Source organism: Folsomia candida, unplaced genomic scaffold, assembly GCF_002217175.1.
Source record: "Folsomia candida strain VU population unplaced genomic scaffold, ASM221717v1 Fcan01_Sc047, whole genome shotgun sequence".
Taxonomy (NCBI): Eukaryota; Metazoa; Arthropoda; class Collembola; order Entomobryomorpha; family Isotomidae; genus Folsomia; species Folsomia candida.
This window is the reverse complement of record NW_019091239.1, coordinates 209,363-278,160: the sequence shown is the minus strand read 5'-3', so window position 1 is coordinate 278,160 and position 68,798 is coordinate 209,363. Positions and strand designations below refer to the sequence as shown.

The window sequence follows — 68,798 nt, the reverse complement described above, 5'->3', positions numbered from 1 at the left end:
GGTCTTTTTGGGGGTCTGGTAGGCCACGGATACTCGATTTGGGCTTAACTATTGACTTCATGGCGTACCTACTACCTGTGTACGTCGAATAAAATAATAATCCCACTGGGGGGTTCCACAGTTTTTTAACCAAAAATCTCAAAAGCAAATCAATCAATAAATTAAAATAACCAAATAGATTTGGCACATGTTTAAATATTTTGCGACCCCTTTGAGATGGTGGATTAGGATTGGGTTTTTTATCAACCGTATGTAAGCACCTTTATTTCTCAAATTGGTTGTATTCAGCGATTTGTAACCGTTGCGGAAATATTGGTCCCGGAAGCCCTAAAAAATCCAGGTTCCGAGATCTTTGGCTTTCGAGCCCCAAAAGTGGTTGGAAGTAACTTTTTTCAACTTTACGCATTTTATTTACTATTACTCTATCGTAACCTTCAAAATTAAAAAATTAAAACCCGTGGCCCCCCAGCACCCAAAAAAGACCCTACTCCTTCGTCGGTAATTTTGTTAGTTTTCGTACATTTTACATTTTACTAGATTAATATTTACATATATAAAGTTGCCAAGAATTTTAGGCAGGATGAGTTTTATCTCAATTAAACCGACCAGAAATCAGTAATAAATATGTTGGTATACATACATATGTATATACACATTTACATAGTTATTGTGGATTTAAATTGGCAGCAAACCTTCAGGATATGAGTCACTATTCGCAGAAATATATAATTAATCATTGCATAAATCTGTACCTCAAACATCCCGTAACCAACCACTCCAAAAAAATAATTGCATGCATAATCGTTACAATTGTGGTTATGTAAATATGTTAACCGGCATGAGTTAACCTCGACATCATTTAACTTCAATTAAACTTAAGGGAATCAGAGTTTTGGCAAAATGCGTCACACTTTGTTGCTTGTAAGATATACAAAAATGAGTTCTTCATCATGGAATACATAAGTACATCTCCATTTCTCCGTAGTGTATTTCTCAGTAGAATAGAAATGTATTTATTTAAGTGCTATCATTTGCAAACACTGCCAACTGCATAACTTGCGAATTTTGTGTCAGAAGGATTTTGACGAGAGTTTGCAGCATACATGAAACCTTAAAGTTACGAGTAATTGCACAAGTAAAAAGTGATTGAGGGAATTCACACAGTTCTTGGTAACTTTGTAACGTTTGGAAAATACCAACTTTTTTAAAATCTGAGTACGCACATCATCTGAGTAAACTTACAAAAATTTGTGAGCTATGTACTTTTCTTTGAAAATATTGCTAAAAGTTTACGATGCAAGAATTGTGTCGTTCGAACCCGCAGATTCAAGTCTTCGTTTCTCTAATTATATGTATACCTAAATAATTTCAGGATATTGTCTGTAGTCATGGAAACTTCCAAATTACACTCTTGTGCCCCTCTCACCTTAAGTGTTCCCCTCTACACGGTGACAATTGTACGAACTTATGAGAAACTAATGATGACTTATGAGAAACATATATGTATCACTTAAAGTCATAGCCTACCTGTACATATTGGACATTTTCTAAAATATCGTTGCAAAATATAAATTAACCAAGTTTTCTTAACAGGTTTGGGCATCACTGAATTCGGTGTTAAGTTTCTACGACTACCGGAAGTCCCAATTGTTCCTCATAATTCCATCCGTTTTCATGTTATGTCACACCATCCTGATTGCCATGCTATTTGCCTGTCATACCTTCCAAACTTCGGCAAAAGGTCTCATATCCTATGTAAGTTCGTGCACACGGGAGTATTTAAACTGATAGAAATCTCATATATGTAGTCACCAGGTATTGATTTCTCGGTATTTCTCGATTGCTACCGCTTGGTATAAAAATTTTACCGGTCTGTAAAAATTTCCTGCCAATATGGTATAACTTTACTACCAAACTATTACTACCAATCAACACCACGTTGGCAGAATAATATGTACAGTTAATACCCCTTGGTATTATTTTTATACTGGATTTCTAAGAGTACATTTGAATTAAACGCATGCCGATAACTATTTTATCTTATCCTGGTAGATTTACTACCTTAACATCTACGGAGCTTTGATTATCGGGATCGGGGCTGCCGTAAGTGTTTTTGACGATCCCAGCATTCTGTATCAACCCTTCCCAACAAATCTCATGGCAGATGTGAGACTACATATTTTTTCATGTCATTCGATAAGCAAAAAATTATTACTTTTGACCGTATCTCCGTAAATATACACATATATTTATGTATCTAGGTTCAGGGAATCTTGGTTTTAACAGCGCTATATTTTGCTATTGGGATCAGCATCAGGTACGATGAAGGGTTTTACCGACGCAATACTGCTCCCAAATTTATTCTTGATAAGGACCGCACGGATAAGGTTTTGTTGCTGCCAACGAGTGACGTATAGTTGGATTTGACAAACTACAGTTCAACATTCGGAATCGTCATACTGAAAAATTATGTATCTGTTATACAGGGTGGTTAAAATGTCACGCCACAATGGAAGATTTTTCAATGGGAAAACTCTCTAAATCTCCATTAGTTACAAGATTTGGGATTGAGATTTTTATAAATTATTAACACAACTGATGACAAAATTCTTAAAATCTTGCATTTTAGAGACAAAATTTCGGTAACTAATGGAAATTTATGGATTTTTCCCATCGAAAAATTTTCCATTGTAGCGTGACATTTTAACCACCCTGTGCATTTCATGATTTATTTACTTTAGGAGTTTTATAATTACGATAGTATATTGAGGGTATTCATTACGAGTTCGCTGAGCAGCATAAATTTTAAAAAACTGCGACAGAAGCACTTACATATGTAGAAGATGGGCAAGTACTCTAATGAATTTGCAAGCCAATTTTTTTGCGAACTTATTTTTTGCTAAGGTTGCTAATCATCCGAACGCGTAATGAATATAAATATATACCCCCAATGTAAATTATCTAGGGAGGAAATACTTGAACTTATAATTTCCTTCTGTGAGTCACAAATAGAATTTTCCAGATACATAATGCAGGCCGGATATATATGTACAACGTAATATTTTGATGAATGCATTAGTGTAAGCTATTAAAAATAATGTTAAAAATGGATTTTTATAGATAACTTCAGAGAAGTAATTCTGAGCAAAAATTGTGTTCAATTTTTGAGATCGAGTTGAAAAGTTCCAGCGTTTTAAAAAATCCGGATTGTGGCTGAATTGTTTTAAAATTCCGTCCCAGGCGAAAACATACGCATTCTAGAAAACCCAAAAAGTACGGATCCGCTTATTTATGAGCATGGATAATTTTAGATTAGTCCGGCAAAACCAGCGATAACGACCTTACACCTCCTCATTGTTAGAGTAGAATATTGAGAGTACATTTATCTAGATCTGAAAACGACCATATTATTTTAAGGGTGTAATTTTTGTCCACAGTCCGTATTTGAAACAAACAAATATGTTTATGCCAGTACTAATAACTATAAATACATATGTACATACATACTCGTATTTACGTGTAGATATCTACCTGTGCCGAACTATACACATACTTATGACCGTCTTCAGTTTACATGTCACCCATGAATAATACATACTTCTATTTATTTGTTGATTAAAAGTATTTGTTGTGTCAAATGTATAAATTCGACTGGTATAAGTCACGCGACACTCGACGTAATTAAATAATTCTTACTTTTTTGAATGCATATGTATATACGTGGCGTCTGCTCACATCGATGTACATACACATACATACATACCCCAAGTCAAAACTAGAGCGTATTACATACATCTCTGCAAAAATGTATGTAAATTTGAAATTATTTTATTACCTAATCTCACCATTCTTCATCTCCCCCGTAATCCCACACCAGCAATATGAATCCCTTCAAAATTTTGACCTTTACTTATCCACCTTTAAATCATGCCTGATCCATCTGATCAACTATAGAGGAGTAAATTTCGAACCTTTCCTTCATCCCGTAGTTACATCTCGTTACGATGTAGTCGTCATTCAACGAGAGGGTGATGAATACCCGACTCCCGTATTCTTTCGACATGAGGATTCCACATCGTTTCGTTCTGCACAAATTGCAATTGCCAAAGTAAACGTGTCCTTCGTTTCAGACGAATTATTTTCGAGTTATGAAGAGATGCTCAAGGTGCGTTGGAAATTAAAGTGTTCAGTACAATTTTACATACTGCCACCGGAAGTGGATGGAACATTTGAAGGAAGGCAGATGCACGACAGAGACAAGATGGCAGTTCCTTTTGCCTGGTCACAGTTCTGGCGGCCGTATCAAAGTCTGGATTTCTTTACTGCAAGGTATGTACATATATTAAATCCTTACATTTTAAAAATCTAGTAGAGTCACACATTTACATTAATTGGAACTCAGGTAACCTGAGTCAAGTCAGTAATTAAATTATTTAATACCAGTTTTCTTAGAGTGAACAGAATAAGTTATTAATCATCATTATAATTATCTTTAATCTTTAGCACTTCTACGTTTGACCATTCCTTACAATTTCTCTTTCACATTTTAATCCCTACCCCGAACTACAATTTCAACCCTTGGGATACAACTTTGAGAGAGGACAGCAGCTACTACATAATTCCGAACGTACTAATCATCCCCACAAAAGAGAGTCTGGATTCTCCTTCTTCCATTTTGCACCTAAGTGTGGAAACAATCTCGGTCCGATGTTATTATTGTTATCGATACATGGCAAATTATTATGTACCATTTCGCCCGGATTTTTCAAATGATAACTCGTTCTCACAGCTAACCCAATTTCTTCAAAAAATCGATGCCACACATTTTGATGTTCCTGTCCATTTGAATCCAGAAAAATTTTCCAAAATTTTAGACCTTTCTCGAGACGACTTGGCAATCTCATTATTCAACCAAGTCAAATACTCTGTATCCATGGGCATCGTCTCATTTCGTAACATGCACGATTTCCTGCACAATAACTCCGTCAACGTGGACGTAATCCTGGTCATTTTAGCATTTCCGGAAGATAAAAATCTAACTTTTGACAAGCTAGACTGGTGTTTTTACGTGGAACCTACTTGCAATCGAATGATGCGGAATATCCCAGGGATTTGGAAGGATTCAAAAAGCGATTCACATTTTCTCCCAGTCGTGAAGCACTTTGACTTCATAACTTGTGGAGGCTGGTCAATATCCGGGCTGGATTTTAAAGGATTTATTTCCCCGTTCGATCTCGATTCGTGGATTTGCATTGGCATATTCTTCCTTGGGGTTGGCTTACTTGCACTTGCAGTGTCGAAAATTACAGGGCAAAATTTGGAAGCGAAGCCGCTGTTCATGGGGGTTAAAGTCCTCCTGGAACAGGGGGACTGCATAGAAAGGAAGTCGAAAAACTTAGGGTACATGTATTTTGTTTGCGCCCCTTGGATCCTGACCGCTATCATAATATCGACGGCGTATCGGGGGCAAAACATTACAGATTTGACGGCACCCCTAAAACCAGTTGGAATTTCGACCTGGGCTCAATTGGTTGAGATGAAGTTTGAAATTTACACTAAAATAGTTGATTATAATATAAGTGGTGACATTGTCGAGGCTAAAAAAAGGCTTGGACAAGTGACACCCTGCTCAATTGATAGCTTATTGTATGAACTTGCCCGTTTGATTTCCGGACAAAATGGCGAGTTTCACGATTTGTTGAGATCCCACCAAAACTGTAAATATTTCAAGAAAAGAATGGACCCTGCTCTGTTTAACTTTTCGATAAACACGTTGTTCAACAAGGTAACGTTTTTTGACGGATATTCGGATATTTTTACGGGTAAGAAGACATTTGTTGATGTACTGGAGCCGTGTGGAAAGGTGGCATATGTCGGATGGTCGGATGAACTTGAGAAGATGGAGGTGCAATTAATTATGAAAGGGGAAACTTTGACAGGACCAATTTCCAAGGCGAAAAAATCTGAGCAGCTCTTTAAGTCGAGGGTGGGCTGGAGATTTTCGCAGTTTCGGGACAGAAGGATTTACAAGAGGCTGGTGGCATTGGGCGAGGCCGGCATTGTGGATGAGTGGAGACGGATGTACGACGTGAGGGATAGGGTAAGGGTAGGGTTTAAGCAAGGGTCCCTTGCCACGGTGAAGGCTTTAAAATTGTGGGGTAATGTGGCCACGATATTTGTCGTGTTTTCTGTTTGCGTGCTAATTTCGTTCGTAGAATTTACCGTAGAGGTTAGAAATTTCATTAAGAGAGTGGTGGTTCGTTGTGTTTTTCGTTTAGCGATCGGTATATTTCATTTCGTAAGGTGGTATGTTCGAAGTTTCTCCTGGGTTAAACATGAATAAATTATTGACCTGAACTGCGGTATGATAAATGTATATGATACTTAAATGATCTTGAACAGGACAAATAAATTTAGGGGTTTTTACATATATTTATGTACAATAGCCGAAAAATTATTGCATTCTTTTTCTACCCGGCGATTTTCCAGCGATTTTTTGCTCATCTTAATGGTCAATTTTTCGATCATAGTCATTGTGAATTAGCATATGTATGCGATTGCATATTTTCACATGAAGTCAAAAACTTTCAAATTGAAATTGTAATTAATGATTAAAAATAAATTTTCAAACATATTCGTGTAATATGGATTAACTGCTGGATATTTGGTTTATTCCATCTATTTACAATTCTAATCACTGTCAGTTTAATCACGAAACACAGGTATTTATTAAGGTTGCCGCGGGTACCGGGTCGGGTACCAGGCTACCCTGCTACCCGGCCATTTTGAGCCAAAAAGCCGGGTACCCGGCGTAGCCGGGTATTGACAATTACCCGGCCGGGTAATTTCAATTTTATTTTTTACGTTTTCTACGCATATTTATATATTTTTATACGATTTTTTCATTAAAATAGTTAATTTGTTAGTTTAAGTTTTGCCTCATTAAAATATTTGTATTACTATCAGAAAGAATAAGACAAAATTCTCGTCGGTACAATTTTTGATATGTTGTCGATCTTTAATAGTAGAACCAAAGACTCCCTCAAAGCTGAAATCGATCTGATTGCTTTGGGGTCGAAAGGAAATCCAAATCAGCGTTTCCTATAAGTATGAAACGCTGTAGGCTCTACTGCTAAAGATCTGGAATACATATATAAAAAATTGACTAATATCGTACACACGATAATTTTGCCATGTTCACCATTTCATTTATAAATTTGATTTTAAAAAGATCATTTCAAATTCGCATTAAACTTAAATTGTTACATTAATTGCCACTACATTACTTAATAAGAAGAACGACCCAATCATTTATTGTTAAAACTATACAATCTAGTGCTCGCATGATTTATGGGAAAGCCGGGGCGGGTACCCGGCAGGGTACCCGGCCGGGTTCGGGTAATTGGTAAATATTGGCCGGGTAATGCAACTACCCGCGGCAACCTTAGCATTTATTAAACACTATTAAATAAGGTCTTAAATAAATATTATAGCTTACTGCGATTCTGGATCGAACTCTCATTGACATATTGCGATATAATTCACTCGATACGAAATTGTTTTTATTGTGCAAACTATGGTCTAGAATTAATTAATAAAAGTTTATTTTCCTTGTATAATGTAGGACTACCAAGTTGTAAATTTACATAACAGTCAAATACAATTAGTTTCCTACAATATGACCCAATAGCACTAATTAATCCATGAATTAGGTTCCTTCCAGCTTTCATATTTAAACCAGATTCAAATACTTCTATCATTTCATTCTCTAGTCAACCATCGACTAACTAACTTTGGTAAGTTCAAATTTTCAAATTATTAAAATTTAGATTTTTTAAATTCAATTTTTCAAATTCAAAGTTTTATCGCTCAGTATGTATTACAAAGCTTGGTAAACTTTTATAAAAAAGCTGGAAATCAAATTCGAACTTCAAGGACACATCCTTGAAGTGCATAATAGCTGGGGAAATTTGTCTGACGAAATGAAGTTCCTACTGCTTCTCACTTTTGTGGCCTTTACTCTGCTAATCCCGACGGAGGGAAAATGCTTCGGGAACAATTGGAGATGGCGGGACCTGGAATGTCGGGGCCCCCGTTACGATAAGAGATTCAGCTTCTCACTCACCAAAACTCAAAAGAGAAACTTTTGCTGTGAAGATGCGCCTAATACTTCGTGCTGGTGGGATGACTCTACGGCCCGTGACGCCCAGTGCCAAGGACTGCGAGAGGACTTAAGGTAAGAATAAAAAAAATCAAAAATCAGTTAACTTCGCTCTGGTGATTAATATGCCGAAAAATGTCGTAAAACGCTGGGAAATTGAATGATTTCTGTCACCTTATGGCTAAAAAAAGGGTTAAACGTGTAGTCTAGTTTTGATACGTAATGCCGAGTAGCAATGGCTCGGTGTTCAAGTTTTACCATATCGGTAGCCAATTTTTAAGAACCGGTATAATTTGAATACCAAGCGGTGGCAACTTTAATACCGAGAAATCAATACTTGCCGGACTATAAACATATTTCTAAAAGTGCATAATTACTTACTTAATTACAGGTACAGCTATAAACTTCTTATGTGGACGAAGTACTGCTGCTCGGATCCTCTTGTCATGGGACCAGCATGTTTTCACAACGATTGGATTGCACGTGACGAGGCGTGCAAAAATTCCACAGAAAAATACTCGGTCCCTGTCACACCTTGGTTCAGAGATTACCCGGGCGCTATTGGTGGCACGTTTTATTGCTGCCCGCCCGGAAGTTACTGGGTGGAGAAGGATTGATTAAACTCATTTATTTGACACATCCGTATGCCTTGGTAACATTGTAAAATCCGTAAATTCTATAAACTTTCACAGTTTTACAAAGTCTTACAAATATTTCTCAGATTTTTAGATTATCTTAGATTTTCTAAATTAATTTAAACATTTGTGTAAACTTACTTATTGTTAGATCGTGACTCTTATTTTGTAAGGGTTTGTAAAATTATTTGTACAAAACTTACTTAGTTTATAACGTTATCAGTGACGATGTACATATATACGTGAATTTCCTGAATACAGTTTTTTTCTAATTGTTATCTACAAAAGTGTCAAAATAAATTAGTTACTAACGATTATCTGTAAGAAAGTTTCCGCAATTAAATATACAAAAGGCGTTAGGACATGGTTTTGACGAATTCATATTTTAATTGCGGGATGGTTTTTAGTTGTAGAGATTTCTAACATTTTTTATGTGAAAGCCCGTGTCTCAAACTATAGGTAAACATGTCTGGCTTCCGGTTTTGTGTACTCTGCGAAATGAGGGAAGGTCAAATATAGAGAGGTGTCCTTTTTTAGTTTTCCAAACCAGTGTTCTTATAAAATGGCGTTGAACAAAAGATTTTTTTCTTAGGTCCTGATGCAAAAATCGTCTTTGCGAGTATTATCAAGAGACTTAGCATACTTTTCACTATATAAAACCATTTTTGTCTCATGCTTATCTTTTAAGTCACTTTTGTAGTCTAGCTTCATACTTGTCCTAATGGAATGCTCTCGTTAACGCAACTCCTCGACTTTTAAGGCCCCCACATTTTAGGACTTTGATTCTAAAAATCCCTAACGTTGTTTTTATCCAAGGTACATATAGTATATTGCACTGTAAATATTTTTGATTAAATTTTGATAAGTGGTTACACCCCACGAAATGAGTTTTCATCAAACCCAATAAAATTTTTGAAAAAGTTTCCGTCGTCATCAAGGTTGAACTTCAAAAATAATTTAACTAACCAAAACTTGGTAATTTTATTATTTTGTCACTTGTACCTTGTAGGCAAAATAGTTCTGTAGCAGGGGACACAAAAACGTTATTAAAATTTATTTTCAACAAAATTTGACCATTAATTTTCCAAATTAGTTTACGAGTTTTTTATGATTCCCCGTCAGCTGATTAGCTTGGGTCCTTCTCCAAGACTGTTTACTCAAAATCTTAACTATTTTGTTTGATATTACTCAGGACACTTCCAGCTTTACCCTCAATCTTCATTTGACCCAGTGGGTCTGCATTCAAGGTCAGCAGGTCAATTTTCCCGTGCACGGTCCGATTTATCACTTTTCATGGAAAAATTTCATTGACAATGGAAGGCCAACGTTATGTAATTCATTGTGGATTCTTTTATTATTACATGCAATGATTATCTAGGGTTATAATATTAAGAATAATTCACCTCTGACCTCTTAGGTTATTATGCTATACGAGTACTTAAGTTTGGAAAGTGTTTTTACGGCACCCTCCAACTCTGAGGACACTGGAGGTGTCATTTTTGAAGCTATCACCTTAAAATTTTGGAAATACCTTTTTGAGAGTATTATCTTGCATTCTACCAAAAATCACTTCAAAATTCTACTCCCTGCCAGAGATATTCACCCGCGAATTCGTCAAAACCATCACCTAACGCCTTTTGTATAGTGATGATCGGTATTCAAATTATTTTTGCAGGTACATATTCATGCATTAAGATAAAAATTGATTACATGATATAAACAGTAGTAATATCTTAATCGTTTGCAAATTGCAAATTGTTGTATGCTGCGACAGCAAGTATGTATGTATATATTGTTGTGTCCAAAATATTATGCACTGTAAGTTTTACGGAGAGGAGACCTGTGCAAATGAATGTATCGCAAACTGCCTCTTCAGTTTTGGAATCGATCAGGTTTATTGAAATATCTTGTCCACACACGCTCCACAGAACGACTAAACTATTCCTGTCCACACAGGATGGGTAAGTCTAAAATGATGATTAACCTAAAGTGCCAATTTGGCAAAACGATTGTACACAATTCAATGGATTTTAAGATTAAGACATTTAATTAAGCACTCATTGAATGAAGCACTGTTATTTAATTATGCACGTTACTTAGGTACTAGTGGTGGTCATTTAAAGATAACTAAAAGTGCTGCCTCAGCACAAAACCATCTCGTCTTAAATGAATCATGTTATAACTGGAGAGCTGGAGAGCTCTCTCTCACGCAACCATTACACGACGACATTATTATGTGTTTTATGTGTTTCCCACATGCAACTTGCGTCCAAATATGGGTTACACATTAATTAAATTGGGTCGCTAACTAAGGATGAAATTGTGTCCTAACAAACGTGTCCTAACAATATACATATATGTACTAATGTTCATACATGTATGGTATGTATTAGGGGGAGTTACCTATATACAGACGTAAAAATTGCTACTGTAAGGAAAAACTTCTACGATCACTCAATACGAAAATTCAACAATGTGTATGTATATTAGATATGTTTTGCGTGGACTAATTTTGCAAACAAAATATGAAGTTTGCTGTGAATATAAGGCCATATTGATCAAATACTTAAGTAAATTAATCAAACGTTGACGCCTTTTTTTGATAAATATGCACTACGCATTTAAACGTTTAGATATGTTTATGTAGATATGTACTAAAAACGTACGTATCAATCGAGGTATGTTTCCGAGAATACGAATCCCACAATAACTAAAAGTTACTGGTTAAATTAAGCTCATTTTAACTTCTTGTACACGCTAAATAAATTTGGTTAAAATTTACTCAAGGTTGAGTAAAATTTTAACTTAAAATGTATCCAACGTTGTAGAAATTTCGCACAACGTTGAGTAGATTTTACCTTTGTTCAGTAAATTTTGCACAATCAGTTGTGTCATCGCAAATTTTACTCCTTAATCTGTATACCTTGAGCAGCCAAATTTTCGCACTTTCGACATTTCTTCAAATTTATCTACATATGTATGCAAACCACTGACAAAAAATATCACATGTAAAATTAATATCTAACCAATCTTAAATTGATTTCAGTTATTAATGTGCATTGTGTATTAATATGTACATAAGTCCATTATAAAAAAATATACAACATATCTTGCGAGATTTGAGAATTAAATCAAATGCATTAATTTACTTTAGTATTGTTACAAAAATGTGGATTTCTCGAAAAATTAATAAAGAAACACAAAAAATTGTTTGGCACAAAAATTGTTTGACACCTTTGCGAAAAATTATATATATATTCATCAATAATATAGGTCTTATGTTTATCCGAATATCCAAAGTTTTCATGGATGCCAGGATTGCAGGCGGTTTGCCATACATTTACTTTGTTTCCATAGTAAAGATCCACTCTTTAGTCCCATTCTTCTTCGAGATGGCAGTGGTGCTGATGACATGGTATTTGAAATCTTCCCACAGAATATAGATTCTACCAGAAGAATCGATCTTATGTATTTGAGTGACGCTTATGGAGGAACGGGAGAGCCAACCAAATAACTCGGTGTACATTTGGCCCACCTGGGGGATGGCCCTCCGCATCATTATCATCTCCTGGCATCAAAAAATGATGATGACAGCACATAGGTGGCGCTGGCACCCCCATTTGTGCACCAGAACACACCATTCTGAGCTGCGTCTCCACAAATTTGATGCTCTACGAGGGTGTTCTGGTGCACAAATGGGGGTGCCACCGCCACCTATGTGCTGTCATCATCATTTTTTGATGCCAGGAGATGATAATGATGCGGAGGGCCATCCCCCAGGTGGGCCAAATGTACACCGAGTTATTTGGTTGGCTCTCCCCGTTCTTCCATAAGCGTCACTCGAATACATAAGATCGATTCTTCTGGTAGAATCTATATTCTGTGAAATCTTCCAAGGCGGTGAGATATGAGGTAGCCAAGTTCAAAATCGCGTCGGGCTTATTCCGCAGAAGATTTCTAAAGAATCAATGAATAGAATAGGTTGAACGTATTCAAATCACCCAATCACGGCGGAACAACACATCTTCGGAGCATTGCTATTATTGCGAAATCAATTTCGTGAACGAGCTAGTGTTTCTCACAGGTTCGGATTCTACCTTCGGGATAGGGTTTGGGTTTTGCTTCGCGTATGAAATTTCGGAACCCGCGGCTCTCGGGTTTCGGATCAGTGGCACTGGGTCCGTGTTTCGAAATTGGAAGAATCCGACCAGTGTGAAACACTATTTATGGTTAGTGACTTTTTTAAGTTAAATAAAATACATAAACAGAAAACTTCCTCCGTCTAGGTGAAACCTTATTAATCATACTATAACAAATATCAAGAAAACAATAAACCATCCTGTTGGCTGCATGGCTCGCAATAAGTTTGTCCATGGTACATGGTCCATCGATAGACCATCAGAAAATTGGTCTATGGTCCATGGTCCATCGATGGACCAATTTTTTTGTGGTCCAATGGACCAATTGTGGACCATGGTCCAGGATGATTTTGGTCCAGTGGACCATGGTCCATTGCGAGCTATGGTTGGCTGAGTGAAGTGCTGCTTACGTGAAATACTTATGTATGTATGCAAATATGACGCTTCCGATTAATTGTTTGGATTCGTCGATAAATATTACAAATTTAAAATTTAATCATAGTATCAATCACTACTCATAAACTGCCAGTGTAATCCCTGTGTGATCGAATGCAAGTTGCCCCATAGAGAAGACAAAGAAGGACGTGGAGTGAATTGCATGCATGAAAATGCTGCTCCCTACTGCATGAGTCAGAACTTCGCCTGCACGTGACTTTCACGTGCGTACACTTGCCATCAAACTCAAATTAAATGCCTTTATATATAAACACAGTGTGCAAGTAAATTGACTGAGTGAGCAGTATACATACATTACTCATCAATAGTGGTTATCATGATAAGTGATCTTCATAAACACTATTAATTAATTATTTTACTTTGATAAACTCCACCCACAGCGAGTGGCATAAAAATTCGAATGTATTTTTGACGCTGAATCCAACGCCGTCAATGGTTTTGACCTGCGAGGCCCCCGTGACCTTCCCGTGACCGTGGGGTTCAAATATTGCTTATTCGTGATGTCGCATATCAATTCGAATGTATTTTTGACGCTGAATCCAACGCCGCCAATGGTTTTGACCTGCGAGGCCCCCGTGACCTTCCCGTGACCGTGGGGTTCAAATATTGCTTATTCGTGATGTCGCATATCAATTCGAATGTATTTTTGACGCTGAATCCAACGCCGCCAATGGTTTTGACCTGCGAGGCCTCCGTGACCTTCCCGTGACCGTGGGGTTCAAATATTGCTTATTCGTGATGTCGCATATCAATTCGAATGTATTTTTGACGCTGAATCCAACGCCGCCAATGGTTTTGACCTGCGAGGCCCCCGTGACCTTCCCGTGACTGTGGGGTTCAAATATTGCTTATTCGTGATGTCGCATATCAATTCGAATGTATTTTTGACGCTGAATCCAACGCCGTCAATAGCTTGGCGTTAATTGTAGAAGTTAAAGGGGATTGTGGAAGTTAACGGGGTTTGTGTAAGCTTACGGGGTTTGTGGAAGTTAACGGGGTTTGTGGAAGTTAACGGGGTTTGTGGAAGTCAACGGGGTTTGTGGAAGTTAACGGGGTTTGTGGAAGTCAATGGGAGCGTGGAACGTGAGAATTTAAGTGGTTAGCTATCCAGCCACTCCCACAGGGGGAAATCAGATTGTTCCGTAACCAGGGAAATTGAAATACAGCATGACTTGGGCACTTTGATGCATGTATGCGCTATGACAAGGGACAAAGTCTCTACTGGAAATTATTTAAAGTTTAGGGATTTTGCGCTATGGGCACACCCCCCTCTGGGGGCCTAGAACCCGTTCTTGAACGGGCCTCTACTCTAGTACTTAATAAATCATTATTTGCTTGCTTACGAAAACGTGGCCTCCACGCGTTGTTGGAACTCGAAACGCGGATCTGTGGACCTCAAGTTTGGCCAGGCGTCGACAGAAAGAATGTTCGCTGTCCCCAGGTTGAGTTCGGGATAGCGTGCCCTCATTTCCTGGGCATGGGTGGCTCCTAAGCCAAAAATGCTGATGTTCCAAACTTTATGAGTCGTGTAGATGCAAGCCTCACACCTGCAGAGTGAAAAAAAAACACAAATTTATCACACAAATTCTACGTAATTTAAGGATGAACGTACCCGAAGTTTTTAAGTATTCAATAATTTATAAAAAAAAGATATAAAAGAACTTTACACTTACGTCAACACGCAGACTGGCATAATGATGAGAGATACTTATTTGGAATAATTTAGGACAAAATTGGTGTCGTAAAATTAATTTTTGGAATGACGAGACAGATTTTAACTCGAGATTGTAGATAAGTAGTAATTTATTAGCTATAGAAGAAATTTTGACTGTAATTAAAGATTAGTTCCTTCCTGCAAGGCGGCGAAGACTGTATTTACCGAAGCACAGTTTCTGGAATGTACATACATTTGAGAAACAGCATACAGTCAATGGAAAAAGTATTGGCAACCCCCACGCCAGCTAAATACAATTGGCTGTAATGTTGGAATGCATTATACAATTGGCATGAAAATTTGTAGGCCTTTAGCCAATATAATGTAGTTTTCGATTATAGTCATGTTTTATTGATTAAAACTAGATAAGCACAGTTTTTAAATAATTTGTTGGAAAATTTGCAAAATTAACCCGCAAAAAGTATTGGCAACATGTGGCCAAATTAATTACGCGAAACAATTTTTTTAATCAGCTACCACATTTCATTACGGTAAGTTAATTAGGTGACCAAATATGACGTTAGCTACATTTTAAGTCTACAGTTGTGTTGTCTGGAGCCAAAATGGCGACACCAAACGAGCTGTATTGGCGCCGGGAGAAATAAGCATGTCTCTTTCACAAAAAAGCTTTCTTATCGAAAATTCAAAGAGAAAACATACTTTTCCATATTTACTATTGAAAACGTAGCCAAGAAATACAAAATGGCAATCTCAGTTTCTACTTTTCCATGGTGCGAAAGGAAAAAGTCACCTACGCCCACGAGCCACTGATGAATCAAGCAAATTATCACTCGAGATCGGAAGATTTCAGCTCCCAAAACCATGTTGAATTTGAGAACCAACTGTGGGGTCAACATATCATGCAATATTGTGATCAATCAAAAATCATGCCAAGGGGTTTCAGGGTCCAGAAGCTCGACTGACGCGAGGGTCCCCAAAACGAACCAACTCAATAAATTGGAATGGACTAAATACCACCCTGAATAGACTTCCAATGAATGAAAAATGTTCTGCTGGTCTGACATAAGCATATTTTGCTTATTCGGAGCCAATTGAATGGTTCAAGTCTGGCGGATGCCATAATAGGCTCACAAAAACGAATATGTTCCTATGACAGCTAAACACAGAAGAGGAGCGATTATGGTTTGGGGTTAAATGACTAGGTCGTGGCGTAGGTAGCTGGTCATTATCGATGGAATCATGACCAATGAGGTCCAAATAATCATTCTAAACGATAATTTGAAATTGTTTGATAAAAATCTAACCTATGAAAGAATTTTATATTCCGAAAATTCAGTGACCCCAAACATGCAGCCAATTTAACGATGTAAGGTTTTGGATATCGAAAAGGTTAATCTTCTTTCGTTGGCCACACAGTCTCCCGATGTGATTCTGATTGTCCGGATTGAGAAAAGAGGGACTGGTTAGAAACCACTCTTCGAAAAATGAGCTCGTCAAAAGTTCGAAGGAAGTGTGGGCAGCCATATAAAAAAACGTTATATAGGAACTTGTCGAATAAATTCCACGACGTATTTTTGCTCGTATTGCGTCGAGGGGAGGTGCTACGTAATATTAGAAGCAGTTTGTCATAATAAAATTGGCGTTTCATTGATTTATGATTTTTTAAGTTAAGGGTTGCCAATACTTTTTGCGGGTAAAGTTTGCAAATTTTCCAACAAATTATTTAAAAACTGTGTTTATCTAATTTTAATCAATAAAACATGACTATAATCGAAAACTACATTATATTTGCTAAAGGCCTACAAATTTACATGCCAATTGTATGATGCATTCCATGGTTATAGCCAATTTTATTTAGCTAGCGTGGGGGTTGCCAATACTTTTTCCATTGACTGTAAGCACGTAATTATAAAAAGGATATAAGAAAGTTCCAGTTTTGGAAGACTAACTCTTAACGTTCATTCTGCATTAATACTTAATCCCGTTATAAAGATTAGACGATGTTTAAAGGCAAACTAACCCATATCTTTAACAGAAACGTATCTTTAATCACATGCTTTGTGAAGGGTACCACAGTGTTAGGATAGAGATGAATAAGCACATATGTATTATGTTTGGGTTTAGCTTTCTATATAAATACATACGTGTAGCTTTGTTTAGTGTAAATATGTACATATGTATTTCATATCTATTTCCAACAATATGCATTCCACATTAAACACTCACTAGTTATGTAAATTAAACACTCCTTGTAAAACCTATTGAAACCAATTGAGCAGCTCAACGAGAACGAGTCTCAACTTCATTTGAATTATTAATGTGCGTCAAATAATTTAAAACAAACATTATGCGAGCTTCATGAGTAAAATTCTTGATTTTATTTATGATAGTATTACTCCATAAATGTGGATTTCTTATAAAAATTGAGAAAACTTCCCAGGCTGTAAAGCTTAAATCTACATTTGCAGAGCATAAGTCCACTTATTAAGTCCACCAATAGAAACTGCCGTAGTGTTGATAACAACGTATTTTAAATCTGCCAAAGCGTTGATGTATGTGGCGGCCAAACTCAAAATCGCTTCCGGCTTATCCTTCATGACTCTGAGGAATCGGTAAAAAATAGATTATTAATTTTGTGGGCCATTATTACATACAAATTTTAAATGTGATGACAATATCAATGAGGAACTTTATTATTTCTTCGTACGTATCTTTAGTATCGTAAAATAGTTTGCCAAGAAAGAACTGGAGGTAATGTTTCATAAAAATCGTAACCTTGGTAACACAATTTTTGAAGACGAATAAATCAGACGACGTTTACAAAATTTCGTACCCGTCACAATTTAGATATTTTGCATATGTACGATAAAAAGGTTACTCAGGGTACGAAAGAATCATGAATCCTTCATTATCAATTAAATCATTTTTTGCTAGCTCACGAAAATGTGTCCTTCACACGTTGTTGGAACTCAAAATGAGTGCTGTTGGCGTCCAGGTTTGGCATAGCGTCAACAGTAAGAATGTCGGATGATACGATGTTTAGTTCGGGATGTCGTGACTTCAATTCCTCGGCTTGGGTGACTTCTAAGCCAAATATGGAGATGTTCCAATCGTCCACAGAAGAATAGCTTGCCTCACACCTGCGGGTTTTATTAATTAAAGGTACTTACAAAATGTGTGTATACTGACAATTTATCGTTGTATTGATTTATGTACATAAATTTTGTTAAATAATGGTATACAAGAATTTATTAAGAAACATTACAAAACAACTTCACACTTACGTCAATATGCAGACTGGCATAATTATGGGATAATTGAGAATACCTATATGTATAAAAACCTGAGAGAAATTTAAGAGAAAATTGGTGCGCGAAATTAATTTCTGTGCTTCGAACGAAATTTTCACAGAATATTTGATATTGTAAATAAATATTAGCTTCAGTCCTACAAGGAACGGAATCCGTTATGATGGTGGACTTGAAAGGGGCATTTGAACAGCACAGGTATGTAAAAAGGGTACAGGAGACTAGTTTAGAGATAAGTTGGATCGCCATGTTTTGAGATCCGATTCACCCAAAGCATTTCAGATACGATCCATCGAAATTCTATTCACTCTAAATTCGCCAAATCCGATTTACCCAATAAAATTATACCCACAATGTATCCAAATCCGATTTACTGTTCAGATCCAGTTGAGTGGTTGAGTCTTATCGCGGGAGGGATAATTATTATCCAAAAAAATTGATACATATCCAGCTCACCTCGAGTGTTACGGGTAAATGGCATTTAAGAATGGATGTATCTCTTGTTCCAATGAAGGAATGACCCAGTTATTAGTTTTAGGGACATGATCAGGTTTTTGAAAAGTATAAATATGTACCTATGTATATTTACATATATAAGTAAGGATACCTACCGCCGCATGCAATGTGGCGATGAAATTTAATCCAATTCGTCAAAATTAAATCCACCGAAACCCAATCCATCTAAATCCGATTAATTCGAAACTCTCCAAAAAAGCCGATCCATTCTTGGCCAGGGATCTAAAAAATGCATATCCAGCTCACCTCTAGACCATACACGCATTTGTGTGTCAATCGGGATGCGCCTCCATAGCAGCAGACAAGATATATCCCCACAGTAGATATACAGTCTATGTGTATGTATACATCTGTAATACATATGTATCCCTTTTTCTCCCAACAAAGAGAACGCTGCTATTACCAGAGATGAAAAGACAAAGAAAGCATGCATTTTAACAACAAAATTTCCTTAAGGTCGGTGACTTTGGGGATTTGAGGTAAAAAATGCTTTCACCTTGTCAATACTGTTCCAAAGTAGATGTCGCATCTTATCACAAATACAATTATCTTTAAGGGGCCGTCCATAAATTTCGTAACGCAAAAATTGCGATTTTTGAGACCCCCCTCCCCTGTTAACATGTGTAACATAGGCACGATATCACTGGAGCCCTAGACCCCCCTCTTACGTAATTTATGGACGGCCCCTAACCCTGTAAAATTTGGATTTGTTACCTCATCAGTTGTACGATACATAACTTGTTAAGGAAGTTCGAATACATTTAGTGAAACATGTATAGTTGAATTATTTGCGTTAGTAACTTCATTTGCATACATATTTTGACGCATTCGCAAGAGACATAACGTAGAAAGCCCATGATAATAATGAGATGCAAATAACGTGACACGCCTAATTTGCATAAATCTGAATACGCCCATTTTCGGCGATACGGGCCTCCCATGTTGAATAAACTCTATGTCTCGCCCGAATGCGTCAAACTATGCAAATGAGGTGACTAGCATAAATAATTTGACTATATATATTTTGGTTGCTCTGCAAAAAACTCACTAAATCTAAATTGGTTATACATATGTATGTATGTAAGATATGTTTGAAAACCATATCTTACGAGATTTAAGAGTCAAAAATGCTTTATTTTATTTTAGCATTGTTCCCTAAACGGAATTAAATACAAAATTAATGGAACACAAAAGAATACAAGAAATTGTGACTGAAAAACTACGAATGTTTTTAAGCACTTCCTAAACGTTTTTATGGGCACATTTCCTTCATTTCCAAAGTAAAAGTCCAGTTGCAAGATCCGTGGCTGGAAGTGGTCTCAGTGCTGATAACATGGTACTTGAAAACTTCCAAGGAATTGATATATGTGGTAGCCAAATTCAAAATCGCTTGGGGCTTATTCTTCATAGCTCTGAGGAATCAAATAAGTAGAGCATAATTTTGATGATGATTGCAATATTAATTAAATCATTATTTGGCAGCTTACGAAAATGTATCCCTGACGCCATTTTGGAACATGAAATGATCACTGTTCCTGGCGTCGTGGTATGACATGGCTTCAACAGCGAGAATGCTGGATGATCCTGACAAGAGTTCGGGATGTTTTGACCCCATTTTCTTGGCAAAGGTGCCTGGTAAGCCTAAAATTGAAATGTTCCATCTGTCCTGGTGAGGGTGGTAAGTCTCACACCTGTGGGTATAATTAATTAAAGATTTTTTTAAAATATAAAGATCAGAGGGGAGATCCATAAATTATGTCACGCAAAAATCACGATTTTCTAGATCTCCCCTCCCATCCTTTAACATGTGTCACATAGGCATAATATCATTAGAGCCTTGGGCCCCCCCTCTCCCCTCTCGCGTGACATAATTTATGGACGGTCCCAGGAACGAAGTTTTGGCTTGCACATGAATAAAAATAAATATATTAAGTGTTCAAAATTAAAAAAAGAAGTTACAAAACAACTTTACACGTACGTCAGTATGCACACTGGCATGATGATGATGATGTGATGATTGAAGGAAAATCGGGGTCATTAAATTAATTAAGAGAAATTTTAAGTGAAGTGAAGAAACACAGGAAATAAATTATGGCGTGTACGAAAATTCGTTTTCAGCGAGATAGACCGATTCTGGCGGGTATCCATCCACCACCACAATTTGTTTCTTCTATGACAGTACTGAAATTGAAAGGATTTGGGAAAAATCTGCAATTTTTTTAAATGTATTTTATTTTAGATTTTCATACGTTAGAGGAAGTTGTTTCACAGGAGCTAATCCGTTTACCGAGGTTGAATCGGTAACACGTGAACGTTTTTGACCTTAAATTACTGGTTGAACGGCTTGGAGTGGAGGTCCCGAACATTTTTTATGTGAAAGCCCTTTTCTCGAGCTACAAGTCGGTATCGGCGATTTCAACTTTTGTACACTGATTTGACCATGGCGAGGTCAAGTTTAGACCACTCGTCTCTCAAAACTTTCCAAACTCCGTCAAAAGTTTTTGGGTGGCGGAGAAAAGATTTTATTTCAGATATCCAAAGCCGAAAAAATCCATGGGACTTACATAGGGTGACTTAATAGGTATTTCACTATCCTGGATGATTGTTATCCCGAGTCTAGCTTTTAAGTCCTTGGCGTAATCCTGGGTCAAAAGGGCGGTGTGCGATGACGCTGCGTCGTGATGAACTATCACTTTTATGGTGTCCTGGCCATTTAGTTTTGAGACATAAATCTCCAAAAGCGGTTTTAAAACAAAGTCAATATAGTACTTCGTAGTTACCTTCACTTTTTGTGGAACTTTGATAAGTGGGAGGACACCACGACCAGATAATGCACCTACCACCATGAACTTGTTGCAAAAGTTTTCCGTGTGCGGGATGGCCAATCTTCTGGAATTATTTTCTCCTTTGGTTCTATAGTAAATTTTTCTCTGACTGTTGGTATCTTGTAAGGAAAATAATTCTTCATCCAACGACACTAAACAGCCACTTTTATCTTTTGTCAGGTAATTCACATAAATTTTTTTTGCAGGTCAGACGACTATTTTTTTATGCTTCCCAGTCAGCTGATTGACTTGGATTTTTCTTCTTTTTGGCTGCCCCAAAATTTTAATTGCTCGACGCACATTAGTCTCTGACACTTTGGTTAGACGAGCCACTGCTCTCTGGGGTGGTGAGTTGCCCTTAGAGGTCAATAGGTCAATTTTCTTAAGCACGGGCCTAATTAGCACTTTTCGGACTCGTGTTTGAGGCATGATGGTTTTCCTTTGGTACGAGCTTGTCGTTATTGACCTTCATTTTTAAGTACCTTATGTATCTGGCCTTTCGAAACTTGTTGTCCTTGAGTTTTGAAGTGGTTACTTATGTATGTGTACGAAGAATTAAGTTTGGAAAGTGTTTTTATGGTACCCTCTTACTCTAAGGTCAATGGTCGGGTCATTTTTGAATCTAGAGAGCTAATTTTTTGCTCAGCCCTTGTCAACAATCACATGTCGTTATGCTCAAAATTTGGAACCGAAACTCCAACCCGTTTCGGAGCAATTCAAGATCGCCCGCGTTCACGTGTTACCGATTCATCCTGTATTTCATTAATATCGTAATTTTTAAAAACCAGGAAAAAATCAATAATGAACAACATCCCTCACTGACCCTCACTATCCAGTGCTACAAAAAAATAATTTCGGAACTGATACAATTTCTAAGGACAAGGAGGATTTGTTTATAATTAGAACTGGATTTGGAACAGTTACATGACTTTTTTGTTGAGTTTATTGCCTAAAACCTATTAAAACCCAGTAAAACCCATGGGTTGTTATTTTTGATTAACATCCTGGGTTGTTTTTCGAGCCTTGTTTATGACCAAGTTTGATGCGATATTTAATAACAAATGTATAATATAAGATACACATGATCAATATGCATAAGCAACTACCGATAACGCTGGAATTTTCATTTACTTTCTCCATGAATGTATATCTTCCAATATACATTCATGGTATTTCGTATTTACAAAATACAATCTTATTTCAAAGGCCTCCGGTTGATTTGCATAATTTATGTTGCATAATACCCATATCCCACAATAGGAATTTGCCTAATTTCAAATTATGCAAAATAATAATTTCGCATAATTGGCATTTCAAATTCATGCATTTTGACAATTCCTGCATGCATTACATCATATGTAAACGTTGTCCGGAATGATGCAATATTTTTACAGGGTGCAGGGAAAAGAAACATTTATTTACATGTTTGAAACACATTTATTGTCTGAAAATGATTTTCACCATGAATTAATGAAAATGCAATATTTCCAGGCAAAGGGAGACAAAGTGAGACAAACAACTTTTTTACGAACAGATTTCCGTGGTGGTGGCTATCCGCCAGACTCAATCTCTCGTTTGTTTGAAACGGCCTTTCCCTCACAAAGCTCAAACTTACAATCTTCAATTAAAATTGATCTCGTAATTTCCCGACACCAATTTCCTCTTAAATTTCTCCCAGTTTCCGTTATTTCTAATCATTATGCCGGTCTGCATATTGACGTAAGCGTAAAGTTGTTTTGTACATACTTTTAAAACATAAATTCATGAATACGACGACAAATTGTGTTTTCTTCTATTTACATATTTTAAACACGTTTAATTAATTACACCCACAGGTGTGAGGTTCGCAACGACAACCCCGATTCGTGGCACATCTCCATTTTAGGTTTAGATTCCAAGTCTGCAAGCGAAATGAGGTCACGCCATACCGACCTTGACCCCGGACCAGAGTCGGCCTTTGAAATGTGTCTTTTTCATTATGAAGTCCGGCCCATCGTCTGTCGATTTCTTGTCCGACCTGAGATCAATCACATATTTGAGTGAGTGAACAAATAATAATTTCAGTAATATTGATATTCCATTTAAAATTTGTAGTAACGAAGCGTTCCCAAACTTAATGTTCTAAATACTTTATCCATTAATTCCTCAGGGCCATGGAGAATAGGCCGGAAGCGATTTTGAAATTAGCTGCCAAATATATCAACACCTTGGAAAGTTTAAATTATAAGTTGAAGAGCACCACGCCCAGTTCCTCCGAAGGAAAGAGCAAGTGGACCTTTACTTTGCGAAGTTCGCCGAGTAAAAGTCCACTTTCGAAGTTGAAACGAAGTAGTAAATAAAGTAATCATGCTAGTTTTTTTTATCACAACTTTCGATAATCACTTGAAAAATATTGATATTCGTGAATACTTAATTTGTCCTTCGCAAAGAGCATGTTTTTTGCTCAAGTTCTTGTATAATTTGCGTTCATTCTTTGGGGAATAATATGAAAATAAAGTGAGGCATTTGCCTCTTTAATCTGTGCAAAATATGTGTGTTTTATATTGTTAATGTACATTAATTATTTACATTAATTTAAGGCTCGTTGCATACTTTCATACGTATTATATCTACACACATTTATACATGTATTTTACGAATTGGTACAGACAATCAATATTTTTTTTCAATATATAGGATAGGATGCAAAAAGCTCGGGATCTAATCTAATATAGGTTGCTCAATTCAATAAATTTTCCATATATGTCATATGTATTTATTTTTCAAAAAAATCAAATGAAATACAAGAAGTTTGACAAATCTGTATTTATTTTGTATTTTGAAGTGTATGCATATACATTTCTCCACATGTAAAATCCAAAATACTGTCTAAATCAGCTCCAAGTACGTTTGTTTTTCAAAATACTTAATTAATTAACGGATTATTTTGTAATTTGCCAATGCAATATACAATTTTAATTAAAACGCATGCATTTTGATCATCCTGCATGCATTTCATATTAATTAAATGAAACATTGGCCAGTAAGATCCAATTTTTTACAGGGAAAAGGAGCAGGGTTCGGAAAAACCCAGGGTTTTAATCAAAAAGTAACGACCCAGGGATTTTAATGGGTTTTAATGGGTTTTTTGGGTTTTAATGGGTTTTATGGGTTTTATTGGGTTTTACACTAGGGGACAATATTGAGTAAATTGGAAGAATGATTTCATTCAAACATGGAAATCTCAAAAACTATAGTATGGAAATGAATAATTTCTTTTGCATAATGTGTAGGATTTAAGTAACTATAAAACCAAAGATCAATTAAGGTACTGAGTATAACCGCTTTTTTGAAAATATGCCCGAATCGTGAAGAAAAAAATATGGAAGGGTCAAAATTGAGTAAATTTTTCAGACTTTTACTATTATTTTCTAAAGAAAGATATCAATTTGAATTTTTTTGCGATTAATATCTAGTTGGACCTCCTTTAGCTTCAATCACGGCAATGCAGCGGCTTCTCATCGAGTTGACGAGCGTTGTTGTTACTTCCGGTGGAGTAGTTTCCCATGCTTCGGAAAGCCGCCTTTTTACCTCGTTTTTGTTCGAAATAGGCGTTTTTCGAATTTCCCGCTCAATGTGATCCCAGAGGTGCTCAATTGGATTCAAATCGGGACTTTGTGGTGGCCAGTCCAGCACCGTTATCTTCTGGGTCTTGAAAAACGCCCAAGTCGACTTAGCGGTGTGCTTGGGATCCTTATCTTGTTGGAAGATAAAACGCCTGCCAAGTTTCAGTTTTGCTGCCGAACTTTTGACATTCCTGTCGATTATGCCCTGGTAAACATGTTGATTCATGGTCGTTTCGACAAATTCCATTTTTCCAGGACCTGAAGAGCTGAAACAACCCCACACCATGGCGCTTCCTCCACCATGCTTGACAGTGGGGTTCAAATTCTTCATTTTCAGAGCTTCCTTTTTCTTCCTCCACACTTTGATCCGACCATCCGACCCAAAAATGTTGAATTTGCTTTCGTCGGACCATAAAACTTTGTCCCAGAAAGCTTGGTCCTTGTTGAGATGCTCCTTGGCAAACTTCAGTCGTTTCTTCATGTTCGTCTTGGAAATGAAGGGCTTTCTCTTCGCTCGAAAATTTTTGTATCCATTCGAATTTAGGATTCTTCTGATAGTCTTAGGACTGGTCTTCTTTCCTGTGGCAGTTTCAGTAGCATTCGAAATATCCACGGCGCTGGATCTCGGATTTATTTTCACAAACTTCACGATTGAACGTTTCTCTCGGTCCGTGAAAGTCTGCTTTCTTCCCCTACCTGCCTTGTTGCCAATGCTGTTTGACTTTTTATAGCGGTCAATGATCTTCCAAACAGTTGTGTACTTGATTTTTAAAATTTCTGATATTTCTTTTAAAGTTTTTGACCCATTTTCGTCTCCTTCCCATGCGTCAATGATGCGCGCCCTTTCTGCCACAGTGGTCTTAGTCCTGACCTTTGACATCCTAATTGGAAGAATAAAAATGTTCACAAGTTGTATCTACACCATAATGACCATACTTGATAGAAAGATTTGCTTACCTTATCAAGTTATAACGACAAAATTAAAAAATCTACTCAATTTTGTCTATCCCGTATTTTTTTCTTTACAAATCGCGCATTTTTTCAAGACAGGATATATACCCATTACATGTATTTATGTTTGACTTCGTAGCTGATTAAATTCTACACATTATGCAAAAACAATTATTCATTTCCATCCATTAGTTTTTGAGATTTCCATGTTTGAATGAAATCATTCTTCCAATTTACTCAATATTGTCCCCTAGTGTATTAGGTTTTACATAAGTAATACATTGAACAACAATTTTCACTACTATTGCAATCCAATTTCAGTTAATATGCAAATCCTCCTTGTCCATGTTAGAATTTGTATCCGTTTCGAAATGGTCCTATTTAACTGATCATAGTTTAATACTTTATGAGACCATAATTACATATATTACCTTTTTCTCGAATACTTCCTCTCATCATAATGAAATCCAAGTTGCTTAAAAGTTTTTAAAATTTAATATTTCAATGCGATCTTAACGTGTATTATCAATTCTGGAAAAAATCGAGTACTTATGAACAACGAAAGTACGTATGTATTACGAATGATAATTTATGATCGAGAATGTGCTTTTTACAGACACACTTCTTTTGCTCATAATAAAGTACTTCGCTGTCCATAAGTACTCGATTTTTCCAGAGGTGATAATGAAGATCGGGTTGAAACATTTTTATAAATTAAAAAAATATATAGTATATTGTTTAATTTATTCGCTGAGGATGAGATGGGAGGAAGTATTCGGGAAAAAAGTATTAATTATGACAGGAAAATGTAAATTAAATGTAATTAAATTATGTATGCTCAGTTAAACATACCTCGTTCCGAAGTTATTATTTTTTTGTCACTTGAAACCTGTAATGGCACTCGCCGATTTATTCCTGGTTTTCAAAACTTACAGTATTAATCAAATAAACTGCTTAGCTGCCATCAAACAACTTCGTCTAACGTATGACAGCTGTTTTCAGCTTTTAGAATATAGTTTTAAGCTGAAATACAGTTCAAACCCATTAAAACCCAAATAAAACCCATTTAACATGGTAAAACTCAATGGGTTTTATTCTTTAACAACCCATTAAAACCCATTAAAACCCAAAAAACCCAACCCAATAAAACCCTGGGTCGGAATACCCTGAAAAGGAGACAAAGTGCGACAAATCACTTTTTACGTACAGATTTCCGTGGTGCACCGTGCGACGGATTGAACTTTTTGTGGCCACGCGCATTTTCAACTTTCCCGTAAGGATATCATGTGTTCTCTATATCTCTGTTATTCCCCATAATATCCATTCCTGGTAAGTACTAAAAAAAAGTTCAAAAAATTAGAATTATTTTGATAAAAAAAAATTCTGCTATAAGTTTATACTTTTGGCATGAGCGGGGTTCAAAGTTGGGATTTACAAGGGTAGTGTCACAAGTGATAATCGCGGATTTCACATACAACACATCAAAATGAACACAATATTTGTTATAATGAACTACAATTAGCTGAAATATGATTACTAGTCATAATACATGATATTATAGCACGATAGGGCAATGTTCCCCCGATTTTGGTAAAAAAAATAAATACAGGAAATATATAAAAAAAACATTACCTTAAATGTAACGTACGCCTTGTTGTAATTATTTTGAAGTTGTTCACATGTGCAAATGCCAACTCGATTCAAAGATCTGAAAATAGAAAATTTAAGCCAGGTAGGGCCCCTTGTCGGTTAAAACCGCAATACTACCTGGGATTAGAGTATTAAGGTACATGGCTTGGGGCCGCTGAGTAGAACTACATGGGCATAATAACAAACATAATTTATAATCACTCAATTTAACTTTATACCTTATAACATGATCAAAAATGACTAGATTCATAAAACTAAAAACATTTGTTGTCGTTGGTTTTTATCGTTGGGCTAATACTTAGTATAGTTAGAATAAAATAATGGGGAAAAAAATACTTACCTCGTTTTCAAGTTCAATTTCATTTTCGTAGTCCAAACTGTTTTCATCGGGTTCGACTTGTTGATCATCGTCACCAAATTCTTGTGTAGTTGGTACAGATGGGCATTCTAGCATATGTAGGACTTCTTGAGGTAGAGCCAACTGTTTTCGATAACGGGCTCTTTTGTCCAGATGAAGAGATGATAATAGGGGATCTGAGGTATCCATGGCTCGATTGAATATGTCTGTCATAGTGGCTGTTCGACTAATTTTTCGAGAATGACGCAGTCTATCCGACTTGTACATCTTGTTTCGAGACTCACCTCCTTCTTCTCCAAGGCATCCAAGGGGGATAATACTAGAATTTATGATGTCCTTTCCGTGGATCAGGATCTTGTGCATTGATGCAGGCATCGGGAACCATTGATACAAAGTTAGGTAATATTGTACTACGTTGAAGCAATACTCTCCAAATTTGTCAGCGTTGAGGGGGAGTTGACAAGTTAAGGCCACCAAGATGACCCAGAGCCTTCGAACAAACTCCACATCTAATCCAGTCAACTTTGCGAACTCTTCGTAATTTCGGAATGCTCGACGAGCGGTGTTGCCATCATTGGATGTTCCACTGCCAGTATTATTTGGAAAATCCACCCGCAGTCCCATTTCTTTCAGCAGTAACTGTTGGATCTCTTCCTTCCTCTTCTTTACACTTGCCTGAAGCACAGGTCCACGTGCCTGCCATTTCTGGATATCCAAGCGGTATGCAATGTGTAAACAAAGTTCCAAAAGTCGAATCCAAGCGTGGAGAGGGCTGATACCATGGTTAAGACGCCCGGGCTTCGGGGTAAACAACCCTTTTCCAATATTTTCGATGGAATTAAATGTTGAAGGTTTTGCTTCACAAATCGGGCAACACATTGAAGATTTGACCCCACAAATTGCTGATAATACTTTTCCGTCAATTACAGTAAATCTCAAGTCGAAGTTGATGGTGATGGTTTTCCCCAGGTCCACAAATACTTCAATTGGGTCGAGAACTGCAATCTGATCTTCAACATATTTTTGCTCGTTCAATATTTTTTCCTGGGACTCCTTGATGTATTGCAGGTGTAGGGGTCTGCAAAATCGAATGGATTGAGGCGAAGAATTGTTCCAAATTACAGTTCCATTAGCGGCAGTCAATCTGATTGGAGTCAAAGTTGTTGCAAATATTGAGGAGTCGTCAAAAGATGTTGAAGACTTCTGCTTGTATCTAGATTGTCCAGATGATCCATCAAATCCCCATGAGCAAATTAGTGTTGCTTTGATCTCACATATATGTTGAGAGGCAAATATTTGAAGCAAGACCGAATTCTGCATATTGACAATACGAGATGCAGTATGCTGTAACAGGGAATTCAATGGAATTGATGCTGAGGACTCTGTCACGCACAATTCATCCGCTGGTGGTCTTGAGGAAATCTTGCACTTTTGAACTTCATGGTAGGATGGATATAAAGGACATCCATGCTGGTTAGCTCCTTCTCGAAGCCTCTGGTACTGTGTTTGTGTCAATCCCAAATCCAAAATTAGGGACAATGCTTCTTCAGCAGTATAAGGGGTTGGAGTTGTTGAAGGTTTGCTGAGGGAATCCAGTATTACTTGCTGTTTCGATGGTGACAGGGATTTTTTGATAATTCTGGCTGCCTCAGGATGTCCGTGCTTATTTAACGTCCTAGAAACTGCATGGACAAGGTCGCCAGGATCCTCAGGGGACAAGGATTTCTCAAGTTCTTCAACCCTTCGTCGCTTGGTCCTTTCTGAAGGGAAGAAGTTTTTAGGCAAGACAAAATAACCGTCCAAGTATTGTTTTTCCTTGTCCAAGAAAAAACTCATTCTTCTTGCGCACTTCTGATATTTGGCGACTGTTTTGAAGGCCCAAGCTCTTGCTAATCTGTCCAAGTGATCCTGTTGCAGATCGTTCAAACTTGCAGGTAAAGATTCTGATACAGTTGTCTTGATAAAATTAACTTGTTCAGACGGTGTTTTTAAATTTACTATCTGAAACCCATATGATTTTAATTATTTAAGTAAAAAAAACAGTAAATTTTTTTTATTAATTTTGAGAATAAAATAACCCTTATATTACCTTTTCGGCCAAAAACTTCTTTTCTATAATTGTTGGTACTCCTTCCGTGTCGTCATCTTCCAAATTGTGCTCATTTTTTAACGAATAGCCCGATTTAGGTCCGTCAGGTTGCTGTGTGGAGTCCGTATGGGAAAGATCATCATACACTCCGGGTTCAGCTTCCTGACTTCCCACCGATGGGCCCCCCACGGTGTTTGGTGTTTCCGAAATTGGTGTCCAATCCATGTCAATGTCCGTGTCGCTACCGTAATCAATTGTAATCTGAAACAAGAATATTATTTTAACTCATTTACCAATAACACCGAACATCCCAACGATAATTGCCAAACATTCATCCTAGATCATTTAACCAAGTAATTTTCATCATGTCCACGAAGGAAGCTTCTCTTCATATTTCGATTCCTCGGTTCTGCGAAATAAATAAATATTTTAGTTAAATTAATCATATATGACACAAATATAATTTATTTTTCCAATATTTATTTTTTTACCAAAATCGGGCGAACATTGCATTATCGTGCTATAATATCATGTATTATGACTAGTAATCACATTTCAGTTAATTTCAGTTCATTATAACAAATATTGTGTTCATTTTGATGTGTTGTATGTGAAATCCGCGATTATCACTTGTGACACTACCCTTGTAAATCCCAACTTTGAACCCCGCTCATGCCAAAAGTATAAACTTATAGCAGAATTTTTTTTTATCAAAATAATTCTAATTTTTTGAACTTTTTTTAGTACTTACCAGGAATGGATATTATGGGGAATAACAGAGATATAGAGAACACATGATATCCTTACGGGAAAGTTGAAAATGCGCGTGGCCACAAAAAGTTCAATCCGTCGCACGGTGTGGTGGTGCTGCCTGTCCGCCAGACTCAATCTCACCCTCATTGGAAACGGACTTTCACTCACAAAGCTCAAAACTTATTTACAATCTTCAATTAAAATTTGTCTCGTAATTTCCCAAATTAATTTCACGACCCTCCAATTTCCTCCTGAATTTCTCTCAGTTTCCATTTTTTCCTCCCATCCCATCATTATGCCGATCTGCATATTGACGTAAGCGTAAAGTTCTTTTGTGCAATTATTGTCTAAAAATAAATTCATTCATGAATACAACGAACAATTTTGTTTTGTTCTATTTACATATTTTAAACACGTTTCATTAATTACACCCACAAGGTGTGAAGCTCGCAGCGGCTATCCTAATTCCTGGCACATCTCGATTTTAGGTTTAGATGTCGAGCTTGCAAGCGAAATGAGGTCACGCCATACCGAACTTAACCCCGGATCAGGGTCAGCCGTGGACACTTGTATTGTTCATTATAAGCGAGATCTGCCCACCAGCCCTGAATTGGTCGTACACAATGGCGTCAGGGACACATTTAGGTGAGTTAAAAATAATAATTTAATTAGATAATATTGACATTAATTACATTTAAAATTTGTAATAACCAAGCGTTCACAAAATTAATGTTCTAAATACTTTGTTCATTAATTCCTCAGGGCCATGAGCAATAGGCCGGAAGCGATTTTGAAGTTGGCTGCCAAATATATCAACAGCTTGGAAAGTTTACATTATAAGCTGAAGAGCACCACGGCCGATGTCTCCGAAGGAAAGAGCAAGTGGACCTTTACTTTGCGAAGTCCGCCGAGTAAAAGTCCAAGTTCGAAGTGGAAACAATGTATTAAATGAAGTAATCATTGCACCATTTTTTGATCGCGATGTTTCATAATCACTTGAAAAATGATTGCTGCTATTCGTGAATAGTTAATTTGTCTATCGCAAAGAGCATGCGCAAGTTATTGTATGTATATTTTTCTATCCCATTAATTTTTTTGGGGAATAATATTAAAATAAAATGAGGCATTTGCCTCTTTAATATTGCAAAATGTGTCTTTTATATTGTTAAATGTGTGTAAATTATTTGCGTTAATGTTAGGCTCGTTTCATATGTATCGTATGTATCATATTCTGAATACTAGTGCATACATTTATTTTAGTAGTTTATTGCAGTTACGCATGGGAAAAATTGCAGTATAGCGGCCTAGCTCGGATATGGCTGAACCGTTTTTTGGGGTCCGCTCCATTTTTTGTGAACACCCTAAGGTCCCCTGAGCATAAAAATATATTTTTTTCGCGGCGGTCTCAAAAACTGAAATTTCTAGAAATTTTTGAAATTTTTTATAAAAATTATTTTCTTGTCTTGGATTTTCATGAAAACCATTTTCTTGACTAACTAAAGTATCCTGAACACGAATCTGAAGGAATTTTTAAAAAACATTCAATAGCAAAAAAGTTATAAATTTTTCAAATTTTGCATACAAATTGTTCTTCGATGTTTCAGAGAATTCCAAGACTTTGTCTCACTTTCCCCCTGTCAGGAATTTTGTGGGGTAAAATCAAATTTTCGGGGTAACATGAGATTTCTGGTTTCCGGCTATCCTAGGTAGCACTACTAGCTAGCTTTCCTAGGTAGCACAACTACCTAGCTCTCCTAGGTAGCACTACTAGCTAGCTCTCCTAGGTAGCACTACTAGCTAGCTCTCCTAGGTAGCACTACTACCTAGCTCTCCTAGGTAGCACTACTACCCAGCTCTCCTAGGTAGCACTACTAGCTAGCTCTCCTAGGTAGCACTACTACCTAGCTCTCCTAGGTAGCACTACTACCTAGCTCTCCTAGGTAGCACTACTACCCAGCTCTCCTAGGTAGCACTAGTAGGTAAACACAGAATATAGATTCTACCAGAAGAATCGATCTTATGTATTCGAGTGACGCTTATGGAAGAACGGGGAGAGCCAACCAAATAACTCGGTGTACATTTGGCCCACCTGGGGGATGGCCCTCCGCATCATCATCATCTCCTGGCATCAAAAAATGATGATGAAAGCACATAGGTGGCGGTGGCACCCCCATTTGTGCACCAGAACACACCCTCGTAGAGCATCAAATTTGTGGAGACGCAGCTCAGAATGGTGTGTTCTGGTGCACAAATGGGGGTGCCAGCGCCACCTATGTGCTTTCATCATCATTTATTGATGCCAGGAGATGTGGCGATGATGATGATGCGGAGGTGCCATCCCCGAGGTGGGCCAAATGTACACCGAGTTATTTGGTTGGCTCTCCCGTTCCTCCATAAGCGTCACTCAAATACATAAGATCGATTCTTCTGGTAGAATCTATATTCTGTGGTAGGTAAAAATTCCACGCTTTCCGCCTACCTAGTTTACCTAACCTAACCTGCTCGCTTTGCTCGCTAAAATACCAACAATATACCCCAATACGGGCATAATTATTACTTTTTTGCTATTGAATATTTTTTAAAAATTTCTTCAGATTCGTGTTCAGGATACATACTTTAGTTAGTCTAGAAAGTCATTTTCATGAAAATCTAAGACAAAAAAATAATTTTTATACAAAATTTCAAAAATATCTAGAAATTTCAGTTTTTGAGACCGCCGCGAAAAAAAAATATTTTTATGCTCAGGGGACCTTAGGGTAGTCACAAAAAAAATTTCAGCCAAATCCGAGCTAACCCGCTATACTGCAATTTTACCTACGCATGTATAGTAAGCAAAACAAAAGATAGTACTATTACCAATGACGTATTTTTAATTGCGATATGGCCAAAATTCAAATACCTGAAATATACAGCACCATATATGCCTTGTTGAGCTTCGCGGCGGCCACAATTTAGGCCTTAAAACCGTTTTTGGCTAAAAATTCGTCAAAACATGGTACACAATGATAACTTATGTTCTTCGTTAAGTCTAGCACTGTCTTGCAGCATTAAATAAAAAATATTGGAAGGCCACAAAAAGATGATCCATGGAGTTGTAATTTTTCAAAGTGAAGTTCGCTTTGAAGTTTTGTAAAATTGACATTTGACCTGTCGATGACCTTAAAAATCTACAGAATTTTTCACATGATTTGGTTCAACCATGTATGTGCAGAGTTTCAAAGCGCCAAGTTTACGCAATGGGATCACATCATCGCAATTAAAAATACGGAAAGGTACGATCTGCTCATTTTCTTACTGTACACATATGCATCTTCAAAAAAAGAATTAAAATATGTATGTGTATGCATGTAGATATGGACGTATGGAGTGAGGCTTAAATTAATATGTATATTATTAATGTACATTGTTAATATGACATTAACAATATAAATGACATATTCTGCACAGATTAAAGAATCAAATGCTTCATTTTATTTTAATCTTACTCCCCAAAGAATTAATGAGATAGCAAATTATACAAGAAATTGCGCAAAAACATGCGACTGACAAATTAAATATTCATGAACAGCAGCACTTTTCCAGTGATTATCAATTGTTGCCACCAGAAACAGATTTCATTTCTGCTTCAGTACTCGCGTCCGGCAAAGGTTTCGCTTGATTCTGCAGGGTGAAGGTCCATTTGCTCTTTCCTTCGATGTAATCGGCCGTGGTGTTGTAAACATAATACTTGAAACGGTTTTCCAAGGCGTTGATATATTTGGCAGCCAATGTCAAAATCGCTTCCGGCCTGTTTCCCAAGGCACTAAGGAAGCATTTATAGATTATTAATTTTGTGAACGGTTTCTTTATCACGAATTTTAAATGCGATGAGATCAATATTATTAATGAAATGATTATTTGTTGGCTCACTCAAATGTGGCATTGACGCATTTTTGCAACTCGACGTTGGCGTCCAGAGCTGACATACCTTCAACAACAAGAATGTCGGGTGACGCTGACATTGAACGTTTCTTGAATTCCGGACGGCAGTTCCTCATTTCCTTAGCTTGTAATTCATTTAAACCAAAAATGGAGATATTCCACGAAGTGGGGGAGCCGACAGTAGCCTCACACCTGTGGGTTTAATTAATTAAAAGTGTTTCAAAAATATAAATAGAACACAAAAACATTTTCGTGGTATTATGAATCATGAATTTATTAAAACAAAATACTTTATGCTTACGTTACTGTTGCTGTACAGACCGACATAATGATGGGATGATTGGAAAAAACGGAAACTGGGAGAAATTTAAGAAGAAATTGGTGTCGTGAAATTAATTTGTGAAATTACGAGACAAATTTTAATTCAAGATTGTGAAAGTCCGTTTCAACGAGGGAGAAATTGATTCTGGCAGACAAGCCACCACCACCACGGGATTTTGTACGTAAAAAAGTGATTTGTCTCACTTTGTCTCCGTCTCCCTGTAAAAATATTGCATAATATGCAATATTTTTTTTATAATTTTTTATAAAATTTAAAATTAAAAATAAAATTAAAATTAATTACTCAATAATATTGAGTAATAAATGTTTATGAAAAATTCATAGTACTTTTAAAGTGATTATCAGAATCGATGCGAGGATTACATTTCTATTTACGCAGAGTAACATCCACTTGCTACTATATTTGATTATAAATGCAATCTTTGCAAAATAATTAATGAAAGTTGACCAGTATTATGCAATTTTTACATGGGGAAAGCGAAACAAAGTGAGACAAATCACTTTTTACGAACAGATTTCCGTGGTGGTGCTGCCTGTCCGCCAGACTCAATCTCTCCCTAGTTGAAACGGACTTTCACTCACAAAGCTCAAAATTTATTTACAATCTCGAGTTAAAATTTGTCTCGTAATTTCACAAATTAATTTCACGACACCAATTTCCTCCTAAATTTCTCAAGGTTTCCGTTTTTCACCCATCATTATGCGGTTCTGTACAGTAACGTAAGCGTAAATTTGTTTAGTTGTTTTTAAAATAAATTCTTGAATATGTACTTACAAACTTAATTATTAAGTACATCGAAAAAGGGTATTTATATTTTTTAAACACTTTTAATTAATTAAACCCACAGGTGTGAGACTAGGCGTGAGACTAATGGTAACATCTTTTGGAACATATCCATTTTAGGTTTAAAAGACACCGAAGCTAGCGTAATGAGGAGATGCCATGCCGAATTCGACCTGAAGTCAACGTCACCTGTGGACGTTCTTATCGTTGAAGCTTCGTCAGTCGCCAGCAGCTCGTTCGACTGGGTTAATGGCGTCAAAGACACATTTACGTGAGTTTAACATTAATAATTTACCATTTGGGATAACGAAGTGTTCACAAAATTAATAGTCTTCTTTTTTGTTCATTAATTCCTTAGGTTCATGAACAATAGGCCGGAAGCGAGTTTGAAATTGGCTGTCAAATATATCAATGATTTGGAAGACCGTTGGAAATATTGTTTTGTCAGCAGCACGGCCGTTGCCTATGAAGATAAGAACAAGTGGACCTTTACTCTGCGAAGTAATCCGAAGCGCAGTTCTCTAACTGAACCAATCAGGAAATGATATGATATAATTATTTTAATCGAGATCTTTGATACTCACTTGAAAAATGGAGTTGTTCACGAGCGTTTAATTTGTTAGTCGCAAAGAGCATGTTTTTGCGCAAGTTCTTGTATGTATACTTTTCTGTTCCATTAATTCTTTGGGGAATACTATTAAAATAAAATGAGGCATTTGCCTCTTAAATTTTGCAAAAGTTGTTCTTTATATCGTATATTGGTAACTTGCATTACTTTAAGGCTCGTTCTATGCTTTAATTAATATATGTCATATCTACAGGTCTGCATTTATTTAACCAGTTGGTTTTTTTGCAGTTGCACATGTACAGTAAGCAAAATAATAGCTCGTACATTTACGTATTTTAAATTGCGACTTGATCCCTAATATTTAGCCCTTTGAAACTCTGCACGCAGTTGAACCACTTCATTGACGAATAATTCCGCGTCGTCGATTTTAAGGTCATGGACAGGTCTAATGTCAGAATTTTTTAACATTTGAAAATGAGGGGCCAAAAATACAAACAACTTCATAAACAATTTTTTGGGGGTCGTCCAACTTTTGTGTTTGGATGGTGCAAGGCCTTACGAAGAAATTGAGCTATCACAGGACTGTGTAGGAATATTATTGATGCCCACAGGAGGAGGCACTGTCCTTACGTGAAAGGAAGTAATTTAATGTCTCTCCAAAAGAATGGAAATTACCCTCCGAATATTTAAGAAGTTACCTAAATGGAAAGCAACCTCTTAATGCTCTAAATTTTCCCTGCCGTTAAATGGAAGTAGCCTCTCATTTTGCATATCACAAATCTGTGTAAATTTCTTATTAGTGATGGGCCTACCTACCACACTCAAAATAAGGTAGTAATGAATCATTACCATGCGGAATGACTATGTGGCTCTACCACGTCGGTTACGATTTGTAGTAGAAATGGTAATAATAAGTTCAGGGAAATTCAAGTTTAATACATAATGGTATTAACTTCCTTAATATTTGGTAATGAGTTTGAATTTCCCTGAAATTATTATTACCATTTCTTCTACGACAAATCGTAACCGACGTGGTAGAGCCACATAGTCATTCTGCATGGTAATGATTCATTACTACCTTATTTTGAGTGCAGAGTACGGTTGATTATGTTCTTAAATATCCTAAATAATTATGTAAAATGTTTAATCAGATACCCAAAACATGTATTTATGAAAAACATTTTTTAATTCGTTTTAAATTGCTTAAAAATTAATTTGTTTGACTGCAAAAATGTCAAAAATTGTTTTAATATTTCACACTGACAAATAACAAGCTATCCACATGCTTTGGTTTCATATTACATTAATGATCGGAATTATTTATGTATTGTGAATTTCTGCGATTTTACTAAAAAAAGATATTTTTTGGAAAAAGCGCTAAAATATGTAAAAAAAACTATTTGAGTGTTTCAAAAGATGCAGATTTTTAGCTAAATTCCAAAGCTGTATGTGCTATCCATTAGTGGTTTTTGCAATCTATACTAAATTTAAGATGAAAATAATAACTTTTAAAAACGGTATAGGTCACCGTATAGGGTCACTGATTGCACTTTGCTCACTTGTAACTTCATATTCTTTCATGTGAAGCAAGTGTTAATCGCCAATTTCACTGGGCCGAATTTTACCTTTTTAAGACATTATCTGGAAATCTCAACCCTATAGTTAGTTCTATTTTGCTGTGCTGATGTGAAAAAATCTACATGCACGTGTATCCGTTTTTTTACGAACGGGTACTGTATGTTTGTAAAGATGAACTTCGTCTTTGTCTAAATTATAAAAGAATTTTTCGATGTGAACACAAAACCTGTACCAAGCGGAAGCGTGGAGGACCTGTTAAGTCCACAACAGCTTTGATTACCATGTGGTTTTTAAAAGTGCATGCTTTTATGGAAGCTGTAGAATTTAGTATAAGGTTTCATAAGTAATGATATTTTGTAGTTGTATGAAAATGCCTTTATTTCTTTGTATTGTAATTGAGTGTCTCATAACCTCGTGATTTTGAGTTTTCCGGTTCTCTTGGGCTTGGGCCACTATTTTTTCTGTTGCTGTGTGAGTGAATAATTGTATGGATTATTCTTGGGTTTGAGTTGGTCATGAGAAGTCATGTAAAATTAATGTTCCAACGAATTAATTGATTCTAATTAAATAAAGTGGTTTAGTAAATGTAATTGGCTTTACTAGTTCCAGCTTTGATTTTAAAGTAAAGAATCGCAAGAATCATAAGTCACGAGAAGAGTTTTAAAGTCATACACCGCATTCCACTCGGCAATTTTTAAGTGAGGACTTATCTACGGGTAGTAGGTCTGCTCCCTCAACATTTTGGTGACCTCGACGTGATTGTCGAGAGTAGTGTGGTGTTAGTGGTTCCTGCCTTAAAAGACGGACTTGTGCCAAGGTCAAAGAGGAGGAAGAGATTCACGTTGCTGCCGTATTGCCCGTCGTTCATCCCTTTGAGAAGACCGAGTGGGTGGAGCAACAGAGACCAACCAGGAGTTAATTTATAAGAAGAACCGAATGAGCGGTTTGCTGCGGCCCTAAGCGCAGCCTACCTAGGTTGGAGAATTCCAGTTTTAATTGCTGTTACTTACTTAAATATTAATATTTGGTATTTGTTGGATTTTATATTTTCCTGAGATTTCGTCATGGAAGATTTGAAGGCTACAAGGACTCCGTTTCGTAGGAAGTTCACTCGGACACTCAACGAATTGAAGATCATTTTGGATTCTGACAATCCAGATGAGGAGGAGGTCGAGGTGAAAATGGAACGGATGAAGGTGGCGATAGAAAACCTGCAGTTATCTGATGACAAGATTCTTGCTAAGATGCTGGCAGATAAGTGTTCGGAAGAAGAGTACCAAGCAGAGTACGACAGCATGGATAAGTACCGGGATGAGTGGTCGGACTTTTGTGTGAAAGTGCGTCGCGTTTTTCACCTGCCTGGGGTCCTGTCGGAATCCGAAGCCGGATCGTCGTCGCAGTCGACTACGTTAAAAAAGAATCGGACTTACAAGCTGCCCAAAATTGAAATTAAGAAGTTTGCAGGCGAAGTGACGGAATGGATTAGTTTTTGGTCACAATTCGAGAAGATACATTTAGATGAAGAACTCCACGATTGTGACAAATTTCAGTATCTTGTTCAATCCATGGTTCCTGGCTCCAAAGCTGCAAAACTTGTTGAAAGTTGGCCACAGTCTGCAAAGAATTATCCCAAAGTTATCGAGGCTATGCAGGACAGGTTTGGCGACAAAGTGCTACTCACTGAGGTGTATGTAAGGAAGCTGCAACAATTGGTCATCTCTAATGCTGGAAAGAAGAATGAAAATATCTCATTGGCGAGTATGTATGATGATCTCGAGTCCAATTTGAGAGGTCTCGAGTCCCTTGGAGTGACATTTAAAGAAAGTGCAGCGTTCCTCTATCCAATGATTGAATCAGGACTGCCAATTGAATTAGTGAAAGTGTGGCAGAGAAGTGCCTTGTCCGGATATGGAGACGAAGAAATTAAGCCGGTGGAGGAGAGACTGACTTGTCTCATGAAGTTCATCCGCGCGGAAGTTAAGGGAGCTCAGAGGCTCACATTCGTCATCCCATCGCAGAAACAGCCGGAAAAGGACAAGAAGAAAGATAATCATCGCGGTGAAGGGTATCACAAGAGCGACGTCGCAACAGCAGCTGGGTTATTCAGTGGGCACAGTTCAACTTGTATTTTTTGTGACAAGAATCACGCCAGTGTTGACTGTTGGCGAGGACCTCAGATGACCATGAAAGAGAAGAATGGCAGAGTGAAGGACAGAAAGTGTTGCTATAAGTGCTTAAGGTCCGGTCATTTTTCAAGCAACTGTAAAGCAAAGTTAAAGTGCATCATTTGTTCAAGACAACATGTGGTGGTAATGTGTCCGGAAGTCGCCCAGAAGGCCCAAGAGCAGGAGGCGAGACCGGTCGACAGAGAAGAAATAAGAGGTGGTGCCCCATCAGCAATGACAAGCCATGAATGTGCAGGGGACGTCTTATTACAAACGCTGCTAGTTCGGATCTACAACAATGATAAGAGCAGATACCGTGTGGCGCGTCTTGTATTTGATAACGGGAGTCAAGGGTCAAGTGTTCGTCGCGACACAGCAGAAGCATTAAGATTGGAGCCGGTAGGGGAAGTATGGTCAAGAAAGGTTCTCTTCGGCGGCCAGTTAACTGAAAGACGGCGACACAACCGACTCCGTGTAACATTATCCAGCCCGGACGGAAATACTCAACGAGATTTGGAAGTCTTGGACGAACCAGAAATTTGTGGCCGACTTCGCAGAATCCCAAAAGGTCCGTGGTTAGAAGAATTAGCACAGAACCGGATAATGCTGAGTGACATGAAGTCACAGAATCCAGAAATTGAAGTCCTCGTGGGAAGTGACTATTTTGGGCAACTAATGACAGGAAGAGTTGTTCAGTTGGCGTGTGGGTTGACCGCTATGGAGTCAGTCTTCGGATGGACCTTGAGTGGAAAATTACCAGCGGGTTATCATTCAACAGCAATGTTACACTTGTCCAGCGCCCTTATGTCTTGCCAGTCGTCCGTGTCGGAACTTTGGAGTCTGGAGACTTTAGGAATTATGGATCCTGTCGATGTAAAGAATAAAGATCAAGAATTGGAAACTAAAAAGCATTTCTTGAATACGGTAACAAGAACCGATGATGGTCGCTACTCGGTGAAATTGCCCTGGATTGGTGAGGCGCCCCCGATTCCAAGTAATAGAATGGTGGCGGAGAAGCGGCTGATGGCAGCAACAACAAAATTGAAGGCTGCAGATCAATATGATGTCTATGATGGAATTTTTAAGCAGTGGATAGAAGAAGGGATCGTCGAGGAGGTGAGTGGCGAGGACTTGCAAGAAAATGGAAAATTAGTCCACTACCTGCCTCATCGCCCGGTCTTCAAACCGGACAGTTTGACCACGCCCGTGCGCCCAGTTTTCGACGCATCGTGCAAGATGTCAAGAAATCCATCGCTAAATGAATGTTTGCAAAAAGGCCCGAATTTATTGGAGTTAATTCCATCGATTTTAATGCGGTTCCGGGAAAGAAGAATTGGAGTCATCTCGGATATTCGCAAGGCTTTCCAGATGATCGCGGTGGATCCTGCGGACCGTGACTTTCTTCGTTTTCTCTGGTGGGAAAGTCCAGGGAGAAAAGAATTCAAGGTGCTGAGGCATTCAAGAGTAGTATTTGGAGTGAATTGTAGCCCGTTTCTACTTGCAGCAGTAATAGAATATCATTTGAAGAGTGCAAGTCGAGAATATTCTGCTGTGGCGTTAAAACTACTCCAATCTCTCTACGTCGACAACTGTGTGACGTCCGTGGATACTATGGAAGAATATGAAGAATTTAAGGAGAAGTCAGTTCATCTTTTGGAGGATGCCAAGATGGATCTTCGCCAGTGGGAGGTCAGTTCTGCGGAAGGATCGTCCCAACCTTTGACAACTGTGTTGGGGCTCAAGTGGAATAAGAATGAAGATATTTTGAAGGTTGAGATTCCACGTGAAGAGCTGCCAGTAAGAATTTCGAAACGTGTGGTGTTGTCGCAAGTGCAGAAGATTTATGACCCGTTGGGATTTCTCAGCCCTGCGACATTGATCCCAAAGTTATTACTGCAGAAAATATGGAAGGAGAAGTCATCGTGGGATGCAGAACTGGAAGAAGATGTGAAGAAGGAGTTCTTGGAATGGTGGAGCGAGGTCCCTGATTTGGACAACATTCACATTCCTCGACATGTTTGTGCATCTCGTCAGGAGAGATGTCAAATCCACACATTTTCGGATGCTAGTCAGTTTGCATACGCTGCGATTGTCTTTCTTCGTGTGGACCGGGGGGACGAAGTATCAGTGCAACTGATTCAGGCAAAATCAAGAGTTGCCCCCATCAAGAAGGTCACAATCCCTCGACTTGAATTACTTGGTTGTACAATTGCAAGTCGTTTAACAGCATCAGTCAAGAAAGCCTTATCTATGGAGGATGTGCCCACTTATTTTTGGAGTGATTCGACCACTGCCATCGCATGGATTCGGCGTAACGACGAGTGGGGTACTTTTGTTGGGAACAGAGTCAAGGAGATTTGCACCTTAAGTCAGCCGAAGCAGTGGTCCCATGTTCCAGGTGGAATTAACCCTGCAGATTTGCTGTCGCGTGGTTGTTCGCCGTCGAAATTAGTGGAATCTCGTTGGTGGGAGGGACCAGATTGGCTTAAGGGTCCGGCTGAAAATTGGCCAGCGCATACCGAAAAGCTGGATGAAAATGCAATCAATTTTGAAAAGAAGAAGGCTTTTATGAGTTCCGTGGAGACAGTCGATGCATGGTATGTGAAGCGTTATTCAAGCTATATGAAGAATATTCGCCACATTGCCTACCTCCTTCGATTTGGCGACAAATGCAGAAAAAGGAGCAGTGAAAATGGAAAACTAACGAAGGAGGAACTAAATCGTGCCGAAGTGACCTTGGTGCAGTTGGTGCAACGAGAAGAATTTCCAATGGATCAGAAAGTAATTTGTGGACTCCGTGTGGTCAAGAATATTGATGGAATTCTCTGCGTGAAGACCAAGCTGCTGAATAGGATGGATTCAGAACACTTCCGGTTGCCGATTTTAATGCCAAATGATCATCCCATGGTGGAGCAACTTATTAGATGGAGTCATGCTATCAACGGGCATGCTGGGGTCCAGTTTCTTATGGGATCGCTCAGAGAGAGTTTTTGGATTATTCAAGCAAGGAAAGCAATTAGAAGAGTTATTGGGAAGTGCGTGACGTGTCGCCGTTTTACTGCCAAATCGGGAAATGTGACGGAGGCAGCATTGCCAGAAAATCGTGTGAAGACCGCAGCAGTTTTTCAAATCACGGGAGTGGATTTAGCAGGTCCGCTCACTCTGACCGACGGGTCGAAGACTTGGTTCGTGATTTTTACGTGTGCAGTCTACCGTGCAATCCATCTGGAGTTGGTGACATCGATCAGCACTGATTCGTTTTTGTTGGCGTTGTTTCGCTTCGTGAGTAGACGTGGTCGACCCACCACAATCTACAGCGACAACGGGACGAACTTTGTCGGAGCGGACAATTTGTTCCGAAAATTGGATTGGAAGAGGATTGAAGCCGAATCCCAAGTTCAAAGGATTCAGTGGCTGTTCAACCCCCCTACAGCAAGCTGGTGGGGAGGATTTTGGGAGCGGCTGATCAGAAATGTTAAAGATTTATTGAAACGTGTCCTGGGTCATAAGAAATTGAACTACGATCAGCTTCTCACATGTCTTTGCGAAGTGGAAGCTGTCGTGAACGGAAGACCCTTAACCTTTGTAAATGAGGACCAAGACGACCTCATCCCACTAACACCGGCTATGTTTATTCAAGATATAACTGTGACGGAATTTCCGGAAGTAGCGGTTTTGGATGGGAGTGGTCTGAGGAGGCAGTATGAAAAACTGAAGACGTTGCGAGTGCAACTGCGAAATCGTTTCCGAAAGGAATATCTTGCACTTTTGGTCCATAAGGGCAAGATGAAGAAAGAGCATAAGTTGGAAGTTGGAGATCTTGTTCTCATCGGTGCGGATAATAAGAAGCGTTTGGACTGGCCAATGGGAAGAATTGTGGACTTCCTCGGAAAGGATCAAGCCCGCGTGGCGAAAGTTAAGACGATGGGAGGAATGTTCCTGCGACCCATTCAACGTCTTTATCCATTGGAGATCTCATCATCGAAGGAATTGCCAGCAGTGACACCAGAGGTCACGAAGACTGCCAGATTGGACAAGGAGTCTGCGGTGCAAAAGTTGAAAGAAACTGAGCCGGGGATAGCTACCCGATTTGGACGTAAAGTGAGAAGACCAGTGAATTAAAGTGTCAAAAGTTAAAGTTATAATTCATGTATTTGTATAAAATTATCTGGTTTTCTTTTGTTCGTTTCCTCACGAAAGAAAAGGTGGAGGATGTAGAATTTAGTATAAGGTTTCATAAGTAATGATGTTTTGTAGTTGTATGAAAATGCCTTTATTTCTTTGTATTGTAATTGAGTGTCTCATAACCTCGTGATTTTGAGTTTTCCGGTTCTCTTGGGCTTGGGCCACTATTTTTTCTGTTGCTGTGTGAGTGAATAATTGTATGGATTATTCTTGGGTTTGAGTTGGTCATGAGAAGTCATGTAAAATTAATGTTCCAACGAATTAATTGATTCTAATTAAATAAAGTGGTTTAGTAAATGTAATTGGCTTTACTAGTTCCAGCTTTGATTTTAAAGTAAAGAATCGCAAGAATCATAAGTCACGAGAAGAGTTTTAAAGTCATACACCGCATTCCACTCGGCAATTTTTAAGTGAGGACTTATCTACGGGTAGTAGGTCTGCTCCCTCAACAGAAGCCTTAACTTTAATTGCATATAAATGATACGTTTTTTATATAAAATCCTAAAATTTTGGGTTGTAGATATGTACATTATTTTAAGAGGTAGTTTGCCACCAAAACCCTAATTCAAAAATGACTTTAAGAGGCAGGTGTCCATGAAGGGTACTTCTGAAATATTTGGAGGGTACTTCCTATTTAATTGGAGAGGCTTTAAATGCATGCCTACGTGAAATGCCTCACCGTGATATTCGCCCCAAATTTTGATATGTTGTACATCCCGAGATGCTGAACAAAAAATGTATTGGTCCCTAGGCCCTAAGTGACCTGGTTCGACCGGAAATAGAGGTCAAAGGTCAGTGCAGTTTTCCGCTCGAAACCCCGCAAACCGCATATTTTTTGGAAGCTTCGGAACTCACGAGTCCAAAATAGTCCGAATATACACCATAATAGGGTAAATGGCCAACCCTTGACCTTCTGAGGTCAACCCTTGACCTTTTGGAGTCAAGCAACACAGTTGTAAATGTGCGTTGCTCTTGCAACACAGTTGCACATCCTTACTACAGCGATAGAGTCGACTCAACTTATTGACTTGACCTTCAAAATCAAGGGTTGACCTTTGACCCTATTATAGTGTATATTCGGACTCGTGAGGTCAGTAGCTTTCCAAAAATATGCGGTTTATGGGGTTTCGAGCGGAAAACTGCACTGACCTTTGACCTCTATTTCCGGTTGAACCAGGTCACTTAGGGCTTAGGGACCAATACATGTTTTGTTCAGCCTGTCGAGATGTACAACATATCAAAATTTGGGGCGAATATCACGGCGGGGCATTTCACATAAGGACAGTGCCTCCTCCTTTATCGCCAAAAACGGTTTTAAGGCCTAAAATTTTGACTTCGAAGAAATTCAGAGAATTTTGACGCATATATTAATATATTATATATATTTACTTTTGTATATTTCAATTACTCGAATTTAGGCCGTATCGCAATTATAGATACGCAAAGGTACGCCCTGTTCTTTTGCTTACTGTACAAACTGGCAACTGGTAAAATAAATTTTGTGTAGATACATGAAAGTATGCAATGATCGTTAAATTAATGTAAATTATTAATGTACATCAACAATATAAAAGACACATATTTTGCACAAATTAAAGAGGCAAATGCCTGATTTTATTTTAATATTATTCCCCAAAGAATTAATAGGATAGAAAATTATACATACAAGAAATTGCGCAAAAACATGCTCTTTCCCACGGACACATTAAATATTCACGAATATCGATATTGGTGGTATTTTGGGAGGATTCAGTAAGCAAATTTCACATTTTTATTCAATTTGTGCATTATGTAGATATATTTAAATTCCTGCTGAACTCGTGTTTAAATCGCATTTAGGTGACTACATGGTTACAAATGCCGCCAATTACGTCCCTTTTGATTCTGTGGGTTTAATGAGTACGGAAAATTTTGGATCGATCGGTGGGATCGCATGGGTTGGTGGGACCTGTCGAAACAGGGCGAAAACAACAGTGAACCGAGACGGGGGCAGTTTTGATGGGGTTAGAATTTTTGCGCATGAAATGGGTCACAAGTAAGTAAATACTGTCCTGGTTTTTAGGCTTGTAACCTCATTTGATAAATCTCACTACGCCCATTTTCGGCGATATTGGGCTTTCCATGTTGAATAAACTGTATGTCTCGAATGCGAATGCGTCAAAATATGCAAATGAGGTGCCAAGCTTAAGTTCGTGGATAGTACTTAGGGTTGTAATTAGAGGATAAGATCGTCAAATACTTTTTCTCTGATATTACGAAAAGTTTACTGGTTTGACTTGGATCCTAACCTAAAGCTGACATGAAATTTAATGAGTTGCATCGCCATTAAGTAGCAACACAGCTCGGCTGATATCGGATGAAAACCTCCAAATAAATATCTCGCCCCCAGAATCCAAATATCCATGACATCGTCGAGCTCTGACAATAGAACCTTTTGTCAAGCTACACTGGGATTTTTAACGAGGTCGTTCTATCAAAAAATCAAACCAACGAATTAGTAATCACATGGTGCTTATCATTCCGTTGATCTGCCCGTTTGAGTAAAAATATTTGGGGTCAAAGTACCCACGGGCGCCTTGGTTTTCGTCTCGTGGAGGGAAAATTTACTAAAACAAGTTGAACTCTGATGCCAATATTTTTCGTCAATAGGGCCATTCAACGGAATGATAAGCGCTATGTGATTCCTAAATAATTTTTGGCTTGATTTTTGGATATAACTCGTTAAAAATGCTAGTGTAGCTTGTAAAAAGGTTCCATTGTGAGTGCCGAGCAATTAATTTATATGCATATTATGTAATTATTGAGTTACACGAGTTGGTGCAGGCCAAATGTGTAATCAATTTGTCAAAACTTTTAACTTCATTTATTGCACCTTCTTTCATAAATCTATTCACTTATCAGTCTCGGCTCGCCCCATGACGGTGAGGGCTCCTCGGCCGCCTGCCCTCTATCGGACGGATACATAATGCACACTGCTGGCGGAAGTGGAGAGAACCGTTTCAAATTTAGTGACTGTAGTAAGGCCGCCATGCGAAGTTACATTACTTCCCTGGGATCTTGCCTATTCGAAAAGAATGCACCCTGGTAATCCGGTCCCCGTTCCGGACAAAAACCCGGGAGATATATTTGACACAGAAATGTACTGCGTGAAAGCGCACGGACCAGGTGCCACGGTCATAGTTGACGATACCATGTGTGACACGATAAGATGCAGGTGGACCGCGCCCTGTAATCCGCCGAACGAAGATCGGACCTGCAATTGGGTTGGTACTGAATACCAACCAGCGGCGGATGGCGCGCCGTGCGGAGATGTTGGCGCGGGAAAGGTTAGTTTGAAATATAAATTGGCGCCTTTATAAAATTTCGAATTGGCAATTGTAAATACACAACACTGCTTCTTGGGGAAATGTGTGACGGATGCGGAACTACCGACGACCACCACGTTTCGAACGACCACTACGGTCGCCCCTACCACGACTCGAACTACGACCACTACGGTAGCACCAACGACCACCACCACCCAAACTCCTGGTTTTACTTGTACGGTTGAGGGGACATTTCCTTACCCATTAGATTGTACGAAATACATCAGGTGTATAACGATCGGGGGGAAACTGAACATGTATTTGTACACCTGTCCGGCGAATTCTAGCTTTAATCCGACCAGAAACCTTTGTGTAATCGGAAGCTGTTAATCAGTTATTTTTTTGGAAATTATGAATCAATAAAAGCACAAATGTTGAATTAACTATTCTAAATAATATTTAGAGAAACGTAATGATTTTACAAAATGCGAACCTGGGATCCAAAATTGAGGACTGGCCAAACACTAAATATTTGTTTTTTAAATAGTCTAAACTAATATTATAAATTAGATTGAGCTACATTTGACCAAATTTTAACCTTTATAAAAAATTCAATTTTTTAAAAATTTGTGGTCAAAAATGTCGAAAACACGGCGGACTTATCAATTTTAACCGATTTTCGGCCCACAAAACCAACATGATATTCAGTTTACGCAGATCTTGCACCTCTTGGTTGGTTGCTTTGTAATGAATTTTTTAACTAATGGCATCTCATCTAACGATTAGATTAACAAAACTTAAATTACGGATATCCGGAAAATAAATGAAGTCAAAATAGAATTATCTTGTCGGATTCGTTCATTATAAAAAAAAATAAAATCCTTCCAAAAATAATACTTATGCACAGTTCAGCTCTAATAATATCTTATGGTAAGAAATAAAACATAGAGAACGTGATTTTATACAATTTTATGCAACACGTACATACAGAGAGTCCAGCACGTTGCTGAAAACGTATTTGACCTTAAATAACCCCGGAACGGTTTGTCGTAGCGGGTCAAAATTTTGAACAGAGGAGCATGTTATCCTCAGATACTTGTGTGCAAAAATTCAACTCTCTACTTTCAGAACTGCCTCCCCCACAGCCCCCAGAAGTTAAGACAGTCATTTCAACTCTTTCCAAACTCCGTCTAAAAAATATGGTTCCCGCAGAAAAATTTTAATTTTCAAGTATCCGAACTCAAAGTAATCAATTTGACTTACATCGGGGGATTGTACAGGTATTTCACTATTCGAAATTATTTTTATCCCTACTCAAGGTCCTTTGCATTATCTTGGGTTAACTTTGCCGTCTGAGAAGACGCTGCGTCATCATGAAAAATCACCTTATTTATTTTTTTACCGTGCAGTTTAGGAATGTGGTATTCTAAAAGTGGTTTCAATACACGGTCCACATCATACTTTACAGATACGTTCACTTTTTAGTGGACTTTGATAAGTGGGAGGATACCACGACCGGACATTGCACCCCAACCATAAAATGTTTGAAAAAGTTCTCGTCATTGAAAAGCACCAAAATTCTTGAATTTTTTTTCGGCATTTGTCGTGTACTAAGCTCTTCGAACCCAATTAGTAACTTGTAGGGAAAATAGTTCTTCGTAAATTGTCACCAATAACTCTCTCCAATTCCTCAACAGAAAATTTAAATAATTTTTTTTGCAAACACCGGCGAAATTTTTTTTGGAACAAGTTGAAATGACTGTCTCACATTCTGGGGACTGTAGGGGAGGCATTTTTGAAAGTAGATAGTTGAATTTTTGCACACAACTGTCTGAGGATAACATGCTCCTCTGTTCAAAATTTTGACCCGCTACGACAAACCGTTCCGGGGTTCTTTAAGGTCAAATACGTTTTCAGCAACGTGCTGGACTCTCTGTATTTACATACATTTGTATGCAGGTGAAAATTAAACTGATTTGATGCGGCAGATTAAAAATTAATCCGTGCATAATTTGAGATAAATACTTACATAGACTCGAGACTCGAGATTTAATCCGTGACGTAAATAGAAGGCGAATTACATTTAAAAAGCTGTTAAAGCAAAGTTAAGTTTAAGTTAAATTTATCAATCAATAAATTCCAGCCATTATTTGATTGAGGTACCGCATAAATCACATGTAATAATTTGCATAAATACGCCAGAAATTCAACTACTTTTATGCGGTAGATAAGAAAGTAAGTATGATTTCAAATTAATTTATGCGGTGCCTCAAATCCATAATAACTGGAATTTATTGATGGATAAATTGAACTCGTCTACCATTTGCGTCATAGACAGTTTAAACCTCGGATTAAATAAGTATCTCAAATTAAACGAAACTTGCTTCACTTTGTAAGCAGACTTCAAAGGTTTACCAATTATTTTGTGGGTTAGAAATTTTACGAAAATGAAGGCCCTGTTGGTTTTCCTTTTGACAGTGATTGTCTCATTGCAGGCAATTCCGACGAATGTCGAAGTTTCGAAGGTTGGGAGTGGTGATGAGGGCTTTTCAGCCAGGGTGCATCCCCCAGGAGAAGATGTGATCCATCTCAACTTGAGAAAATCAGGTGCAAAACTATTTAAACATACGGTCCCTACTATGGAATTATTGCTACGTGTCATTTTATTTGCATAAATCTCACTATGCTCAATGTAGAATAAATGCGTGAAATTGGTACATATGTGCATATATAAATAATATGACTAGCCGCAAAAATTCTACTGTATGAATTTCACTATTTGTTTAGAAAATCTATAAAATTTGTGTAACGTATATTTTTTAATTTGAAAAGCTTCCCTGTTTTTCACGACAACTTCAAAATTGTATCTGTCCGAAGACGTAACGTCACTGCGGATACTCTTTACGAGGATGTCACACCCTCTAAAAATGCCCTGATGGAGATGGAAAACTCCATTTTGGAGGATCCAGAGCAAAATGCGGTCGTTAAAGTTAACCCGGATGGGAATTATCTGGTACCCAAGTAATTATTATGCAAGACTACTGATCATCCGAGAAAAATGTGACCCTAGAAATTCTAAAAGGTCACTTGGTGCAGTTTGCTTATTTTTGTTATTTTATCCCTTATAGAAATTTATTTCGATGCTAGAATTCAAAGTTGCTAAGATATTCCTTAAAATTATTTGTACATAGCTGCCACGTAAGATTTTAGAGAAAATTGGCTCGGCGAAGGCCACATTTTTTCGGATGAACAGTAGATAAAAATTCTAAACTTTTTTGCGAATTTTCAAAATTTCATATAAAGCTTATTACCAAATACATAAATAAATTGCTCACTTAATCTATCTTTATTGCTAATTATATCACTCAGCGAGGGATAGTTAATGGCCGGCAGATAAACCATGATGACGCCGGTGTCCACGAAATTGGAGAGCTTACCACATTTGCCGATCAAAACGCAGATTTCGGTATAAAATTTTACTATTAAATGATAAAACGTTTTTGTCAAAAACCAAGTGATAAAATGTTCTGCCGGTACTTCTTTCTAGTAAATATTCCCGGCGATGGGCAAGATTGGTTGAAACAAACAAACTTAAACAGTAGGACGATCGGCATCCAAACTTTGGCCGTTGTTGAGCTCGGTTTGGTCGTCGATTTCTCACTTTTCACTCTTTTTAACGGCGACATTTCCACGATTACGGAATATTATGCCATCTTCGTGAAAGGAGTCAACAATCTGTTTTCCGTCGTAGGAGATCCAAATGTTGCGTTTCAGTTGGTGGGAATTTACGTGATGGAGGTAATATTTTTGGGGTATTGGGGTTTTGCAGTGCTTGGGGGGTTTTGGGGTAGTAAATATATATGAGCAATTCCAACGGGTAGTCGGGATTTTCACCTTTAATTAAGTATGATAACAGGGTTTTACAACAATTCTACGAATTAATCAGTGATTAAAACTTAATTAGTAAGCAACTTTGTTGCGACATGTCTGGAAAGTAAGATTGTTGTCACAATTTATCCTCAGTTTGCTTTAGGACTGCCAATAAGTTGAGTTGAGTTGAGGGTTAACTCAACTCAACTCAATAAGAAAAATCACCGACTCAAACTCAACTCGACTCAAATTAGTCTCAACACAAACTCGACTCAGCTCAAATGTTGACGACTCAAACTAAACTCATATCGACTTGCTTCTTTTAGAGTAAAATATTTATTTCAATAAATGAGTTCAAAAGGGGTTAGAAATCTCGTTAAACGTATGATTTTTAAATAAAATTTCCGTTGAGCACGATATTGGTAGTCGCTAATTACAATTTTCATCTACAGAAGACTATAATCTACAAATATGAAATTGTTGTGTTAATTTCGATAAGCTAATCAACAAATCGGTATATGATGACGACGGGTATGGAGAGGACAGTTTAGTATGTGTATTTGTGTAACGGTGTAATTTTTCATTCAAAATTTTTTGACAATTGCACATTTTTCAATTTTTTTTTCAACCGGCCCGGCGAATCCAATCTTGAAATATTTGGAGAGAAAGTGATTCCCGAGGTTGCAAATGTGCAAAATCGAAAAATGTGAGTAATTTTAACACAAATCGCTGACTACAGATTTAGCAGCTTGCTTTCATCAAGGTGAAAATCTCGAAATGGACAAACTGGCAGTAAAAAAATCCTTAATGAGTTGACTCATGAGTCAACTCGAACTCATTTTCCGTAACTCAACTCAAACTCATTGTTTTTCAACTAATTCATTTCAAAGTGAGTCGAGTTATACTCTCGACTCAAACTCAACTCAACTCACTAACTCAATGAGTCAAATGAGTTGACTCGAACTCATTGGCAGTCCTAGTTTGCTTCGAAAATCCATACTACCCCAAAAACCCAAAAACCCGGGTAAAACCCGTGGGTATGCGTTTTCAAAAGCAAAACTCTTACCCTTAGCCTGATTGATGTCACATTCTAGTCTCGAGGTGTCCAACCGTTTGTGGAAAATTATAACAATTTTGATGGAAGTTTTGATATTCACGGGATTTTGGATGAATTCAGTAAGCACATTTCGCAATTTCGACGAATTTATGAGGTAAATTGTTGGCCGTCACGCTTATTTAACTTCCTGTGCGACTCATGTTTAAATCGTAGGTGACTACATGGTTACAAATGCCGCCAATTACGTCCCTTTTGATTCTGTGGGTTTAATGAGTACGGAAAATTTCGGATCCATCGGTGAGGTCGCGTGGTTAGGGGGGACTTGTCGAGACAGGGCCAAAACAACGGTAAACCGAGATGTGGGCCAGAGTTTTTCCGGGGTTAGAATTTTTGCGCATGAAATGGGTCACAAGTAAGCAAATAGAATTTTAATTAAGTGAAAGTATCCTCAAACTGTTTTTCTGCAATATTTCGGGATGTGGTGGATATGAAAATTGATTGGTTTTAGTCGGACTCTAATCTTAAACTATACATGTAGCATATAATTGAAGTGATACATTTATACTAACAGTGGGACCTTTTTTCAAGCTACACCAGGATTGGAAAGCGAGTTATATCATAAAAATCAAGCCAAAAATTAGGAATCAGGAGGCACTTACCTTTGCGTTCATGAAGTCATACAAACGTCCGCCCTGAACTTTGCTAGGAAATATGCATATTTCATCAAGGGGGTGTGATATGGGCCACGTGATTCATTATTTTTTGATATAACTCGCTTCACAAATCACAATCGCTATGTAGCCTGGAAAAGGTTGCATTGTAGGTAAGAATCAATTATGTATTTACTAGCGTATAAGCCCGTCTCCCGCCGTGCGAGCGAGGATTATAAGCTGCAATATTGAATTACACGAGTAAATGCTAAATGACCATGTCTAAACCTTTCACTCCCACTCCCACAACTTCATTTATGGTATCTTCTTCAATTTATTCACTTATCAGTCTCGGCTCGCCCCATGATGGTGAGGGCACCTCGGCCGCTTGCCCCTTGTCGGATGGATACATAATGCACACATCCGGAGGAATTGGAGATAGTTTAAATTTAGTGACTGTAGTAAGGCCGCCATGCGAAGTTATATTGCTTCCTCGGGATCCTGCCTATTCGAAAAGAACGCACCCGGTAATCCGCTCCCCGTTCCGGACAAAAACCCGGGAGATATATTCGACATACAAATGTACTGCGTAAAAGTCCACGGCCCAGGTTCCACGCCCATTGTTGAGGATACCATGTGTGATAAGATATGGCGCAGGTGGACCGGGCCCTGTGATCCGCCGAACGAAGATATGACCTGCAATTGGATTGGTACTGAATACCAAAATGCAGCCGATGGCGCACCGTGTGGAGATGTTGACGAGGGAAAGGTGAGTTTTTGAATTACGTAGATATGTGTGGGTACTCTGTGGGGTGACCAGAGACCAGCGGCAGTAGCGCATATTCTTAAATGAGCTCTTAAATGCTATCTTTTGACTCCTCCCCATCCGTAATGGTTCGTAACGGAATTTTAAAACGACCTACCTGCCTTTGAAGTGCTGCGTAATTTAAAATCGTCCTCTTAGAGGGGAAACAAATTTGAACCTGAATTTGAGAATTTGTGTTCAAATTTGAAATTTGAACTCGAATTTGTGCTAAAATTCGAAATGCCTACTTCAAATACAGCACTGTTTCTTGGGGAAATGTGTGACTGATGCGGAACTACCGACGACCATTACCACTACGGTCGCACCTTCGACCACAACAACCGCGCGAAGTACGACCACCCCAATTCCTGGCTTTACTTGTACGGTTGCCGGAACATTTGCTTATCCATTAGATTGCGCAAAGTACATGAGATGTGTAGCGATTATGGAGAGCCTGTACCCTTATTTGTACACCTGTCCAGCGAAACATGTATTTAATTTGAGCAGAAGCCTTTGTGTAATCGGAATATGTTAGTCATTACTCATTAGGTAACTTTTTTTGAAATATGAATCAATAAAAGGACAAATTTTGAATTAACTAACACGGTAAACGAAATTATTTTGTAAAATTTGATAAACTGCAAATCAGGGTTCCAAAATTGAGGCAGTGGGGAATCAATAGTCCAAAATAATTTTATAAATTATATCCAGTCACCAGTCATATTATTGTGGATTATTTATGGATACGAAATTACGCAAAGTTTAAACCATCATATTCGTACATCGAAATCGTTAAAGTGCGAAATATATGTAATATGTCTGACATGTGCACATATTTTTTGATAAAGTTTCTGTCAAATGATGAGTCATCGTTGATGACCCTTAATTTGACGATAGTTTGACCCAGCATTACTTTCAATATTGTTAATACTACTCTGATTACGTGATAAATATGTATACTTCTCAATACTGAGCGGTATTATTTTTATGCTGGATTCTAAAAGTATTATAATGTCTGCTTAATTTTATGCATCATACTTTTTTTATTTAGTCCTAGCGACTCACGGCTACATCAGTTAATTTCCGCCCTCAATTACTCATCAACTCTTATCCTTAATTACACACCTAGTTGCACTTTTAAATGGAAATCGTCTAATAAAAATTATCAGTTCTCGCTTATCGGTAACCGGACATATGCATCAATCACCAAAGCTTTTTCGGAGAAACGAATGACATGCTCTGTTTAATATTGTGACCAATTAGTGTTTACAGAATTATGTATGTACACATGTGCACAGTGGCGGGTTTAGCCAGCTCGGGGCCCCTAGGTGACTTTCTTGTGACGATTTTTAATATACTTACAATGTGCAGACATGGGCTTCTCGGACTTTGACCGTTAATTTTAATGCTCAGCAACAAAGAAACCTACAGTTTTGCTTATTCATGCATGCGAGTGTTTTCGCGGAATTTTTAATTAAATTTCGGACAAACTACGGACTTTCCAAAACCCTATCACTTTTCTTATTTTAAGCCGATGTGACAAATTCAAAACGTAGCTTTCTGAAAATTACCTACTTCAAATTAGGAAAATACATTTCTAAAAACGTCTATCATTTAATATTTTCATTCATGTATTTGTAAATTTTAACAAATGCAAAAGAAACTCAAATTACTGAAAATTTGATGTTTTTGAGAACCAAATTTTGTAAAATTAGGTAATATAATTCTGATTAAACTGTACTTTAATGTTTGGAATTTGTTTAAAATTTGAAAGGCTGCAGCTTGTTTAAAAAGTCATGATGAGATGTTGAAAATCAATCAAAAATTCCTTCACGGGTGGAAAAACTTCACGGGTGGCAAACTAAATGCAAAATACGGGCTCTCTCATTTATTTGTGAGGGTGAATAACTTAATGTTAGTTCAGCGAAAATGTCCTGAGCATGCCTATAAGTTAAGTTACGTAATTTTTTCAATTTAATTAAATCATTAGTTCTAGCTTGACGGTAAAAATTACATTATTTTCCAAGAACTAATCTGATTTTCGTTCGGCAAGACGGGAAGCCAAGAATTCGCAACCCGGGCAACGCCTAATTTATACTCGTCACTTTAGCGTCATTTTAATTTCACTTTCACGATCAACTCAATTTATAGATTTTCGGTTTCATTTTGTTGTCACGAAAAATTAACGCCATGCTAACAGCAAGATGATTACATTTTATAGTTGCGTTCATTTCATCTTGCTTTCATTTTGGTTTCATTTTCACGCCGTTTTCCAAAGTTGAAAGTGTTTCAACTTTTGCAAATGAAAATGGCGTTAATTTATTCATAATCAACTGTAACTATGGTTGTACTATATCAGGCTGCATTGTAGGGTTTGTATATACATATAGGTAATGTACTTTTACTTGATACTAGGGCATCCAAAATCGGTTTTTCCGATTTTGTAAAACCGGTTAAAAACCGGTTTTTCCGATTTTGTAAAACCGGTTAAAAACCGGTTTTCGATTTACCCGAAAACCGGTTTTATAATTTTCCAGAAAAACGGTTTTGTAAAAACCGGTTTTATCACACTCGAAAACCGGTTTTCGATTTTTGATAAAAATTGTTTTAGAACCACTAAATATTTGTCATTTCTTGTTTTTCGTCCAAAAATAAATTGTTCTGAAATATTTTTTTCCAAATTAATGCCCTAAGTGTGTTCAACTTTAAATTTTACCACTTTATATTTATCAAATTTCTTAAATTTTGTAGAACCCGGTTTCAAAAACCGGTTTAAAACCGGTTTTGGAGAAAATCGAAAACCGGTTTTACGAAAATTTGAAAAACCGGAAACATACCTGTGCAGCTTCACTCAATTTAGGCAGATTGAGGCTTCATTCACGATGAGGGAATGAAGGAGAGTGAAGCTGAGTGAGGGAGTTGAAAATTTTGATCGAGTGAGTGAAGGTGAGTGAGGGAGGCCCAAGCGAGAAATGAGTGGAATGAAGAAGGGTGAAGGAGATGAAGGCTTCATCACTTCATCTCTTTCACTCGTTCATCTACGGGGAAGAAGGGTGAAGGAATGCAGGGTGGATAATTAGTTTACATACTCAAATAAGCGTGGCAATATTCACTTACTACCGTCCCTTATTACCCCAGAAAATTGTCACTGTGCCCCAGTCAAATCTCACGTTCCCCAGTCCAGTCTCACAATGCCCCAGTCCAGTCTCACGTTGCCCCAGTCCAGTCTCACGTTGCCCCAGTCTTGTCTCACATTGCCCCAGTCGAATCTCACGTTGCCCCACCAGGTGGCGCCAAAATATTTAATTTATGATGACACGAGGGACTGAATTGAGTGAAAGAAAGAGTGAAGGAAATGGATGAGTGAGGGGAATGAATGGCGTGTTAGGAATGAGGGAGTGAAGGGAATGAAGGAGTGAGAATGGGATTTATCAGTGAGTGAAGCCTCACTCAGCCTTCCTTCACGTGAGTGAGGGGAGTGAAGGGCAACTTTACTCGAGGTGAAAATGAGTGAAGTTGAGTGAAGCGCAACTCACTTGCACAGGTATGACCGGAAAAATCGAAAACCGGTTTTACGAAAGTTTGGCAAAATCGGAAAAATCGAAAACCGGTTATTCAAAATTTTCCGATTCTGGATGCCCTACTTGATACGTCCTGTATCCTAGGTTTTACTTCGTTACATCTTAAATATTTTTATTTCATTTTGCTTTTCTGAACCAATAGGGAAACAATTTGGATTCCTTCCAAATTCGGGATTTTAATTTTTAGTTGCTGTGAACGGAACATCAATATTTCATGAATTTCTGTGAAAAAGTATAAATTGCAAAGATGAAAATGACGAGAAAGCTATAGTAAAATGAAAACTAAATTAAAATGAAATGACGAGTATATATAAACACGAGGTAACAGATTAAAAAAGACTAGATTAAGATAAATTTAATAATTTAACTTTTTTATTGGACCAAATAAATATCCACAAAAGCATCAATCGCAGGAATACGTTAAAAGTCATGTATTTTGGCTAGCACGTCAAGGGGCCCCCAATTTTATTAGAAATTATTTATCTGGCAAACATACAGAAATTTTGCGGAATCACATGCAAAAGTTATTGGAGCCCTTAGTTAGTACCTTATTCGTTTATGTGTACATTATCTACCTATATATGTAGCTACTTATCCCTTGTTCGTGGTTTCGCAAACTACCTGAACATGAGTAAATACCACCAATTAATTCCTATACTTGCATTGCTTTATTACCCTAGAATTTATTTTTAGAAATTCGCTGGGAACTCTTGTAACTGTTTACGCATAGTCCCAACCGGGACTATGCGTGCGGGCCCCGCTGCGCGAGGGCCCCTACGTCAGAAATACCTCACCTCCCCGGCTTACCCGGTACTGCACCGAGATGACGCAAGGCTGGGGGCCCCCGTTGCGCGGGGGCCCCTAGGTGTCACCTATGCCACATACCCGGTTTACCCGCCACTGCATGTGCAAATAACATAAATTCGCTATCAGTTGCATGCATACATACATATTGTGCAAATTCTGCTCCTTTGACAGGATGGCTGTATGTGATCATGGTCAAGGCTAATGAATCACCTGCGAAATTGACATCTATTTAATAACAACTCCCACCCAGTTATCAGTCACGTATTTACATAAATATGTAGACCTTGCACCAACACAATCTCTCCTGGCAACAGATTTGGATATGCAAAAATCCGTACTTAAGCGACTACTTTTCCACTCCAATAAATCATTCGTATTTCGGCAAAGCTGTAAATTTTGGCAAATTCGCAACCATTCTTTATACGGCAACCATGTCTCGAGTAATGCAGGCGGAGCCGAGGGGTCTCCAGTGGGTGGCCATGTCGCGAGGATCCTTCCCAAAATTCGCCGTGGAAGCGGGAATCGATTCCGGGAAGAAATTGTACGTCGCCAGAGCCTCCCACGCAGGGGGTGTGGTTCCTGGAAAACTGCACGTGGGTCATTCATCCGCATACATTGCGTATGACGGGAAGGAAATCAGCATGCCGAATTATGAGGTGAGATTTTTTTGCTGTTTAATTAACCTTACACTCTAAATAAAATTGTCTAAAATTGGTTACCCAATTCGGAGAATGACTTAACAATTGTGTGAAATTTACCCAACCGTTGGAAAATTTTTCACAAATTTTACACAATTTTTGTGTCATCCTCCTTTTTTAACTCTACATTGCATAAATTTTACATAGGTTTATTTAAAGTATAGGTTCAATTAATATTTTAATTGATTTTATTAATTTAGGTCTTGATAGGTCCCACGGCCAGTTTGAGCTGGGTAGAATCCAGCAATGGGCAGGTTCCACAGCACGCTGTGATTGGAGGTACATTACAGACATAAATATTTGACAGGTTAATTGAAGATGAAAATTCTCAAATGATTTTCATGACAGGTCGGGATCCAGGTGGTGAAACTTATTACATTGGCCGTGTCGTTATCAATCGCACTGTAACGGTGGGGAAAGTGCATCCAACCCACAAGGCGTGCTATGTCCCATACGGTATGTTTATAGGTTAAATAACATAATACATATTTATTTACACTTGTGAAACTAATTAAGACATGATTACATGTAATTAGTTATAAAATCAGCAAGACAAATATTTATTTATTCCACTTTTATTTAATCATATTGTTTCGTCTTTACAGATGGGAAAGAACATAAGCATACCACGTATGAAATTTTGGTGAGGAATTTGCTCGGACGAGCGCTTAACGTTTGACAGAGCTAAGGTGTCAGAATATTTACTATTTACATATGTACATATCTGGTATTCTGTATGTGAATCCAAAATTTGAGACTTTAAAATAAAACTCACTTCATGCCATAACTGTTTATAGTAAAATTCGTTATATTTATCTTTGAGCGTGCTCACGTACCGACATACGCATATCTCGCAAATTGAGCATAGCAACATCACCTAACTTGTCCTCTGTGCGAGATTTCACAATAATTTTAACGAAGAAATGATGCGATTTAAAAAAATCAACTCAGCAATTGGGCATGCACTTACATATTTCGATAAGGATCCCGATCAACAAAAATTATTACTTTTGCGTCAAAGTAACGCATCCATGGTGAAAATTTTTAACAAACAAAAAAGGCGTGATTATTGCATAAATTTTGTGCTAAGTTTGGTGTGCACCGTGAGACACGCTAAATTTGCATTAAAAAACTGTAACCTATGGTTGAAAAATTATTGCACCCAAACGTGCTGAGATATTGCGTAAAAATACCGCACCAATATCTCGTTAATACCCACATTACATGAGGCGTTAAAATCATGCAGTTTATACGCAATGAATGGTGGGTGCGAAGAGACAGGCAACGCGCGAGAGTTTGAATCTAAGAGAAGCGTGGTATTTCCTTTTCTCTCCCACCCTCGCAGTCTCGTAAATTCCCTGTTAATTTAATTCCCTGTTAATTTATCTGTTGTCTCAATGTCGCCAAAAAAATATTACATAATTGAATTCCCCCCTGATAAATACAATTCAGCGCCTGTGGAGCTTGTTCCAAGTCACTGGGTTATCCCCGCAGAGAAAGTTTGTCTCTGGCCACCAAACTCTGGGCCAAGTATTAGAAATTTGATAAAAAAGGGCACTGCTATTCCTGATGTCAAGTGGGGAAGAGTTAGCTACGGTAAATAGCTATTTAATTCAAATTATGAGAAGTCATTCCAATTATTTTACATTTACTAACAAATATCATTATTTTAGATGATTATGAAGTTGCGACAAAAAAACTTCAAGTAGCCGAGGACACTTCCAACTTGGAAAGTGAAACAGAATCAGAAAGCAGATTAAGGAGCAAGAAGATAATTCCCGATATTCAGCCCAGTAGCACACGAGGGGATGTAACGTCTTCATCCGATGAGGAGGATAGCGACGCGAACAAAAACAGTCCTCCGTCTGGCTCACTTCAGGATAATTTGGAGCTGGGTAGGCTTATAATACTGCCACAAATATTTTATACTAATCATTATGGTGATGCTTTTTAGACCAACCATTGAGCATTCCTGAAATAATTCCCGAAACTGAAGAGCAAAGCAATCTACAAGTAGGAAATCAAGTTGAAACTGGAGACACCTCTTTTGTTGTTGTAAATTCGCAGAAGTTAAATGATTTACGGCTGTTGATTTCAAGTTAGTACAAGCAAAATAATTTTATTAAAATTGATGTATTATGTTAACGCTTTGTAATCACGTTGCAGGGACAACGCAAAGTGTGCTAACTTTGTTGGAAAAGCAGGCTGAAGACATTAAAGACATTAAGGCTTTACTGATTAATGTGAAACAAAGGCCGGATGGTAGGAAGGCTCCCAATTTCAGTGCCATTCCAAAATTACCCCTCGACAACGAGGTAGCACTGGCGGAGTTTGAATCTTGGCTCGAGGTGGATTCAAATCGCGAATTACTGGTACGATTTAATCGAGATATTTTACATGCATAATTAAACCTTAATGTTTTTTCTTATATTTGATACTAGGTTGAATATTTGGCATTTTCAACTGCGACACAGATCGAGGCGAGCACTAGAAAAATCTTGAAAAAATTATTTACGAATGAATTTGGCAGGCGAATTAATTTTACGGGTAAAGGAAACAAGACATCGATGAAAAACCTAAAACTATTGGAAGTCGTAAAAGGTGCTAAAATATATTCTAAAATGAAGAAAATTTTCTAATTGTTGGTCTCTATTTAATGTTTAATTGGATTGCAAATTTCAGAAACCGTGCGAAACGTCTTTACAGTTGAGTCCGTTCCCGATCCCAAAAATCCCAGCGGCCGTACTCCCACCGATGATATAATTCAAACTGCAGCAATGAATTGGTTTCGTTCTTCAAAAAGTAGTTGCAACGACGACGCTCCCTCGGGAATTGCATCATAATCATGGATCGAGATGGAAAATCACCGAGAAACATTAGGCGAATAATTGCAAAACGGGGTAGAGAGAATCTCACTCGTGCAAAAAACATACCTGCTATTAGTAATAATCTTGTAAATTTAGATATATGTGATTCTGTCGTTGAGGATAGCGATTCAGGTAGTAATATTAGCAATAATGATAGAAGCAGTAATGTTATCCATAATAGTGACGAGCCATTAGTTTCCGATTCACTAAGCGACAATGGTGTAGTAGAAAATAAACCGTCGCAAACGCGCATACGGAAGTAGCTTCAGACGTACTTCACCCCAAACGGTCCCACCACAACTCGGGAACACTTAATTTCACTCTATTTCATCTATAGATTAATTTTTTATAAAAATCTCATTTTGCCCCAACCACACCCCTGGCGCCTAGGGGGTGTGGCACAACTCCGGAACACATAATTTTACTCTATTTCACCTATAGATTAAATTGCACTAAAAATCTCATTATGCCCCAACCACACCCGCTGGCGCCGAAGGGGTGCGGCAAAATCGGGGAAACACTCAATTTCACTTAATTTCACTCAATTTCACTTAATTTTACCCATAGAATAAATTGCACTAAAAATCTCATTTTGCCCCAACCACACCCCCTGGGGCCGAGGGGGTGTGGCACAATCGGGGAAGCACTTAATTTCACTTAATTTCACTTAATTTCATTTAATTTCACTCAATTTCACCTAATTTTACCCATAGATTAAATTGCACTAAAAATCTCATTTTGCCCCAACCACACCCCCTGGCGCCGAGGGGGTGTGGCACAACTCCGGAACACATAATTTTACTCTATTTCACCTATAGATTAAATTGCACTAAAAATCTCATTTTGCCCCGACCACACCCCCTGTCGCCAAAGGGGGTGTGGTTCGGTTGCCCCCAAAAGTTGATAGGATCCTCCCCCTGGGGTCCTATGTATGATGGCGAAAACCGATTTCGATTATCTCGATCCGTTCTCCTGATATCCTGCTGACAGACAGACGGACAGACAGACAGACAGACAGACAGACAGACAAAGTCTTCACATAAAGTAGCTGAAGCTACTTAATAATAGGAATATTTTAGATCTAACGCGGGACTTGAGGGACTGGTCGCTTCGACATAACATAACGGGAGTAGCTTTAAACGATCTTCTACGCATATTTAACTTTTATCAAGAATTTAGATTTCTTCCATTGGATAGTAGGACATTGCTTAAAAACTCAATTAAATACTTTATGAAAACTATCGGTCAGGGTCAATATGCACACTTTGATGTTATTCAAAATATAAAACGGCAAATAGATTCCAATTGTATTCTTGCTTCTGGTAGCGAAATTAAATTAAACCTCATATTTAGTTTTGATGGATTGCCCATTTCTAAGAGTAACAGTAACCAGTTTTGGCCAATTCAAGCAAAGTGTGAAGAAAGTACGTACGGCGTATTTTTCGTGGGTTTATTTTATGGCAAGACAAAACCAGAAAGTATTGACGAATACTTGATGGATTTGATAGCAGAGTTAAAAAGTTTGCGAGTTGGGATTAGTTACAATAATTTGAAAATATTTTGTAAGGTTTCAAAAATAATAGCTGATGCGCCAGCCAGGAGTTTTTTAAAGCAATGTAAAAGTCATAATGCATACAATGGATGCGAGAAATGTATAGATCCAGGTTTCTGGAAGGGACGTGTAATTTTCAGAACATTCGATAGTCCACTTAGGACAGATCAAGATTTTTATGTTCAAAAAGATAAACACCACCATGTAGGCATTTCCCCGTTTACGGAGCTTAAAATTTTGATGATTTCTTCGGTTCCTCTTGACTACATGCACCTCATTTGCTTAGGTGTGGTTAGAAAACTATTAAGAAGTTGGCTAAAAGGTCCATTGCCATTTAAATTATCTTCTCGTGATATTTCAACTTATCAAGTAAATTAGTATTATTTTCGCATAGTTGCCCTAAAGAATTTTGTCGTAAGCCGAGGTCAGTAAAAGAGTTAGATATGTGGAAAGCGACAGAGTTTAGAACTTTTCTTCTTTATACAGGACCCGTCGCTTTAAAAGGATTATTGTCGCCGAAAAAGTATACACATTTTTTAAATCTTTGCGTAGCAGTCACGATTCTTATAACTACCAAGGCGCAAGCAAATAATTGGAACGATTATACACGACAGCTTTTATTGAAGTTTGTTAAAAATGTTCCCAATTTATATGAAGAAGAGTTCTTATCATATAATATGCATTCTCTTATACATATTAGTGATGACGCTTTAAAGCATGGCCCGTTAGATTCTTTTAGTGCTTTCGATTTCGAAAATAATATGCAAGTAATAAAGCGCTCGCTACGAGCTCACTATAAACCTTTTGAGCAAACTGTGAATCGCACTGCTGAGAGAGAAAATCATAAGTACCAGTCCCCTGTGAATTTAAATAGACACTGTATTATAAAATCGAACGGAAAGGATCATTGTTTTATATTAAAGGATGGGAAAGTAGTTGTTATAAGTAGTATAAGTAAAGATAAAAAACATATAAATTGTAGAAAATTCAAACACTCGGACAACTTGTTCACTTGTCCGTGTGAAAGTAAAATTTTAGGAATAATTAAAGTTAGCAAATTATCAAATAGCGTAACCATAATAGGTATTAATGATATTGATAAGAAATGTTGGTTACTCCCGTCGGATAAAATAGATGAAAACATTTGCATTCCCTTGTATAATGTAACAATATAATTTTTGTTATGAAATAAATGATTTTGATAAAAATTAATAATTCGTGTTATTTGACTGCAGTAATTGCATGGAGTTTAACTGCAAGTTTTGCATCAAATTATTCGTTTCTTTTGCGCAATATTCTACGCTCTAAATTTCATTAATTTGACGGTTATTTCTACGCAATATTCTTGAGGCTAAATTGCATGAATATGACTGTCAATTCTATGCAATATTGACAGTTTATTTTACGTTAAATATCTAGTATCTTTTCACGGATTTTTGCCGGCCATCAGTTGCTGCAATTTAACTGTATGACTTTTGCGTAAAAGTGATAGCTTTTGTTGATCGGGATACGAAGAAACCATGGTTTCTTCGTATATGCATGCATGTATATACCCTAAACGTTAAATTACGACAAAGTAAATTCTTTTTATATAAGGGGAATTATTAATACCTGTAAATCTTCATAATTATGTACCCTAAGTATAGACATATTTATATAAAAATAAATGGGTGTACAGGTATTCGATTACTAACCCTTATTACGAAATTCCAAAACCTCTTGGAAAATTATTTACATAAGTCGTAAGTACATTGTAAGTATGCTTACTACCATAAAAGAAAGTGGATGACAAATATGCCAATATGTACTATTAAGTCTGATTTATATAATGACAAACAGTGTTTCGTTGTTTGCGGGTTTGGTACGTACATTTCTCGCACTGCAAAGCAAGAAATGCAAGAAATTCAAGGTGCAAGAAAATGTGAGAAAGTGCAAGGTGTAAGAAAATGCGTCATCAAACCCACGCGTCATATTTACTAAAGCCCTTGGAACCCTTTTATTACACCTTGCATTTCTTGCAGATCAGAAGATGTATCTGCAAGAAACCACTTTCTTGCAGATATTTATTTGAAGTGGTTACTTGCACCGGAAACACTGATAAGCAATGAAGATAATCATTCACCACAAAAATCAATCATTCGCGACCTACAAACATACATATCTGCATCTAAATCGAATTGCTTTGTACCACACGGGTTTAAACGTTAAACAATTGTACGCACTAAAAATGCTCCTAAATTTCCACATTGTTCTTCTAATTAGTTATTTCTTTAATATCATATTTCAAGTACACTCAGCTACGCCGTTAGCCGAATTCATCTCAACTTTTTCCCCCTGCATTGTGACCGTCTCGAATCTCTCCAACTCCAATAAACTAACCCATATCACTTTAAACTTCCCCGTCATACTTTCAAACAAGTCCACGAAAAATATGTGGCACACCCACCCGCGCAGATACCTCCACTGTATCGCATATTTTATCATCCTTCCAGAAAATCTGTCCCACTTCGACGAATGTTTTATCCCAGCGAAACTCCGCCGAATTGGCATCAATCACAAATTGTCCAATATTCCGCGAATCTTCCACCTCTGTCCGTCCCTCTACTCGATCGAACGGCACTTCCTCTTCCTCATCTATGGGCACGATCAAAATATCATTTCTGGCAGTAATTTACTTCAAGCGGCAACCTTTTACCCGGACAACGCCTTGTCCACAACTTTCCTTCTTCAAATAAGAAATTTGAATGATCCCGCCACTGTAACTATGGTTACCTTGCTTTGCAAGGTTTGCCTCGATTCGAACCTCATCGTGGTTGCTATCCCGGAAGGCGAACGTTACTCTGCTGCGTCCTTAACAGCACATCACTCCCGGATGGTTGGTGGAGGAAAAGACTCCCAAATTCCGGTCATGTCCTACTCCAAGAGGCACGGAAGCTCGAGAACGTATAAGGGTGATTTGTATCAATTTACCCCGTTTTCTAAGAAAAAGAACATGCCGCCACCCGGTTTTGTTGAAGTGATAAGTTCCATGCTTTCTGGTACGCTTAACATGTCGAGATTCAATTCTGAGGTGACCGAACGTCTAGATAGTTTGGGTTATAACGTGGTACAAGTCTTATATCTCCCCCATAGCTTGTTCTATTCCATGGAATACTATGCGACGGGGTGGTCGAAGCCACAGTCACAAATCGTTATGGCGGATCCGGTCATGTTTGGGTTTATAAGTTGCGATGGAGTTCGAAGAATTGGGGATGACAGGAAAGAAGATATCACAAAAATTGGCGCGTTACTGGACTCGTTTCAGAGTAATGTTTGGATTACGATAAGTTTAGTTTGTGTAACGATGGCGGGAATCCTGTCACTCGTTCGACATTCTACCCGGGTTAATTCGAAGGGTGAATTAATTCCGCAAAGTGTGATGTTCGTAGTTAGGACGTTGCTCGATAATGGAAGACCGATATCTGGCAAGGATTTTAACATCTTGGTCCGCGTGTTATGCATATTATTCGCACTTTTTAGCCTCTTTGTGACTAATCTTTATAAAAGTGCGTTAATTTGTAATGAAACGGTGTCAAATCCGTATTTCTCAATATTTAAGAGGTTTACGGACCTGGAGAATTTCAGTTTCACAACGCCAACATTTTTTTCGAGAGAATATACGAATCGGAGTAGTCAAATTACGTATGAAATGACCCCGTTGCAATGGGCGTTAACTTCGATGGTGTACTCCAAATGGATCAGTGAAGATTTCAACTTTCTGTACGAGCGATTTATCATAAATTTAACAATGAACGGAACACATTTAGCGTTCCACCCGGAAAATAAGAACGGTTTTCTGGACTTTATCTGGAATTGTAATAAGACCGCGTTTATTAGTGATGTCGACGGGCTGGATGGTTATCTCAACTATTTTAATAAACAAGCTGGCAATCACGCGGGGCAAGGTGAGAACATACCTGTTAACATTCATTTATTCGATAGAGAATGAATAAATCATTCATTACTCCATAAATTCATAAATAAGGAGTGAATATTTTTTCTCAAAATTATTTTATGAACAAATAAAAATATGCATTCATTTCATATTCACAGTACATGGAGGCATATTGAGAAATCTGTTTTTAATAAGGAGAATTTAAGATAAAATAAATACAAAATGAATGATGAATAAATAATTATGATCAAATTATGAACAAATTAGTAATGCATGAATAATTGTTTTTGGAATTGAATGAATTTTTATGAAGAAATATTTTGTTAACAGGTGTAATGAGAGACACTAACCGAATTTTTGTTCAGGGCCAAACGCCCATAACGGGGGCAAAGTTTGGTTGGATTCTACAAACTTTTGATAGTCTACAGGGTGGATATTTGTACTTAAAGTTGGAGTGCTTAATTCACTCCGGGATTTACGAATGGTATCACGATTGGTTTTACCGGAGAAGAAGGAATTCTTTAAGTAAGAATTACTATCCTACAATCGTTTCAGGAGTCGGGATACATCTCGGATTAATTGTCGGGTTGAAATATTTTTTCATGATATTTGTAATTATTTCATGTGTAATTTTTGTAGCAGAAATTGGGTCCCAAATAATGTACAGTATTACTGATGCATATTTACAATGCACACGTCAGTCATGTTTCTCACGGATCACGAAAGTCCAGCCATTTTCCCATCGTGAAAAACGCGCATTTTCATCATGGCAAACTATGCGACTTTCACCTCTCCTTTTTCCAATGGTGAAAATGCGCGTTCCTACCAACTTCAAATCTGTTTAACCCTGTAAATTATACAGAAGCGTTCAAATGCTAGACTAACTGTTGTTTGTGGTAGGCTAATTGATTTTTTAGTGTTAGTTTTAAGAAGATCCGTGAGAAACTGTATGAACACTGCACTCTTGTTAGAAATCCAGTATTAAAATAATCCCAGGCGGTATTCATA

The 68,798-nt window shown here is 37.7% G+C and overlaps 11 protein-coding genes and 1 long non-coding RNA gene across 14 annotated transcripts; 8 read left to right on the top strand and 4 right to left on the bottom strand.

Annotated features, from left to right (window-relative positions):
- Positions 1–906: 906 nt before the first annotated feature.
- On the top strand, positions 907–2,579 carry LOC110861968. Of its 3 annotated transcripts, none has more exons than XM_035845158.1 (5): positions 907–1,215; positions 1,373–1,457; positions 1,594–1,755; positions 2,053–2,166; positions 2,262–2,579. In XM_035845158.1, the coding sequence occupies exons 2-5, from the start codon at positions 1,389–1,391 to the stop codon at positions 2,415–2,417; spliced, it is 501 nt and encodes a 166-aa protein (XP_035701051.1). In that variant the 5' UTR covers positions 907–1,215; positions 1,373–1,388; the 3' UTR covers positions 2,418–2,579. The 3 variants fall into 3 exon arrangements, with proteins under 3 accessions (XP_035701051.1, XP_021966794.1, XP_035701052.1); XM_022111102.2 differs by having other exon boundaries at positions 907–1,250; XM_035845159.1 differs by lacking the exon at positions 907–1,215 and having other exon boundaries at positions 1,261–1,457.
- A 5,133-nt stretch (positions 2,580–7,712) lies between these two features.
- On the top strand, positions 7,713–9,158 carry LOC110861949. Its single transcript, XM_022111086.2, has 3 exons — positions 7,713–7,796; positions 7,911–8,236; positions 8,553–9,158. Exons 2-3 carry the CDS (start codon positions 7,983–7,985, stop codon positions 8,776–8,778), a joined length of 480 nt encoding a protein of 159 aa, XP_021966778.1. The 5' UTR covers positions 7,713–7,796; positions 7,911–7,982; the 3' UTR covers positions 8,779–9,158.
- Positions 9,159–11,225: 2,067 nt separating this feature from the next.
- On the bottom strand, positions 11,226–15,269 carry LOC110861891. Its single transcript, XM_035845154.1, has 4 exons — positions 15,065–15,269; positions 14,735–14,938; positions 12,645–12,753; positions 11,226–12,222 (listed from the first exon to the last, which is right to left on the bottom strand). Exons 1-4 carry the CDS (start codon positions 15,082–15,084, stop codon positions 12,100–12,102), a joined length of 456 nt encoding a protein of 151 aa, XP_035701047.1. The 5' UTR covers positions 15,085–15,269; the 3' UTR covers positions 11,226–12,099.
- A 2,152-nt stretch (positions 15,270–17,421) lies between these two features.
- Positions 17,422–18,554, bottom strand: LOC110861982. The gene is made up of 3 exons (XM_022111113.2): positions 18,351–18,554; positions 18,006–18,206; positions 17,422–17,667 (listed from the first exon to the last, which is right to left on the bottom strand). Exons 1-3 carry the CDS (start codon positions 18,368–18,370, stop codon positions 17,523–17,525), a joined length of 366 nt encoding a protein of 121 aa, XP_021966805.1. The 5' UTR covers positions 18,371–18,554; the 3' UTR covers positions 17,422–17,522.
- Positions 18,555–23,273: 4,719 nt separating this feature from the next.
- On the top strand, positions 23,274–24,245 carry LOC110861966. Its single transcript, XM_022111100.2, has 3 exons — positions 23,274–23,434; positions 23,551–23,754; positions 23,865–24,245. Exons 1-3 carry the CDS (start codon positions 23,415–23,417, stop codon positions 24,052–24,054), a joined length of 414 nt encoding a protein of 137 aa, XP_021966792.1. The 5' UTR covers positions 23,274–23,414; the 3' UTR covers positions 24,055–24,245.
- A 6,972-nt stretch (positions 24,246–31,217) lies between these two features.
- LOC110861980 lies at positions 31,218–32,272 on the top strand. The gene is made up of 3 exons (XM_022111112.2): positions 31,218–31,436; positions 31,560–31,766; positions 31,884–32,272. The coding sequence occupies exons 1-3, from the start codon at positions 31,417–31,419 to the stop codon at positions 32,071–32,073; spliced, it is 417 nt and encodes a 138-aa protein (XP_021966804.1). The 5' UTR covers positions 31,218–31,416; the 3' UTR covers positions 32,074–32,272.
- Positions 32,273–34,569: 2,297 nt separating this feature from the next.
- Positions 34,570–35,524, bottom strand: LOC110861977. Its single transcript, XM_022111108.2, has 3 exons — positions 35,344–35,524; positions 35,031–35,234; positions 34,570–34,923 (listed from the first exon to the last, which is right to left on the bottom strand). Exons 1-3 carry the CDS (start codon positions 35,367–35,369, stop codon positions 34,710–34,712), a joined length of 444 nt encoding a protein of 147 aa, XP_021966800.1. The 5' UTR covers positions 35,370–35,524; the 3' UTR covers positions 34,570–34,709.
- A 392-nt stretch (positions 35,525–35,916) lies between these two features.
- Positions 35,917–36,912, top strand: LOC110861961. The gene is made up of 3 exons (XM_022111096.2): positions 35,917–36,104; positions 36,233–36,439; positions 36,527–36,912. The coding sequence occupies exons 1-3, from the start codon at positions 36,085–36,087 to the stop codon at positions 36,711–36,713; spliced, it is 414 nt and encodes a 137-aa protein (XP_021966788.1). The 5' UTR covers positions 35,917–36,084; the 3' UTR covers positions 36,714–36,912.
- A 2,466-nt stretch (positions 36,913–39,378) lies between these two features.
- Positions 39,379–53,312, top strand: LOC110861890. Its single transcript, XM_035845096.1, has 7 exons — positions 39,379–44,575; positions 46,504–46,699; positions 50,802–50,982; positions 51,339–51,435; positions 51,517–51,767; positions 52,934–53,015; positions 53,110–53,312. Exons 1-7 carry the CDS (start codon positions 39,379–39,381, stop codon positions 53,310–53,312), a joined length of 6,207 nt encoding a protein of 2,068 aa, XP_035700989.1.
- A 4,970-nt stretch (positions 53,313–58,282) lies between these two features.
- Positions 58,283–59,148, bottom strand: LOC118433337. Its single transcript, XR_004833328.1, has 2 exons — positions 59,009–59,148; positions 58,283–58,949 (listed from the first exon to the last, which is right to left on the bottom strand). It is a non-coding gene; the product is annotated as an uncharacterized LOC118433337 (long non-coding RNA).
- On the top strand, positions 59,069–60,224 carry LOC110861953 (natterin-4). Its single transcript, XM_022111090.2, has 4 exons — positions 59,069–59,395; positions 59,638–59,716; positions 59,786–59,893; positions 60,043–60,224. The coding sequence occupies exons 1-4, from the start codon at positions 59,171–59,173 to the stop codon at positions 60,114–60,116; spliced, it is 486 nt and encodes a 161-aa protein (XP_021966782.1). The 5' UTR covers positions 59,069–59,170; the 3' UTR covers positions 60,117–60,224.
- A 610-nt stretch (positions 60,225–60,834) lies between these two features.
- On the top strand, positions 60,835–62,280 carry LOC118433302. Its single transcript, XM_035845095.1, has 6 exons — positions 60,835–61,033; positions 61,111–61,332; positions 61,392–61,535; positions 61,604–61,809; positions 61,879–62,038; positions 62,120–62,280. Exons 1-6 carry the CDS (start codon positions 60,835–60,837, stop codon positions 62,278–62,280), a joined length of 1,092 nt encoding a protein of 363 aa, XP_035700988.1.
- The last annotated feature ends 6,518 nt before the right edge of the window (positions 62,281–68,798 follow it).

Bases quoted from the DNA above. Each gene is read 5' to 3' on its own strand.
- LOC110861968 (XM_035845158.1), top strand. From the start codon at position 1,389: ATGGAAACTTCCAAATTACACTCTTGTGCCCCTCTCACCTTAAGTGTT. The intron at 1,458-1,593 runs GTACGAACTTAT...TTTTCTTAACAG, and splicing joins CCCTCTACACGGTGACAATT to GTTTGGGCATCACTGAATTC. The intron at 2,167-2,261 runs GTGAGACTACAT...TTATGTATCTAG, and splicing joins CAACAAATCTCATGGCAGAT to GTTCAGGGAATCTTGGTTTT.
- LOC110861949 (XM_022111086.2), top strand. From the start codon at position 7,983: ATGAAGTTCCTACTGCTTCTCACTTTTGTGGCCTTTACTCTGCTAATC. The intron at 8,237-8,552 runs GTAAGAATAAAA...ACTTAATTACAG, and splicing joins GGACTGCGAGAGGACTTAAG to GTACAGCTATAAACTTCTTA.
- LOC110861891 (XM_035845154.1), bottom strand. From the start codon at position 15,084: ATGCCAGTCTGCGTGTTGAC. The intron at 12,754-14,734 runs GTAAGCAAGCAA...TTGATTCTTTAG, and splicing joins CGCGTGGAGGCCACGTTTTC to AAATCTTCTGCGGAATAAGC. The intron at 12,223-12,644 runs GTATTCGAGTGA...TTCTGTGGGAAG, and splicing joins ACCAGAAGAATCGATCTTAT to ATTTCAAATACCATGTCATC.
- LOC110861982 (XM_022111113.2), bottom strand. From the start codon at position 18,370: ATGCCAGTCTGCATATTGAC. The intron at 18,207-18,350 runs GTAAGTGTGAAG...TAAAACCCGCAG, and splicing joins ATGCCAGTCTGCATATTGAC to GTGTGAGGCAAGCTATTCTT. The intron at 17,668-18,005 runs GTGAGCTAGCAA...CCGATTCCTCAG, and splicing joins CGTGTGAAGGACACATTTTC to AGTCATGAAGGATAAGCCGG.
- LOC110861966 (XM_022111100.2), top strand. From the start codon at position 23,415: ATGCCGGTCTGCATATTGAC. The intron at 23,435-23,550 runs GTAAGCGTAAAG...TTACACCCACAG, and splicing joins ATGCCGGTCTGCATATTGAC to GTGTGAGGTTCGCAACGACA. The intron at 23,755-23,864 runs GTGAGTGAACAA...TTAATTCCTCAG, and splicing joins GAGATCAATCACATATTTGA to GGCCATGGAGAATAGGCCGG.
- LOC110861980 (XM_022111112.2), top strand. From the start codon at position 31,417: ATGCCGATCTGCATATTGAC. The intron at 31,437-31,559 runs GTAAGCGTAAAG...TACACCCACAAG, and splicing joins ATGCCGATCTGCATATTGAC to GTGTGAAGCTCGCAGCGGCT. The intron at 31,767-31,883 runs GTGAGTTAAAAA...TTAATTCCTCAG, and splicing joins GGCGTCAGGGACACATTTAG to GGCCATGAGCAATAGGCCGG.
- LOC110861977 (XM_022111108.2), bottom strand. From the start codon at position 35,369: ATGTCGGTCTGTACAGCAACAGTAAC. The intron at 35,235-35,343 runs GTAAGCATAAAG...TTAAACCCACAG, and splicing joins GTCTGTACAGCAACAGTAAC to GTGTGAGGCTACTGTCGGCT. The intron at 34,924-35,030 runs GTGAGCCAACAA...ATGCTTCCTTAG, and splicing joins TGCGTCAATGCCACATTTGA to TGCCTTGGGAAACAGGCCGG.
- LOC110861961 (XM_022111096.2), top strand. From the start codon at position 36,085: ATGCGGTTCTGTACAGTAAC. The intron at 36,105-36,232 runs GTAAGCGTAAAT...TTAAACCCACAG, and splicing joins ATGCGGTTCTGTACAGTAAC to GTGTGAGACTAGGCGTGAGA. The intron at 36,440-36,526 runs GTGAGTTTAACA...TTAATTCCTTAG, and splicing joins GGCGTCAAAGACACATTTAC to GTTCATGAACAATAGGCCGG.
- LOC110861890 (XM_035845096.1), top strand. From the start codon at position 39,379: ATGGAAGATTTGAAGGCTACAAGGACTCCGTTTCGTAGGAAGTTCACT. The intron at 51,436-51,516 runs GTATAAAATTTT...ACTTCTTTCTAG, and splicing joins CGATCAAAACGCAGATTTCG to TAAATATTCCCGGCGATGGG. The intron at 53,016-53,109 runs GTAAGCACATTT...TTTAAATCGTAG, and splicing joins CGGGATTTTGGATGAATTCA to GTGACTACATGGTTACAAAT.
- LOC110861953 (XM_022111090.2), top strand. From the start codon at position 59,171: ATGTCTCGAGTAATGCAGGCGGAGCCGAGGGGTCTCCAGTGGGTGGCC. The intron at 59,396-59,637 runs GTGAGATTTTTT...TTATTAATTTAG, and splicing joins TCAGCATGCCGAATTATGAG to GTCTTGATAGGTCCCACGGC. The intron at 59,894-60,042 runs GTATGTTTATAG...TCGTCTTTACAG, and splicing joins GGCGTGCTATGTCCCATACG to ATGGGAAAGAACATAAGCAT.
- LOC118433302 (XM_035845095.1), top strand. From the start codon at position 60,835: ATGTCGCCAAAAAAATATTACATAATTGAATTCCCCCCTGATAAATAC. The intron at 61,034-61,110 runs GTAAATAGCTAT...TCATTATTTTAG, and splicing joins GTGGGGAAGAGTTAGCTACG to ATGATTATGAAGTTGCGACA. The intron at 61,536-61,603 runs GTTAGTACAAGC...ATCACGTTGCAG, and splicing joins TTTACGGCTGTTGATTTCAA to GGACAACGCAAAGTGTGCTA.